The sequence below is a fragment of the Mizuhopecten yessoensis genome, unplaced genomic scaffold (genome assembly GCF_002113885.1).
Source record: "Mizuhopecten yessoensis strain PY_sf001 unplaced genomic scaffold, ASM211388v2 scaffold11059, whole genome shotgun sequence".
In the NCBI taxonomy this organism is placed as follows: domain Eukaryota; kingdom Metazoa; phylum Mollusca; class Bivalvia; order Pectinida; family Pectinidae; genus Mizuhopecten; species Mizuhopecten yessoensis.
In genome coordinates, this window is record NW_018408858.1 from 1,573,589 (window position 1) to 1,645,677 (window position 72,089).

Sequence of the window (72,089 nt, forward strand, 5' to 3'; positions counted from 1 at the left end):
GCATTAAATTTACGTTAAACCTATTTTCCCCACGTTTTCATGAAGCTATTTTACGCAAGAAGGACCCTTAACCCATGATTAAATATTGCTTATGAAAATGAGTTTATCAAATCAGAATGCTTGAGTGAAGTAAAATTTCAAAACTTCATAAAATAGGAAAAAAGACTCCTTTTGTCTATATAAATTTATGTAACCATTGAAAAAATGTCATTATTGTTTTTGTTCATATCATAATATTCATATTTTTAAAAAAATGTTTTCACCGTTAAAATTAAATGGTCTTTATTTCAAAGTATCTTCAAAATATATCAAACTAATTGTGACATGTGAGAAAAAAGCCAGTCTAGACAATTCCACTTAGAACTACCCTCCTTTGTTATTAATCAAATTAATTTTCGGAGTAAAAAAAGAATAATAGGGTACTATCTTCCAAAGATTTCACCAAGAACAATATGGTTATTTGGTGAAATGGTGACAATGTTCAAATTGAGCTTTCGTTTTGATATAATTACATGCTTGCACGTTTGCTTGTCAACTTTTGTTAGTAAACTGTCTGAAGTTTATTTAGTTATAGACATAAATTGTATTCATTCTTCTGATATTCCTTATAACAAATATTTCAAGTGGCAAATATTTGAGCTTTCGTCAATTGTCATTGTTGGCAAATATAATTTATACATTGAGCAGAACCTTAGGGTCCAAATCCCAGAAACCCTATTGCTGGAAAAATGCATGCTTGATTCATTCTTTGGAGCACTGAGAAGGGGTGTCAAATAATTTTGATATGTGTAGTAATTTGAACATACTTTATTGTTTTAATTAAAAGCCAATTAAAAAGAATTATTGCGTTATTAAATAGGTTTTATAAACAAGAAAACTAAAGTGCATTATTATTAGCCTAATTAATTATTTTCTTAATAAGAGATGGAAACATTTAATTTTTTAATCACTCTCATACGTGGTTCAAACATTATGAACACCTTTAAACAGTCTTTCATCAAGGAATTCTGCATCCGCTCATTAACTTAAATTGTCATAAAAGAGAAAGTTTTGACGTAAGCCTCGAGTTCGGTAAAAATTAAAATATTGTCAGCTACATATACCGCATATTCCCGTATGAAGATCAAAATGATTGAGAATAAAACACATTTGATGATTGTAGGATTCATATATCCATCTGACCGTGAGAAGTACCAGGTGACCGGGTGTGAACTGGTTCAGTTCTATGAAACTCTGACACCTCAACAGGTCGACGGTATCTCTGGGGGATACGGGTGTAGCCGTAAGTAATACAACGCAATAATTAAATATTTGTTTGTTTAATTATTCCTTTTTTTCTGATAGTTAACTCAAGGCATGTTATAAATTCAACGATTTTGAACAGTCTGACATTAGAGAACTAGAAAATTTACCTATTTTAATGAATGTTAATATTGAGACATACGATATTACATCATCTAAAAATATTTCTCTATCAATCTTAATAATATAGTTTATTCTGTTGTTTTTACAGTGTAACAGGAATAAAGAAGAAAATATTTGCTTTCATCTGACCCCTGCTTATGATGTCTCCATGAAAATTTATTTAGCAAAGATTCCTTCTGCATATTGACTTATATATTTTTTTGTTTGGTTTAGATCGAAAGCTAATAACTTTTAAGATATTTTGATGTGAAAATAGTTTTATAAATTGCTTCTTATAAAAGTCATGGTATAATGCGATTGTGTAATTTAGATTCCAACGACAACTCAATATTCAGAGAGAAAAAAAACTAATTTGTGAATCACAGTTTTTTGCCTGATGACTATAGATATGTAAATCATTTCTGAAACGAAAACTGTGCCTTGCGTTTCTTGAATGAAATAATAAAGAAGAAATGAAAATAAATATATATATATATCTGCAACAGTGTTCTGAGTGAGAAAATGCAAGGGCGCCAGACCAGGATTCGAACCAAAACTTCTGATCGTTATACTTTCACTGTAATCAACTGAGATACTTGGTCAGCGGTGATGCACTGAGTGGTGATAACGTTATGCAGAAAACAAAGTTAAGAGCCCGTGACCACAAGTAGGAACAGCTACAGTGGAATTATCTAAGGTTTGGCGTGAAGTGATACACGGATCTTTTTATCTGGATGAGATACTGATACGCATGTATATGCAACAAAACTATGACAGTATTATTTTGCATGACGGCGAAAAGAGACTTACAACAGCTGTATATGGGACCCATAAGACCAATACTGACCCCATAAATAGACAAATACTAGCTACATAGAAATACCAATATTGGCTTCATAAAAACAACAAGAGAATACCAAAGTGTCAACAAACCCGTATTTCGAAATCAGAAAAAAATAGGAAAAATATGAACGAAGGAGAGATTTATATGCAGAACTTTGAAAAAAGTACCAGGAAGAAAAGACCAGAACATTTTTTTTTTTACGCTCATGCATGCATTCTGTGCTCAACCTAACTTTTCTGTAAATCACTATTGCCTTGCCTGGCAGTACCTCACTTTTGGCCTTAGTGTTGAGCGTTGGGAAGGCAATGAGATATGTCCCCAGGCCTATTAAACAAAAGTCCTTAAATGGTAGTTATTATTTCCTCCTTAATTTCCAAACTTTTTCGAAACTACTGACAATTTTTTTTATCTTTTAATTAATTAATCAACATAAGAAGAAATTGGACCTGAGCACAGAATCTGATTTTGAGCATGAGAACAATTATGTGAATAGATGTTCCGGAAGGGTAAGCGTCTTCAAATCCAAGGAATGTCACACTCTTTTTGGATAGGACCGGAGTAGTGACAACAAAACCACAAGCTCACTAATGAGCACGAGATAAAAAAAAAAACAACATCGTTCCCCATCTGGACCCGTATTCATGAAACCTTTTTTGTGATCAAGCATGGTTTCTGTCCTCAAATCAAATTTCTTTTGACTCGCATTTATCATGTCACACGGTCAGAAGGTCAAGTGTAATCATTGTTAAACATAGTTTGCTTTACGTCTCTTCAAAATCTTAAAAATCACTGACAAAATGTGAATTTGACTTTTATTTATCACTGGAACAAGGAATGTGACATGAGCATAGAATATGACTTTGAGCATGAGTATGGTTTATGAATACGGGCTCGGATCATGATGGCGACCGTAAAACTTTTCCAAAATATTATGTTCACTGTTGTTGTTACTGTCACTATCAGAAATTCGAAAATATAGTATAATATAGTAAGCCGTCTCTGATGGTCATGTTCTAAGTAAAGATCGGGAGAAGCGGCTGAAGTGAAAGAGTCTGTGATGTCTTAGATTTAAAGAGGATACATACGATCGATGTTGTCAATAAAGTTTATAATTATATAAAGACCGGATCGTCGATATATCTTTATCTGAAACTGAAGGACCTGGCAACGTTGTTTTTAATTTACCAGTCCTGGTAAGCGCTTCCTGATCTAGCCGCATATGATAAAAAGTCGGCCGGAGAAGGGATATAGTTTATCTGCTCAGTAATGCCTATAGTCTTCTTGAAAACCTAAAAATGTTATTGTCAATCAGGAAATCAATCATTCTCACAGTTTCTAACTTAGTATATTTCATTTCGCCCTTTGTTGTACTTTTCATAAAACATGTTCCAATAAAGTTTGCAATGTTATTTTTATATCGCCACTTGCCTCTCTTCGTTGAGCAACTAGCAGACCCAGCGATAAAACGTTGTTTATAAGGGTTCCTGTGAAGTTTCTTAATCCAATGCAAACGAGGCAGGTCCGTGCCCTATCATTCATTAGTATTCGGAATGATTGTGAGACAGAAGCGTGTTTTTTGAAGCTTCAGATGCAGATTGTGACGTATATTTTCCATTTGAGTGACCAGGGTAATAAAAATTGATGAATGTCAGTCCTTATTAGCCTTATGAGTTGAATGGTTCATTAATGGTATACTGTATAGATCATTCTTGCATACAGAATGCTTGTATGTACGTTTGCTGTTGATAAACAAGTACCCATCAATTACTTTTGTAAGACAGCTTTGTTAAAATGTCATACAATTTCTCATGTCAAATAAAATAAGATTGAATACATGTGCTTTTCATCAAAATATTTTAATACAAACTGGAAATTACTTTGACAGATCCAAAGCGCTTATTGTTCTCTTACAACGACTCAAAAGCACGATACTTTATATCAGCTACTGATGTGAATTGACGGTATTTTCCCAGCCGTTCATGCCAGTAGCACGAACCGACAGCTTAGCCTTCATTGTATGCAATTTAGACTTCTCAATAAATCTGCATTATTCTATGATAACGACGTTCCCTCGCCCACGGTAAAGACCTGTAACGAAAACACGGAGACATCGTTAACCAAACAATACAACTTTACATTTTATTATTTTATTGTTCTCATTGTTAATTGTAATAGTAGTCAGAACATTACTTAACTATTGTTGATATTTTCCAAAGCTTGCGATGGAAGCTACAATCGATAACCAAAAAAGATAATCCTTTATCATGTAATTCAAGACTTTACCATAGCAAGATAATAACACAAGATAAACATTATAATAAACACATATCGCTGGATACTCATGTATTTAATATCAGCTGTTTATGCTGGTGTGCAGTATCATAACACCATCACATAGGATTTCGACAAGTCGAATGTATGACTGACTTTTTGTGACGTCACGAGTAACCCTTAATTAATTATATATTGTTCGATCATATTAATTTGTTCTGTTATATGTTCACTCAAAGTGAGTCTTTCATTCATTCTATCTGTAAACAACATTGAAACGAAATATTATGAAACAAATATCTAAAACACAACGAGAATCAAGTACGTACTAATATGTATCTTTTGTCAGTCAAAGCCACATTCAACTTCATCGTCGAGTGCTTGTTTGTCTGCTTGGGGGACGTGGTGATACTCCTCGATCCATGCACACATATTGATACCCATAACCTTGGACTCGCGGGCTATCATATAGGGGGTTACTGGAAATAATATTATAACAATGGGAATGGAATCATGGTATATCATGTAGGGGTGACTGGAAATATAGTTATAATCATGGAAGTGGAATCAAAGATTATCACGTAAAGAGTTACTGGATATAGAATTATACCAATGACAGTGGTGGAATCACAGATAAATCATGTAGGTGGTTACTGAAAATATAATTATAACTGATAATAATCATTGCAGTGACATTACGGGCTATCAAATAGGGGTTAATGTAAATTCAATTAAACTCATGGCAGTGGAATCATTGGCTATCATGTATGGTTTACTGGAAATGTAATAAAAACAGTAAAATGCAGATCAGTTGTAACATATAATTCGTCACTGTAGCAATGAAGAGTCAATATGAGAATGTTCACTACATTTGTTATAATAATAATTATAATTCGAGGTTCTTATATACCGCTTTATCACAACCTAGTTCGTAGGTCGTCTCAAAGCGGTTCACTAATTATTATCCGTGGTTATAGGGCCTTTGCAACCAGCCAAAACCTTTCTCAACTCCCTGGGGGCATACAGCCGGAGCTGCCATTTCGGCGCTACGGCTGGCATTCTACAATTCTAGCACTGTCCAACCACGTACTCATTTACAGCTGAGTAGACTGGAACAAGCGGAGTAAAGCATCTTGCTTAAAGATACAACACAATGCTGTGCCTTGACTCGAACACGCAACCCTTCGGTCACGAGCCCGGCGTCCTACCACTGGACTACCTTGCTAAACAGCAAATAAACAAAACTTTATTTTTATGTACCGTGTAGATATCCAATAATAAATATGGCAGGACTCACTGCATTTGTTTGATTTTTTTTTGATAATATTTACATTGGAATGTTCAATGTCAAATAAATGCTAGTGATAGAATTACCTGAAATAAGGTATTCAGTGTCAGGCATCAGTGGTTTTCCACACAGGGAGCCGTATTTAGGTGTTTCAAGCTGTACTGTATTATTGCCGCTCACCTTTTCTTCTGCCAGCTGACAATATAAAATAAATGTTCTGCTCAGATTATCTTTTTTTATCTATTAAATACTATTGTGGTTTTCCTTATTCGAAGACATCAGGATTCAGTTAATTTTGATTTTCAACAAACTGATGTTATTTTAAATGATAAATGTTTGAATCTGTTTTTTAAGCAGTGTTGTACCATTACAGCTTACTTTGTAATATTGACGGATTTCCATTTTAATTTCATCAATGAAATGCTACCATAGAGGAAATGATATATTAAGATAGAGTATCAAATGAAATAACCGTGAATATATTCTTTTGTGACTTGTTCTAAAATTATCTTAACACGATATCAATATTTGTAACGATTTTTCATTTCTATAAATTTGCTGATTGCCGTACTTAAGAGACTTTTTCAAACAGATATTTTTAACGGAAATACATGCTTTCGGAATCGTTTTAGAACATATAAGGTTTAAACAAATGAAATTAACGAATATGTCTCTGCTCTAGCTTTAATGTGTAAACTATCGTAGAATATACTCCCATCAACATAGAAGGGGAATATATATATGGAAAATTTCCATTGCGTTTTTTTTTAATTCTGAGGTGAGTCCAGGGGAAATTACTCCAGCTGTTAATTCCTTATAGAATCACACATATAGATGACCTTGTTTTAACATGAAAATAAGATATTTGTTTATCAAAGCTCTGAGATTTTTATCCAATTATGCCATACATACCTCCGTGGATTTATACACCTTATTGACCTCCACTGTATAAACGTATTTATCTTCAAATCCAAAATTACCCTTTTGATCGATTGTTTCACTTAGTACGTTTCCACGAAAAACTGAAATGGAAAAATTGGTAAAATAACAAAAAGATAGTATATTAATACGTTATATGTGAAAACGTCAATTTTGTATCCCTATTTATAACCATTGAATTTTTATTGGTTAACTTATCTGAATTAAAATTCGTTAAGTAAAAAGGGACTGGTGTACCTTATAATGTATTATCGTTGTAAGGAAGGTCATTGGTTCTATATTCATAAAATAAAAGGGTTATTTCCAATGTACCTACCGAATCCTGAACTGCAGTAGCGATCAGGGAAGTTAGGGGCCCACATACAAGAACATGCTAATGTATGTTGAATGCAGATTGTAGCCAATATCAAGTATACAAGGGCATAATTATCCAAAGCCATGTTTGATAATAAGCACTGGATCTCTCGTATGTATGTTTCTGAAACAGCAAATATATGTGTTTAAAAGTTTCATTTTAGTAATACTTACATTAAACAGCGAGATTTGTTTTTTATATTTAGTAAATAATATTGTTTTGGCCATTCCCAAGAAATCAAGTTTGGTGACAACAAAAATCAGTAATTTTGTATTGACACGTGAAACAATACGATGACAAAAATATTACATGGTTATTTCCAAGTATTTCGAAGTGACATTATAATGTTCTGACGTAATTTCTTACTTAAACATGTAAATAATTCATTTTTAACAAGGATAACTTTTTAATTTAAAAAATAATAATTCCTGTTTGACCAATTATGAAAAAGATGGATAAACTATCTTTCAGGAAAAATATTGTAGCATGTAGCATTCAGGTTTTGGCAATAAATGTAACTATAATGTTTTTAATTATGATAACAGTTGACGGTCCTATATTGTATACACTTGCAAATGTGCATGTTAATATATTATGTTAAACTGCGAAGGAAACAATATATATAAATGCACTTAGTGGGGAAGTGTCAAAACATCATGTAGCCCTAAACATAAAACAAGGCACCTTCAGCAATAATGCATAAATGTATAATAATAGCAGATATATCAGCCTGAATCCTATAAGTGAAATAATTATCATTCTTTCAGCTATAAACCTGCAATAACGATGAAAATATGAATTTGCATTTAAGTGCAATAAACATATACACATGATAGACGTATGATATTATGTCATTGGGCACATACCAAATACAAAGTTATGACTATAAAACATGTTACTATCAAACAAAAACACAAAAATAAAAATGAGGTTATTAACATTGTTTCGGACACAGATCAGATAGAAATCATATTGGTCAATCAGATTGAAATAAAAAAAACGACGAAGTTGTAATGTACAAGATATTGTTTAACATAAAATTTAGGTAAATTACTATCAGAAAGTAAAATAGAAATATACTATATAACAAATATTTTATACAGAACTAAAGATACTCTGCAATTACCTTAAATCCTGTGAATCGAATGTGTGGCGTTATTGCCGGACAACTTCACTTTATATGTCTATTGTATACAGCCAACGGCGGGCGTGCATGTGTGACCGAATACCACCAAACATAGCTTCGGGGAATACATTGACATGCATGCTGATATTGATACTAATGAAACAGGATTAGAGGCAGATGTTTGCTCGAACGATCAACGCAGCTTCAGGGGCTATGATATATGTGATATGCCATTTTGACCTTAATGTGCAATGGACAGTACGGTCTGTCAATGACACACACGACGCACATGATCCGACTTCATCAATACAATGTCAAATATTGGATGGTGTTATTACATCCAATGATGTTTGTAGGTCATTAAATGTAGTTATTCCTAATTATATATCTAATTATTAAGGTAACATATTTTGAAAAAGTTTTATCTATTCCATCATTGAAAATAGTACAACAATCCTAGGCAGGAATTTAAACGTTCACAAGTCCGTCACTGAATCAAGTATCATGTTTGCTCTTTGTAAGACTTTTTGCCAAAGGCTAACTAACCCTATATTGTTTCCTTTTCAAAAAATATTTCTTTTTGTTTTATCAAAATAAAAGAATGCCTCCCTCCCTGATATTTTCAAGCGAAATATGAAGTCTAATACTCTTATATATTTTATATCATACTAGTTTACCCTGTTAACTATCCTCGATATCCAGGGGTTACGCTTACTTTCGCTCTCTACACCCCTGGAATTTGTCATGGAAAAATTGAAGGCCTGAAGATATCTGTTTGATTGGTCTCAGTTACAAAAACTGACTAATCGCTAGGCTGATACCCGTCCATTGAAGATTAAAAGAAGAGACGCCCGACTTCAAAGCCTGTCAATTTTTACCGTTATGTGACCGCGAGATTCTTTTGTTGTACATCAAAGGATCGAACTAGTCTTCTTGTCTCATCAACAAGGTGGCGCATATCGAGCCTTCAATTTTGCCATGACATATTCCAGGTGTGTAGAGAGCGAACGTGAGCGTAACCCCTGGAAATCGAGGATGCCTATTAACGAGATAAATTAATTGGTTTCTTTCATTTTTTATGGGGATTCCTTATTATTTCTCTTAGGTGTTTGGTTCATTTCATATTGACTCGCCTTCCGAGTCTGTCTTGGTGTGATGACGCTCTATGGTGTATATCATTCGTTGTGTGTGAGGGTTAATGTTTTTACTCAAAATACGAATATCTAAGAGGACTATTCATTCATTCAAACATATGTTATTTGTCACAGAAGACTATTACAATACATACATGTATGAGTATTCGTACGCAACAAGCACTCTTGACAAATTAATGGTATTGAACTAATATACGTAAAGTATTCTATATATTCTAAGATGTAAGAAATCCTGAAGTAATTGTCAATATGACCCAAAATGTGGACCACTAGTTTAGTCATTACTGTAGTGAACTTGTTATTGAGGTTAATATTCAGCATATACCTCGTTATCCCTTTTTATAAATCACCATCGTTTTATTTCATACAAACAAAATACATAAGAAAATGCAACCATTCGACAATTTTACTAAGAATTGTCCCCGTACTATATTCCGTTATACAGGAGTACAGACTATGGAAACCCTGTTCATCTGTGAAATTTCGCGATCACCGAGATCAGCCTTTATCATCTATATACTACTTTATACCACATACCGGTAACATGATAAATGCATAACCATTGGTTGTCACTATGAGTTAAGATGTTAAGAACGACTTGAGAACAACTTGAGAAGAACTTGATAACCGATTTCCCCATTCCCCATTACTTGGGAACGTATTTTCTCAAAATCTAACGTCTGCGTAGGAAAAAAGTTCGTCATAACCATATCAATACAGAGTTACGGGAAAATATTGGGAGAATAACAACACCATTTCAGCTGTAAATGTGCATATGGAAAAGCCCATGACAAGAGGATTTTTTTTATAAATTATGTTTCAACGTAGTTTTAAGGTTCATTGTATTCCTCCGCGCAAACCTTCTATTTGTTTATGTTTGTCACAGGCGATCGTTAACCATTGAGCTTATAAGTCATTTGGAAAACATGGTTTTTAGTTGAGTTTTTTCAAATGGAGAAATATATAAGGTAGTAGTATATAGATGATACATAGTTTATCGTACAGTTTTTTCAGTGTTTGTCGTTCGAACAATTTTCTCATCGCTCGCGGTGGCCTTTCGATTTTATCTACGTGCGAGCGATGAGAAAATTGTTCTCACGACAAACCCTGAACATACAGTGGGATAATCTATAAATATCACACTCCATTAAAAACGATAAGATTAGAAACCTTCAATTTGTAGTCAGAGTGAAACGATGATTGAGTGATATTTAACCTATTACATCTACTGACTATCAATGTCACCTAAAGGACATATCACTGAAACTTATATGAAATGTATTGCCTATGAATGCCAACTGAAAGCAGTTCAATGCATTCAAAGTTAGGCAAACTGTATTAATGTTGTATGATAAGTTAAGTTTTATTCATGATAGTCATGCCTGTAACTGATTGCTTTCCTCTATTATGGCGTGAATCGCTACACAAACAAAGAATGTCGGAAAGTGAAGTGTTCACATACAACAAGTAGCTATCAAAGCTTACTCAATGAAATGTCTACCTGATTTTGGTCAATTTTGATGAATGGGAAAAGGAAATAAATAGATGCCACGTAGTCAAAGAAAGGGGTAAAAATCGAAACTCATGGTACATAAGGAAGGGTAAGAACTGGACCTTGGGAGACAAAAGCAAAAAACAAAACAAAAAAACTATAAAGCCAAATAAACGAAATAGATATGATTTGTATATTAAAATATGTTTCTGAAAAAGTTGTGTTTTCATCACCGTATAACTCTTGTGAACCACCTTAGATAAGGTTTGATCAAATATATCTTGTAAGTTTAATTCAATCATTTAGAATCCTTAATGTTTTACTTGTTATCTCCCTTTATCCATGATATATATCATCAGACTGATTACGACACAGAAGGTTTCATCTCTACATGGGAGCTTAGGTCGTGTCATCCTGGGGGAAACCCTCTAATAGATCAACAAATTAACCAAGGTTTATTGGCAAATCAGTAAACCTTTTCGGTATTTTTTTTCTTTGGAGTTAACTTTAAAATGAAAAAACAATTGAAAACGTATTTCATACAGGTAAAAATGAATAAAATAATAGAATTGAGATTAATTGTTGTATTTCAAATATATTTTCTACAAGTATTCCTTCAATCCACTTCATTAATAAAGGACTCCGCCAATTTTAATAAATCAACTTTTTAACCAATCAGATCCATCGACTCATGTCTTTGTTTGATCGTCTTTCTCACAAAATGATGACATTATCAAAATGGATATATTTCTTCAAGAGGAGTATCAACCTTACACCAATTCTATTATTTCCGTTTTCAATGGTTATTTTAAAATGTACTGAACGAAACACGATTCTTGATTATGCTATCTACAGGGGCTACTTTTTATTTCAATTATGCTATTATTTATATGCTTATGACTTTTGATATTAGACAATATCTATGTATCAAATTTACAATAATGATATAACCTGTAATACAGACCGGTTCTGGCAGATTTAAAGAAGTGCTTTCCGTAGCAATTTTTTTCTGCATTAGTATGAAAATTTAAGGTAATTATAAATCAAAAGGAGAGATATAATACAGGAAGAGGATACCGGTCCTTGGTTAATACAGAAGGGAAGATATATCTATACTGGATTGTTGTTAAAGGGTAAATCTCTCAATACATGTGTTTGGTGGAAGGAGGTATACATCAGTATTGGGTTATTGTAGACGGTATATACATTGTATCAGTGCTTTGTTATCGTGAAAGGACCGATGTATCACTACTGGGTTATCATGAAAGGACCTATGTATCACTCCTGGGTAATTAAATAAAGACGTTTATCAATACTGGATTTTTGTAGGAGGACGGTTATCAGTATTTGTAGAAGGACCGTTATAACTAATGGGTACTTGTTGAAGGACCGTTATAGGTAATAGGTACTTGTTGAAGGACCCTTATAAGTAATTGGTAATTGTTGAAAGACCGTTATAAGTAATTGGTAATTGTTGAAAGACCGTTATAGGTAATTGTTGAAGGACCGTTATAAGTAATTGGTAACTGTTGAAGGACCGTTATAAGTAATGGGTACTTGATGAAGGACCGTTATAAGCAATGGGTAATTGTTGAAGGACCGTTATCAGTACTGGGGTATTCCGAAAGGACCATTATATGTAATGAGTTAATTGTTGAAGGACCGTTACATGTGATTCCTGAAGGACCGGTTTATCAGCATTTGGTTACATGTATTGCATCAACAATATTGTTATTGGGTAATTGTAGAAGGAAGGAGATAACAGCACAGAGCAGAAATCAAGAAGATATCGTGTTTAATTCGATTACCTAAGCCCATGATCTGCTTCCATGATTTTATTTGTGCCGAATAGATATATGAAAAATGACAATTACAATATTTGGCATTTACGTTGTTTTGTCGTGCAAAATATGCCAACTCTTGAAACAATGCCTAAAGTAATACGATAAATCATTCATTACCTAATATCTAATAAACCATGTTCGTCATCACGAATTCGCTAGGGCAGACTTTTCCTGGTCGATAAAACTCACATCAATGCCTGCATTTACACATTAGCGCTCTATATTGACGATAACGTCCATTACAGAAACAATATTTGGGTTACTAACTTTACCGTCAATTAGTTAAAAGCGCAATATTTTGGAGTGCTTCTGATATACGATCTATTTTAGTGAAAAGCCCTTTTTTATATCTATGTTTCATAAGTTATAACGACAGTGTGGTCAAATATTCGGCACAGAAGCCGAACAAACTGATGTTCGTTGGATACCTATAACGTAGCAGAGAATTAATAGCGACAGTGCGCACAATGCAATTTCTCAAGCGGCGATCCACCCTTTTAGCAAGACACAAACATAAAACAATTACATCTAACAACACATGATGCAGAGGAAAAACTGTTTACTTGACAAAATACATTCCACTCTACATAAAACATAAAACATAAAAAAAACCTTCTGACGTTAAAGCAAATTCCCATGACTGTTTGGATGCCAGTAGGTATTTATAATGAAAAATTCATTATCATTAGATTGTGTATCATTAAAGTTGTGTACTAAAGTAAGTAAATAAATGAAAAATTGTAAATAAAAATTATGGATCAATTTACAGAAACAGATATGTTATATACGATCAATGATAAACAGTGGGAAAACTGCGAAACGGAATGGTGAAATGAGTCACCCACACTCGACCAGTATGTAAAACATAGGTACACAATGAAATATTTTAGAACACGAGGCAGTAACTGGATGAGTAATGCTGGTTATGGTTAATAAATGATCTTCGAGATAAAATAAATTAACAACAAACATCACGCTGCAATGGCAGGCGCATCAGCAAAGACTGTACTACGAGTTAGCAGGGACAACTGCGTTCCCAAAAAACTCGTCCGACGAAAGTATGCCTCCGAAAAAATATTGAAAGGAGAAATAATGACCGATGAATTAAAAAAACCCACATACAAAGCTATACAATCAATACAATTTGATGACATCACACGAGCTGCCTCATTACATGACACATAGTTAGATACATCAATAAGTTTTCCAGCTCAGTAATGTTTTGTTTTACGGTAGGATCGTGTTTCCAATGTTATCCTTTCCTCACAGTGTCACTTCTCCTAAATGTTACAGAATTTGCGTAAAAGGCCGGAGAAAAAAGCACCCCGGTAAATCATGAAATTATTGTGAACTACTGTATTTATGACAGAGAGGCAGATATATTGATGCTGGGAGCTTGTAGAAGAACTGTCGGTTCTTGCAAATAGTTACAACACGGCTTGAATATTGGCACTTGATTATTTCAGAAACACATTAATTTTATGTAATTGCATATAAAATATTGTAATGCTTACAAAACAATAAGATTTTCATGCAACAATTGAATTTGTACATGTTTTGATGTACTCCGTAGAATACGTGAATATATACCGAACACCAAGGATCTGTAACTGATATGTGGATATGGCGTCTATAATGATGTATTCTGTTGGTTAACAATAAATACAACACTTCATCAGTGGAAATAAGTTTAGTGGCTTTCCTGTCATAGACTACAAGATTAGCTCCTTTTAACACAAACATTTATTCGACACGAGAATATCGTTAGTTAACAGTCATGAAATATTAAGGAATAAAAAAAATATAACATTAAAATTTGCTCAATAAAATATTCACATGGATATCCTAAGGATGTTATAGCACGACATGCCCACTAAACACAACACCACAGATCCCATTTCCTGGAATTTGACGTCATAGTTATTGCGACGTTACGACTGGGAAAAAAAAAAGAAAAAAAATCAAAAAACGACATTCCTGGTTTTGCCACTGGTGTTTCCATGGGTCCTCATCATTCTTTCTTATTGTTTTGGTATGTCTGTTTTGTTTATTATCTCCACTGTTTTTGAATCCGATCTTTTAAGTGCTTGAGTATATGTTATCTCAGTTTAATCCCCATACAATTAAATATATGTTTAAAGGAATGGGTTTACTCTGCTAACAAGTCAAACGATAATTTCTCTTCATTCAAATATTACATTTTCTTTTCACATTTTAATACAAGACAAGCAATACAGATACGAAGTCATGGGCATTAAGATTTAGAAATGCGTCTTTAACTTATATTAAAAGGGAGAAATAAGGGTTTATTTACTATATTGATGACAATTTTAACATCTGAACCATCACTTAATCAATCCTTTTTTCGGATTGTATTCCCACAACTTGGGTAATAGAGAGAGTCTGATGAATATTCAAACTTTTAAAATACAGTGTACATATGGTACCTTTCTAAATGCACGTTATACTTATTATTTATTAAAATTTCATTTTGATGGCTGGTTTGTTGGTTTGGTACAATTCATACCTGTAGTAACTTGCAATATAAGAAATGATACATCACTATGGAAATATGTAACAAGTATACATAAGCTTGAAATTTGAGCGTCCACGTCAAAAATATTGTTAACGTATTTTAATGAAATATAAATTCGTTTAGTAATTCATGCCATCCATAATGAAATATAAATTCGTTTAGTAATTCATAACATCCATAATGAAATATTAAATCGTTTAGTAATGCATACCATCCATAATGAAATATTAAACCTTTAGTAATTCAAACCATCCATAATGAAACATTAAATCGTTTAGTAATTCAAGCCATCCATAATGAAATATTAAACCTTAAGTAATTCAAGCCATCCATAATGAAATATTAAATCGTTTAGTAATTCATGCCATCCATAATGAAACATTAATTTGTTTAGTAATTCATGCCATCCATAATGAAATATTAAATCGTTTAGTAATTCAAGCCATCCATAATGACATATTAAATCGTTTAGTAATTCCTGCCATCCATAATGAAATATTAAATCGTTTAGTAATGCATGCCATCCATAATTAAATATTAAATCGTTTAGTAATTCAAGCCATCCATAATGAAATATTAAACCTTAAGTAATTCATGCCATCCATAATGAAACATTAAACCTTTAGTAATTCATGCCATCCATCATGAAACATTAAACCTTTACTAATTAATGCCATCCATAATCAAATATTAAACCTTTAGTAATTCATGCCATCCATCATGAAACATTAAACCTTTACTAATTAATGCCCTCCATAATGAAATATTAAACCTTAAGTAATTCAAGCCATCCATAATGAAATATTAAATCGTTTAATAATTCATGCCATCCATAATGAAATATTAAATTGTTTAGTAATTCATGGCATCCATAATGAAACATTAATTTGTTTAGTAATTCATGCCATCCATAATGAAATATTAAATCGTTTAATAATTCATACCATCCATAATGAAATATTAAATTGTTTAGTAATTCATGCCATCCATAATGAAACATTAATTTGTTTAGTAATTCATGCCATCCATAATGAAATATTAAATCGTTTAGTAATTCATGCCATCCATAATTAAATATTAAACCTTTAGTAATTCATGCCATCCATAATTAAATATTAAACCTTTAGTAATTCATGCCATCCAGAATGAAATATTAAATCGTTTAATAATTCATGCCATCCATAATGAAATATTAAATTGTTTAGTAATTCATGACATCCATAATGAAACATTAATTTGTTTAGTAATTCATGCAATCCATAATGAAATATTAAACCTTAAGTAATTCATGCCATCCATAATGAAATATTAAACCTTTAGTAATTCATGCCATCCATAATGAAACATTAAACCTTTAGTAATTCATGCCATCCATAATGAAACATTAATTTGTTTAGTAATTCATGCAATCCATAATGAAATATTAATCCTTAAGTAATTCATGCCATCCATAATGAAATATTAAACCTTTAGTAATTCATGCCATACATAATTAAATATTAAATCGTTTAGTAATTCATGCCACCCATAATGAAATATTAAATCGTTTAGTAATTCAAGCCATCATTAAATCGTTTAGTAATTCATGCCATCCATAATGAAATATTAAACCTTTAGTAATTCATGCCATCCATCATGAAACATTAAACCTTTACTAATTAATGCCATCCATAATCAAATATTAAACCTTTAGTAATTCATGCCATCCATCATGAAACATTAAACCTTTACTAATTAATGCCATCCATAATGAAATATTAAACCTTTAGTAATTCATGCCATACATAATTAAATATTAAATCGTTTAGTAATTCATGCCATCCATAATCAAATATTAAATCGTTTAGTAATTCATGCCATCCATAATTAAATATTAAATCGTTTAGTAATTAATGCCACCCATAATGAAATATTAAATCGTTTAGTAATTCAAGCCATCATTAAATCGTTTAGTAATTCATGCCATCCATAATTAAATATTAAATCGTTTAGTAATTAATGCCACCCATAATGAAATATTAAATCGTTTAGTAATTCAAGTCATCCATAATGAAATATTAAATCGTTTAGTAATTCAAGTCATCCATAATGAAATATTAAATCGTTTAGTAATTCAAGTCATCCATAATGAAATATTAAATCGTTTAGTAATTCAAGTCATCCATAATGAAATATTAAATCGTTTAGTAATGCATGCCATCCATAATTAAATATTAAATCGTTTAGAAATTCATGCCACCCATAATGAAATATTAAATCGTTTAATAATTCATACCATCCATAATGAAATATTAAATTGTTTAGCAATTCATGCCATCCATAATGAAACATTAATTTGTTTAGTAATTCATGCCATCCATAATTAAAAATTAAACCTTTAGTAATTCATGCCATCCATAATGAAATATTAATTTGTTTAGTAATTCATGCCATCCATAATTAAAAATTAAACCTTTAGTAATTCATGCCATCCATAATTAAATATTAAATCGTTTAGTAATTAATGCCACCCATAATGAAATATTAAATCGTTTAGTAATTCAAGTCATCCATAATGAAATATTAAATCGTTTAGTAATGCATGCCATCCATAATTAAATATTAAATCGTTTAGTAATTCATGCCACCCATAATGAAATATTAAATCGTTTAGTAATTCATGCCATCCACAACATATTTTTAGAAATTTACTATGCATTGTTCTTATCTTGTACACGCATCGTTCTACCATATAGTTACAAACACATCAATTTATTCATTTTTTAAATGTCTGTATATTTATGAACCTTTGCAAGGTAATACAAATAACATAGTCACGTGCACATGTGACATACCAAATATAAAGGTTGATTCAGTTCGAATCTTCTTTCTAATTCGTGACGAACCTTGACTACATTTGAACAGTCATAAAAATAAAACTAACAGTGGTTATCTTTCTTCAATGCAGAGTACTGAGTGACGAATCGCACTTGATAAATGTTATCTTTATCATGTTTCGCTATGAGATAAATAGAGAGAAATTAGCACACAAATACACTTCCAAATGTCGCTAGACCTTTTAAAACTATCATTTCAAATTTGAATTTAACTATCAAGCTATGATCAACGTTACACGGACATGTAAGGCTGCAGTTATTTTAATTGCCCAATCAATTGCTAATGTTTCTGCCTTTACCAATAGAGCAAGGACTTTGTATTACGTGACTGCTCCCAAACCCAACATCTAACAATAATGGCGATATAATAATGGCCTAGCACGTAGACAATGTACTCGGTGTACTAAAGCATTGTCAACTTAACTCAAGTTCGAATCGTTATGTTATTACTATGTTTTGTCAAAATATATCATATCAATGAAGATTTATACAACTTAATGTCATCATCCACCACTCTACTTTCTGTTGAATATCAGTGATGGGCCACGCACGTGGCCTATCACAAGGTCGACAATAGTGGCAACAAACGAATATGGTTTGAACCTGAAGTTGATGAATCACTGAAGAGCTTCACAAAGTACTGTAGCTGGAATGAAAGTCTGTGATCGATCGCTGGAGTAGAAGCGTAATGCATGCTGGTCTATCAGATACCGCATCCATCCTACTTTACAAGACATTCCCCAATATCTTGTTCGCTTAAGTGGGTTTGTTATATGAGAAAATAAATATCAGAAAACTCCGTTTAGAATATATTTTACTTGTATGATGGATGTATAAAAACTGAGCTTTTAAAGTGTATAATCAATATGTTTGTCCATGCCATATAACGGAATCTACTCCAATAAATGGGTTTTAAATTGGAAACACAGTTTGAAATTGCTTTAATATACACTGGTGCCGTACGGTGTGCAAAGATGGAGTTTCCCGTGTTTTCAAACAAACATGTTTTATTTACAATGTGTAACACAATCAATAGAATTCTTCAATAGATTGTAATAAAAGAATTACAAAGTCAACGCATATAACAAGAAAATTGTAACATAGCTGCGGAGAGAGATAAATACCCAAAGACGATTTATCTCAAAGGTACGGTAACAATTATTGGAAAAATATTAGACATATGCCTTAATGAAATAAGTTACTTCCGGTTGGTTTGGTGTTGTTTGTGATTTACGACCTATTAACAGCTATGGTCATTTAAGGACGTGCCAGGTTTTGGTAGTGAAGGAAAGCCGGGTTCCCGGAGAAAAACCACCGACCTACGGCCAGTACATGGCGACTACCCCACGTAGGCCTCGAACCCGCGACCCAGTGGTGAAGGGCTAGTGGTAGCGGAATGTCAGACCCCGCCACCACTTAGCCACCGCGGCCCCTTAGGTTACTTCAGGAGATCACTTTCCCTCCTTTTCTCCCGATATGAATGTTTGTCAAACTTCTCCTAAGATTAAAACATTGAACAATCTACATAACACTTTTTAAAGGATTCTTCCCTGTTTATAATTGCTAATGATTTTATACTAATTAGCAATGAATTAATAAAGTCGATATTGGGAATAAATCGGTTCATTTAGCAAACATCGAATTTTTCCATTTTTCCATTTTGTCATTATTATTTTTATTATTTTTATATTCTTTTATACTTTACACTTTCACATGTCATTCCCATACATTATCTATGCTACACTGTCCCCTATTTGTTCAGGCACATCAAGTGACCTCGAAATCAAAGTTCTCACGTTCAGATCACTGTGTTGTTTCCATTACTTCGTGGTAGTGCCGATTAGATCACTGTGTTGTTTCCATTACTTTGTGGTAGTGCCGATCAGATCACTGTGTTGTTTCCATTACTTTGTGGTAGTGCCGATTAGATCACTGTGTTGCTTCCATTACTTTGTGGTAGTGCTGATTAGATCACTGTGTTGTTTCCATCACTTTGTGGTAGTGCCGATTATATCACTGTGTTGTTTCCATTACTTTGTGGTAGTGCCTATTATATCACTGTGTTGTTTCCATTACTTTGTGGTAGTGCCGATTATATCACCGTGTTGTTTCCATTACTTTGTGGTAGTACCGATTATATCACTGTGTCGTTTCCATTACTTTGTGGTAGTGCTGATTATATCAATGTGTTGTTTCCATTACTTTGTGGTAGTGCTGATTATATCAATGTGTTGTTTCCATTAGTTTGTGGTAGTGCCGATTTGATCACTGTGTTGTTTCCATTACTTTGTTGTATTGCTGTTTTAATGTTACTTAGAACCTTTTGCATATTACTCCCGTTGTTTTGTAGAGTCGAGTCAATACTTGTGTTGTTGGATTGTTTTTTTTTTGTTTTGTTGTTAATATATCCTGATTTAGCTTACCTCGTGCTGTTGTTTTTTCGATTACATCCTGCAGGTTTTTTCGTTCCTGTCAATAAATTTAATATTTTATTTATTTACCGAGGGGTTTTTTTTTGGTAACTTGTGTATCATTTATTTTCGTTTTAGCCATATGGTCTTTTGATTTCAGAATAATTATTTTTATAAAATAACAGGTCGTTGATGTCGTTTCCTTCATATTTTCTGGCGTCTTTACGGCGGTTTATATTTTTAACGGTGCCTAATCCAATCCATTCACAATGTCCCGCATCACCGACATGTTTTGGACATTAGTTACAATATTCCGCTTCCTTTGATAATGATGGTATCTAGCGGCCCGCAGACAATTCATCAAATGGAATGTAAAAAGCACAATGTGTTATCCAATGAAATATTGCAATAACAACGGAAGTGATTAACAATATTTTGTACTCTTAAATGTCACTTGGCAATCTTTAAAGTACGTCGAATCTTTCATCAAGAACTGGAGTCTTGAAGAGTTTCGGTGTTTCAGTGGACAGGATTACTATGTAAGTTGTGAATCTTGTCTGTTGTGAGAGCTGGTGTGTGCTACATTCCCCTGGATATTACCTTCCTTTTGTACATAGAAAACTTACAGTACATTGTGTCCCATTTTTATAAACTTCTATTCGGTATATTACCTAACCTAAGCCTACACACTACCCTTGATGTAATAGGTTTGTAATTACTCCCCTCAGTATATTGCTTTATGTCCACAACTCTATGTACATATATAACAACTAATTGTACATACGTTTACATCGTAGCCGAATTGACATCGATTTGTGGACGACTCATACGCTTCGCTGGTCATTTGTCTAATGAAGGTGGCAGTGTACATGACCGTACTCGTCATCGAAACGTCACATAGAATCACTTTTTGGTTGTGTTACAGGAATCTTTTCATAATCCATACTTACCAACCTGAAGAATATGGTTAGATATATTGGCAAACAGTGTTACTGAGAAAACAAACATAGAAATAGTTTTACAAAAAACACGGCACAAAAGCAGATTATTGAGAAAACTCAAAATGAGCTCTACCGGGAAAAACACTCACGGTAACGGGTACTGTTAAGACACACACACACCTTTAGTGTGTCTAGAAAATAGTTCATTTGGGGAAAAAAAACAGCGGTAATGAAAACAGTATTCGACGTAGTAAAAACAATTTTACTGAGAAAATAACTGACACAGCAAAAGAAAGTATTTATGAGAAAATACGTCACAAAACAATAGCATATAACTCAGAAATATTCGCCATTTGAAAACAGTGCGCCCAAACATTTTTTTTAAATATCTAAAACGTTTATAATATTGTCTGCTTATACAGAACCAATAGCAATCGTTATTTTTTTTTTTTTTTCAATCAGGCTTTTTAATAAGGACCAATCCGTGAAAAACAAGGAAAACATAGTTGAAAGTCTGGAGAGCGCAATAACAGTAATTGTTCCAGACTCCTCATCCCGTTGTTGTGACAATGGATCCTCGAGTTATTGAGATTGATTTCCCCTAGTAAATGTTAGGATTAATTTGGATGGTATCGCAGTCCTATCCTGAGATCGCTATATGTCTGGTTGTAGAGAACTGCTGTTTCATCACAATAGCGGCCGTTCCCCAATCACACGCCGGTTAGACGTGGCCTCGAGTCTTACACTGTTTACGTCCACTGTGAGTCCATGACGAGTGTTTACATGTTATTGGTATGAGCTGAAATAGTGCCTTTCAATACAACGTCTTCATCAGTTAAATACGTATCGCGACATAAACAGATTTGAGTTGCCGTAATAAAAAATCATTAGGTCAAAGTTCTAAAAATGGAAACAGAAATTTATGGAAGCAACGAAAAAAAATAAACAAGGAGAACGTGAAACAATGTACGAGATGAAATTGACAATCGATAAGTTAAAGCTGTTTGGATACACATGCTCAATGGCAAAGAACTTTTTAATGAGTTATCAACGTTATTTAGTAATGAATGTTAACATCTATTTTGACATCTTAATTATTTGTCTACTTTAGCACAACCGTTAAAGATATATAGATGCTTAAATAATAATTGACATAATAGCACGCATTTGCAATTTGACCAATATTAAATATATTGGTCACCTACGGAAATGTCCGTGGTTGGACGTATGTTTCTTATTAGAGTAACATAACGATATTAGTGTGACCCTCTTGTGACACAGATATGCCCGACTTGTATGTCATCCTGTTTTCCAGTTCTCGCCGTGTGTCGTTATGTACGTTGTATTAGCTGTTGACTATAGTGAACATGCGCTCGCCTTGTTACATGTACGTCTCTCTAAAGGCTGCTGCGTCCTAGAGAATATCGGTTTATTTTTTACTGCAAACACAACATTATCGAACAGAAGTCTTACAACAGTGAACAGGATGGATTGTGCTTGAGAAAACTCAACCAACATCAAGTATAACTTTCATTTTAATTATTGTCATTTGGGAATTTCATTTCATTTCAAATCAATTTTATTGCATTTAAAACACAATTGGGTCATTTGGGGATCCATTAATGATTACATCGGCGTAATTACGTCGTCTTGGATACCAAAGGTTTGTGTTAGTAAGTTTACGTCTACTCTGTTTCCAGTTTACAAAACAATATTTTTTTAATACAACTCATATTTGTTCCTCGATACTCCAAGTGTTCCTTCACTTACACTCTCCGCACCCCTGGAATATGTCATGTCAAAGTCAAAACACAGGAACACTAGGTTGATCCTTTGGTGAACATCTAAAACATTCCGCGGCAGCGTAGTGGTAAAATTGTCTGGCTTTGAAGTTGAGTGACACTCCTCTGTATTAATCAAAGGACAGGTACCAGCATAGCAATTGCTTTAACCTGGGATCAATCAAATAGCTATCCACATGCTTTCCGTTTTGCTATGACATATTCCAGGGGTACAGAGGGCATCAGTGAGGGTAATCCCTGAAGTATCGAGTATGTTCACACTATTAGTGATAAGCTAACTGTGGTATTTAATAAGGTAAATATCTCAAATACCACCAGGCATGCTGTCACAGTACAGCACATTGACAATCATTTCTGATGTCGAGCGATACTAACTGTTTGACTTATTTTAAAGTTTGTAAACAAGACACAAAATAGTAACACATAAACGTATGGTCCTTAAGTAAATGAACGTTTTATATTTAACAAAATAAATCATAGAAACGAATGTATGTGAAAAAAGGAAAACGTGATTTGGCAGAGCGAATCCATTGAGTATCTACAACGGTTAATATATATAGGGTAACAATAGAAAAAGAAATGCCACAACAGGAATTACATTACGAACAAATGACCCGATAAATAAAAGGTAAAATACAGTGTACACCACAAAACGAACGCTCAATCTGGTAATAATCCTTTAGAAGAAATCACTTATAACAAAATGCTATTAAAGACTGTATTATCATTCCACCAAATTATCGTTCTCAATCTTTTAAAAGGAATCCGCCCTCCTTTGAATTCACGCACGTGTGCTTACAACATTTTAAATCTATAGATATGATAGTTTTCCCCCGTATTCCATTGTCACTGTGTTCAATAGCAACAGTAGAACGGGTTTAATAAAGAGTTTTTTGAAGAAACCTGAAGATAGTTACAAGTGCTTTAGATCAGGTAATGCAAACACTTACAGATCATTTTACAGACCTGCTAAATTATACTTAAAAACAAATGCCGTAAAACAGAAAAAAATCGCCTATGGATACCTCTTGGGGTTTTTAACCACTTAACACATATTCAGTGTTTGTCCAATAAGACTTCGTAAAAATTGACGGCGAATTTATCAGTTTCAATGGACGACTATTCAAATATGACGAAGATAGAAAAAGGATAGAACCTTTTCCATATAGCAGGATTAAATAAGTGTGAATGTTTCAGTTATTTTTTATTATTTTCTTATGTCTTATGTATGTGTAAGCGTGATTGGCAGTATGATATTCTCATAATCAAATATCACATAGTTCCAGATTTAGAGACCAATACACCGATACAGGTCATTTTTCATACGATAGAGTTGTTGGTTAAACAAAATTCTATTGATTGATTGAGATTTGCCTTAACTTTGATGGGTAACGATATCGCAGTAAGGAGCATGGCTGTTTGACGATCGGTACGTTCTAACTTTACTGATATTCATCCGCGATGTAGTTCGTCATAGATGCTTAACTTTTACAAATGGTGAGATGTACGAACGCTTATAATCTATGACAAACTGACACAACCAAAATAGTTAATGCGTAGCAAAATAACTATAGATATATATCTTTATGCATAACTTTTTTCATATCAGTTAGAAACATTATCACCTCCAACGAAAACTACGAACTCTGCTTCTCGTTTGTAAAACAATATAATGATATCGATCATTCGACATTAGCATACAAGTATTTGACAGATATAAGTTTCACGACTCCTGACCGTTGTAGTTCATGCTTATCTAAATTTCGTTAATTATTTCATCAAATTCTAAAAATGTAATTTTTGGGGTTTTTATAAAAATGAAAGCTAATTTACTCAATTTATTTGAACATGATAAACAACATTCACGCGTTGTGATACCTCAGTTATCGGACATGTGCTCGTACAGCACCTCTTGCGAGAACTGTTTATTGTGTATTACCCTATTGTACTACCACAATATCATATCTGATTACTCGATTGAGTTTGCATTTGTCTGTACGGATGCCTTGTTCCACTGTAGCTCTTATTTCTAGAATTGCAATGTCCATTTATTTATTAATGTTAGTTTGGGTCACGTAGGCGAAACTGAAATATACGTATTTTCATAACTTCATACATAAAGTGTAGATTTACCCACAATATATCCATCCAGACCTCCGGTCTAATTAAATCATATTGACGAAATTCAATTACGTACCGCAACCCACACCTATCACGCCGAGTATGTACCGTTAAATTTCTTTATCTCCATATTTTACAGCTTTTAACAATATACGCACACGAATGTAACAGTCGTTATGTGTCCAATCTACCAGTCGATTCCTATAGCAATTTCTACCGCGAGAATCCATTCCGTTTATGCAAAAAAAGCCCCGTTTCCAACAAATGTATACTGTAGCATTGATATCCGTGAGTGACATCCATCTCATTGCGTCTGTTTAACCTGTATAGCCCGTGCATTTTATCATCGATCTCTGTTCCGGCTTATCTTCCAATATCGCTATTCCTTCCATCAATAAACTTTGTGAAACCCATTTATAACCAGTAGCACTGTGTATGTTCTTATATACAGTGCGATGTCTCTTCAACACGTTTGCTCCTGGAATGGAGGAAAATAACATTAGTGATCCTCACGTCAATAGATGATGTGTTTCTTGATGACCGTTCAATGTCAAGGTCGAATACAAGAGAGCTGACATCGATTTTCTTCAGCTGACCCGTCTTTCAAGATGTTTTTTATCGAGATGGTTGGAACCCTTGCCCTGAAATAACACCATTCGTCGGGTTTCTATTACCTTGTTATCCAAGCGCCATCTACCAATCTCGTATCACTTATCGGCCTTTTATGCACTCATGAATCACGAATTCACAAGGGTGTGACAATCGTTGAATTATCTATCATTGGTTACGAGTTTTCTCGTCAAGCGTATAGTGTCGGCTGCCAATACTGATATACTGAACGCTCGAAACGAGAAGCAGTTCCGAATTTATTGCAAATATACAGACGACTATTGAAGGCCTGCTATTTTTTTCTATGAATATCCATCTGATGAAAGTTAAAAGTGTATTTTGCAGTGGATATAAGAATGTGATATAGTTATGCTTAGAAATAGATTAACAATGAAAAAAATGACGTTATCATGTTACTTGGTTTGGACAAAGCAGCGTCGGACTTTATTTCAGAAGTGATGGAAATATTTCCTCGATTTTTTCACGAGTTAAAATGGGAACATGTGATGATGTAACCACGACAATAGAAACTTCTTTACATTGGCAATAGTTTCCTTCTATTGAGGGAAGATTCTTCCGAAAGATATTCCATGTATATCTGTGAAAAAAGGAATCTGCATTAAAAGCTTAATCTTCGTTGTATAATTAGATATCAACACTTATGATGATGAAAGTTGATGAAAAAATGTCAATGCAAATATTAATGTTTGCACATATGCGACTAAAACACAGAAAAAGCATATCAAAGAAATACGTTCCTTCAGTTGTGTCACCCCAAATAACATGATAAGAATATTTAAACCACGATAATTTATCAGCGTGAAACCAAAATTCACATGTTCTGTAATTCCTGATATACTGTAAAGAGGGCGTTATGGGATTTAAGCAGCTTAGCGCATTGATCAATTTGCACAACCGCAGTTTTTGTAAATTAAAACAATATACAGAACCTCCAATTAACTTAAATATAATTAGCACAACGCATTATCCGCCAAAGAGATGAAATAAGATAACTGCTAATAAGATTACGTTTAAATCATACACATATATTCATGCTTCTCCAAATTTCTAAAGAAAATCGAACCCCAACTGCTCTGACATTTACGTGACAGGTTAAGGATGTTGAAGCGATTGAGGGATTATTTATTTTCAAATGATTCCAAAACCCGTTTTATGTAAGTTTTCTGTTTCTAAACACAGCAATGCAACATGTCCTCATGATTTCAGTTAAAAATAATCACATAGCATGGATTGTGTGTTAAAACGCCAAACATAAAGTCCGTTACTAAAATCCGAATGTCTATGTTTGGTGCATTTAAAATTCATCATTGGCATGTATATATGAAATAAATGAATAGGTTTGATCCTTGAGAACACCCGCAAATAGTAGGGTTTGTTTTCCGATGCAACGAATTTTTATTAACATTTGAAGTCAGAGTAAGAGTCACTATTGAAAAACGACCATTGGACGACTTTTTCCAGAAATACTTTTGTCACCATCATCATCTCATTGGTTAATAGCTGTTTATTTGTGTGATATGTAAGTCAATGTTTTTGATTATGATCATTAGTGAGCCTTGTTGTATTGTTGTCACTATCTGTCCTCTCATTATGAGGACTTGACATTACTTGAATTTGACCTAGATTCACATGGCGGGTATCATCGATGAAGCTGAAGACGCTGACCTATCTTGAACACGTGGTCTTATTCTTGTACCTTTTTTAAGGGTCTCCATGCAAAGTTTTCCTTTGTCCATATTTGTCCAAGCTTTATCGATTTTGAGTTCGAATCATGGTTTGTTAATTATATATACAACTAAAACAAATATCAAACAGCACAAATTTCAACAAAACGACTATCGGGACTCTGACCCATAGCTTTCATGGAGAGTAGGAAAACAAACTCTGTTTTTGACGTGTTTGAAAATACCTAATGGGTTTTCTGTCAAAAGCAACAAGCAGAGGAAGAAAAAAGAAAGTGTATCAAAACAGAATCGATGATAACAAAGCTTGATTTGTTCCTTTAATGACATTCATTTGTTTGTGGTGTGCATTCATTGTGTTTTGTAATCTTAGTTGCATGTACAGAAACCCTGAGGACACTTGTCGAAAATGAAACATTTAACAAAAGCAAATATTGAATACAAATCTAATTCAATGAAATGTATGCAATTATGCCACAGGGAATATTCTTCTTCAATTTCAATTTTTACACACGAAACTACTAAATGTTGATTGTTCAATTTCTTAATGCAATTCTACAGATTATCATTGCATGTACGAATGAAATTGGTGTTTAATTTCTCACCAACTAGCCGGTATCAATCCACACTACAGCAGAGATTGGTAAACCAGTGTATGAATATAATTCAACATGAACCCTGCTATGGAGACAACTTTTTTCTCACTACAAACTCCATTCCTCACTCCATGAAATTGACCAAAGTAAGATTCGATCCTTCAATTAATATATACCTGAAAAAATATTGCTTCCCTTATGAACTACGAAATATTCAGCGTTGTGCATTTTACTGAACAGATATAGTATAAATAAGTGAGAACGATAAAACCAATGGAAATAATCTTTGAAGAGATAATGATGTATTGCAATGGTAAATGAAATACTGTAAATTTATTATAAGATCAGTGGGGTTTCCATATTCATTTGTATGCAATCAATGTATAAATAATGTCTTTCTCAGTATATAGTCCTCTCAATACGATTACTCAGTCCTTAAGTTTCAAAAATATTGAAAATTATTATAGAAGGCGATTAAGTTTTGATCAGCATTCTTATTTGTTTATTTTTGGTTTGCTTTTCTCATTGTGTAGTGTTTTCAGTCATAAAGCACACAGCTTATAACAATATTTGTTAACAGGGGCCACATGGAAAAGATATTCAGGACATACCACAAAACGTGCTTCATAACAACAAGTAGTAGGAAAAGTATTATCTCAATAATGGTCATGGTGGAATCTTGTAAATGTCCATCCCTTCAATGTCCCTTTAAAAAGGTTCTAAAAGTCAATAAATACAGGGACTAACATTAATCGCCTGATGTGATGGGGAATGAAAGCAGATCAATATATTTGTCTGAAACATGCATGATATCAGACTCTCAAAACAAACTGAGACACTGAAAAAATAAAAACATTTTTTTCAAAATATGTCGCAAATACTTAATAAGGTATATAAAAGAAGTGAATAACTAATTCACTTTATGGTTATCAAGAAGGAACGGTATTCGACAAATCAGGTGCAAGTATCCGTTATAGCGAAAACGATGCCTATCTTGGTATAACGATGTGGCCCGTGTTTAATAATATTGATTACTCACTTGTCAGACTTAGGATTTGTTTTAGACAAGAACTGGAATTTTTATATCGAGATACCTACTAATATATTCTATTGTTGAAGTTGTTCCTTTGATCTTGAAATAACACCAGATATGTTTTTGGAACTCCACCAAAGTGCTGACTTCAGCAGAGACTATCAAAGTCTTTTGTACATTGGTTCTATACCATAGCAACGTCGATTGTACATTACCAATTCAGTTTGATATCTTTGCACCTGCTCATATAGTATTTTATCTTTTAACCAAAACAGTCATATCAATATTTAATAATTAAAGACATCGTGTGGTATGAATGAATGTCAGACCAGAATGGGGCCTATTCCGAAATCTCAATATGATATTTTATAAAATTATTCTTTTTAAATAATAATAATAATAATAATAAAACAATTTCGTTAAATAAGTAACTTGAAATTCTGTTCTGAGAGCACAATTTTTTATGAATGGGTATAAGGCATGGTACCTCCATTAAATTCATAAGAATGAGTATTTTTCAAAACATTCTTCTTCTTTTAGTAAGTAAAGTAAAAACACTCAACAACATTTCGCCCAATCCCTGAATGATACCTTTTTCCAAATATCTTGATTCGCTATGTCATTACCGGTGAAAAAAAAGTCTTGTCAGAATTCTATTTTTAGTAGACACACAATTACATATTTCACCACATTTCTTAGATAAATTTTTAGTAAATAAACATTTGAACATGCCTAAAAATGTCCAAGAGAACGATGATTCATGTTTAAGGTAGGAGCAGAGCAGAAACAATTCTCTTCATTAGATAAATAACTACAATACTGTTAACTTACTAACTAGCGACATCCTCACGGGTTAGTCCCTAGGACTCATCAGTCTAGTGCTAGAGGCCAAAAAGTTAGAAATTCAAATTGTCTAAAATACTATAAAGCCAGAAATATAAAAGAATGTGAGATATCGTCAAGCTGTATCGTTTCAGCTTTGGGTTTTTTTCTGTACAGATAAAAGAAGAACCTGGTTGTATTGTGACGACCACCAGCATGCCTTATCTCTTTTATGTAATACTGACTGTCTTCAGCTCGGCGCTATCTTCCTTATTGTGTGAGTTGATGTCGAAAACCTGCATGTAGTGTTTGGACGTAACCGATTTATTTGGCACCAGCCAGTCTGTCCCTTTTTGTTCGACCCAAACGTTAACGAGAGATATTTGTTCGTGTAATTTCACGAAGAGTACAAGATAAAGTAGAAGAACACACTTCAATACTTAAGACTTATATTGATTTTTGTTAAAATTTTAATTAGGAATGCCACAAACAGGCGTTCGCAACAAGTGCACTGCTGTGAGATGAATTATTATCATACAATTAATTTATTGTTTTCCTAAAATTTACACTAAACAAAAAATAGTTGACCTTGAGGGCCGAATAATGAGGTCAAATTGGCAAAGGATACAAATAGCGCTAAATGGCCTATCAACCAATGAGTCACGTAACTGAAGGATGAATGTAGCAGAGGTCATTATTTTGAAATGCTTCTGCTAAGGGTCGAGCCCGGGACCTCTGGTATACTCGTCTTCGAGTAATTCACCCAGTCGAGTCGGTAGGAAGCGGCTAGTACTTTAACATGGTGCTATTTATCAGACGAGATGTATCAGTCAGCAAAATTAAACAGTTGTTAGAAGAATGCATGTTATTCAGGGCAGTAAATGTAATAGATAATGTAACTGTTCAATACATTCCTCGTATAAAAAAAATTTAACGCTATATTTCTCTAGACTGGCTTGAATTTTTTATAAATATAAACATCTAAACTCGTTTATGAAGTAGATCAATGGGAAAAATGACCTGGTTCTGTTGATTTAAAAGATATACGAGTGAGGATTTTATTTTCCTGTAGAAGTTATATATCTACCACAGATTTATGTATGCTTACAATTACAACACTGACGTCTCCCATACGCTATAGTGTATTTAAGACATGATATACGTCGCTCTCCCTAAGGGGTCTGGGGGTAATAGAGCATCCGGATCATAGAAAAGGCCGTCCCCAAATCAATACCAATAGAAATGTGTAGGACGGAAATGAGGCCTATCTAAATCACACGATGTCCGTCATTTCATCCGGCAAGACATACTAACATCACCCGCTCTCTGGAATTTTACCGGTCGCGTTTGTCATGAACACGACTGATAAACTACCTTGATAAATATAAATCGCTTTAGCTTCTAAATCAAAACAATAGTTATTTTGCGCTATAACTTATACCTAAACATGTTTTACCTAGTAAAATATTTTGCTCGTAAGGACTCCTGCAGGCAAAACAATAGAAATTTCGACTGTATTTTTTTTATAATACAATAACCTTGCTTTTACTCTATTAATGATATAATTGCTGTTGATCATGAAGCACTGGTGCTTAGATTGACTTCATTGTGAACGGTGGTCCAAAGTTGCATTTTTACTCCCTGAACAATGTTGTTTGTATCGCGTTTACTGCTATTTCTTGATAAAAATTTTAAAATAAAACATTTCCGAGTTAACGTTTTTCTCAGTAGTAAGAGGACGCCAGTGCGTAAATCCACCATGTTGGTTTTACGCCTTACACAGTACTTATATTATGTGTAGAAGGATGTGTGTTAGGAAACATGATGATTTTGGCTCATTACTACAGTGGAAAAAAAGACAAAGGTTAAAATGAGTCGACCACTCACCGACTCACAGTACATAATATCAGTTCAGTTCGATAGGCAAATCGACAACATATTCAAATACACCAATACGTTATTTAAGCACGTGTAATCAGTCAATTCTTTGTTTTTACATTCCGTAAACGATATCAAATCAAAGTTTAAAGTGAAATGCGTAAAATGATAATTTGAGATAGCCTTCCTGTGCTATGACACCAAGTTAAAACGATATTTTTGAAATGGTTCCCACATATTTTTCCTGTGAAAGGCACATTTCAAAATAAAAGAACATGTTTAACAGTGATGAGGAATTAACTGAAACTTTACCATTTTCTTAGCTATGGTGACTCCTGGATACCATAAATGTCCTTTTGTCTCTAAATCAATATTACAATCAAAAGAAGGGGTAAATAATGTGTTTTAATAAGCGTTTTAATCAGTGTCATAAGTGTATAGAATACTTGAAACTATGTGTGGTGCTCCACATTGTGTTTCGTTTTAAACCCCCATGTTCAAACCTTTAGTTCATTTAAAACAGTAAAGTGAAACAACGATAAACCTCAATGAAATTAAAAAAGCTGTGGAAAACAAAAATCAAAAAAAAATACAACAACGACCTTGTGTAACTTATTCATAAGGGTCCTTCCATTCTGTCCAATGTGGTAGTCTAGGAAGGGGTGCTCAGAGATCGCCTCGTAAACTATTATCTAGCACCGGTGTAATTAACCATTAAGTCAACGATATCCCATCTACCCTGCATAACAGTTCTCTATACAATCAATGTGTTTCAATTACCGGCAGAAGACAGTTTACCATTGCCGAATGTTGAGTGACGGCAGCCTCGATCCTATCGACAAAGGACGTAGTATCTACACCACATGTGATTAGCACAGCCAATTTGTTAAATTGGAAATGTGACACAATTCCCCAAAGGTCTAACCAAGAACAATGCTTTATACTTGTTCTTAACTGTAAACAATACTGGGATTATCGATTTATCTGTTTCGATGACTTAGCAGAAACGTGATTGTTATTAACAACTAGTCAGTCTTGAAATTTTCTTTTCATAAATTTCCACTTAACCATCCTCCACTCTAGCCCACTTTGTTTTTGTTGGTGTTATATTTTGTTTGTTTGCAGGTGAATACATTTTAAAACGATCGCTAAAACTTTCGAGAGACTTATATCTTCTCAAATCAGAAAATATTCGTTTTTTGAACATCACAAATGATATAACAACAATGCTTTTATATAATCTATTGGAGATATTCGTGATTTTGCACTAACAACCATTGCATGACATGCCTAGAGTGATTTAACATTCTGACTCCCTATTTATGTGACCAATCAACACGCCAGATTCATATTTCTGTGATATATAATCGGATCAATAGGAACAGCCTACGTCATCACGACATCCGGTTTCATTTGAAGTACTGGCATTGTTAATGATATAATAGGTAAGTGTTAAAGGTTTCCATATCATGACGTCATTGAATGTACACTAGGGATGGCACTATTCCAAGAATGGTGTTCTTCTTTTTTGAAACTTCAACATAGCATATCAGAGGACAAAACGTAAAGCAATGGAAAATATGGAACTCTGCAAAATCTAAACGCCCTACTGTTTTTGCACGACACTAATGTCAAAACATTTTGCGGGTGTTACATAAATAATTATTGAAAAAAAAATCATTTTGATTAGACATTTATCGATTTGTTTCACAATTCTGACAGAAGCTATTCATGGCAGATGTTTCCTTACTCTGATATTGTACCTGTTTTCCAAAATTGTTATTCTACTCAAACATCTTTTAAAAAAAACACCCATAAAGGTTAATGTTTGCATTATATTGAATACTCATTTGAAAGATTAACAAAGAGGCGTACGATGACAAGGAGCAGGTAAATATATATCATTATTTACTCTTGAGAAAGCTGTTGATGCGTGGTTGGTGGTACAATGGCCGTAGCGGACGTGAAAAGTTATTCTGCCTGTTCACGTTGGTTTTCTTTGGGTATTCCGGTTTCTTCCTTTTTTATGGCCGTTTGCATGCTTCTATCCAGACCAACAAGAGATATTAATATAAGTTGCAAAATGGTATAAGTGTTGTTGAAGACAATTTGAACATTATCACAAATATTTTATAAGGTAGCATATAACTGTTATATTTGTGTTGGCAGGAAACGAACTTCATAAGAAAAGATAGATTGATATGTTGGTGTTAAGTTAATATTCTAAACGTTTTACTTATTCAGTAACGTGCCCTTAGTCTTTCACGTTAGGTTATTTTCCCAAAGTGTCCATGATACGTCCTTTCTTTAATGAATATACCTGACATCGTTTTCGTCGCATACAATCTTAAACACAACTAAGGAATTAATTGGATTTTCTATTGGTAATTCCGATACAATTAAATTTGTCCATGTTCTTGAGATATTCATAAATTTCATATACATGTTACTTGTGACGTAAAACTTGGTTAGGCAAATAAAATCTCCATAATTATATTCTAAGAAATGGATAATTTTATAAATATATCCAATAGGAGGGCTTGATAATTTTCTAAGAGTGTGTCGAATTGCATCTAACTAAGATGAAAAACGAAGCTAGAAAAAATTATATATAAAACAATAACATGGAACCAAATTGGAATATCAACTAACTTGAAAGACATATGGCACGTCACTGTACATACGTAGAAATGTAGCTAAGCAGCATAAGAGTTCTTATGATGTGCCCTTTCACTTTGAACACACAATTCGAAAACCTGCCCAAGGGTATCTTAAATGCTCCTTTGCATGGAAATGCCTTAGACATTGATATTTGTAGTAAAGAAGTTAAAAAGCGGCATAACAGTTCTTATGATGTGCCCTGACACTTTGAAATCATAAACGTATTGATGTTAGACTGAAATTCGATGAAGTGTCCAGTGGGCATCTTTAGCCTGGGTCTTCGTTGATGCCCTTTTGCATGTGAATGCCTTAGGCATTGACAAGTCGGTGTTAAAAAGCGTCATAACAGTTATAATGCTGTTTGAGGATATGAATATCAAACTAGCCTTATATTGAATAAGAAACCACCTCGAGAATTTCACATGTAAGGGGATATGACATAGAGACATGAACCAAGCTAGCTTATATATTGTCAGTCCCATTTCTCTCGAAAATGACATCAACAATAAAGGTTCTGTGATAAGAACATTAACGTCAATGTTAACATAAACATGAGACGTTAAAATCTAAACAGACAGTAAACTGATGGCTTTATACTGTAAGTCCGGAGTTTTAAAACAATTCAATATAAAAACAATAAACTTTTTCATGAACGTGGGAAAATATCGATAAAACTGGATATTTGTTGATGGAGAATTACGTTTTGTTGCCTACTTCCTTTGATATGTCAATAAAAAACTGAATAAAGAAATGAAATCTTGGTTGTTACAAAATTTCGAAAACCGTAATTTTAATGAGAAAAAGTGAATTCCAATATGCCAACAGCATATTACAATGAAACAATGTTATCAGTTTATAGTTCCTTTGGGAACTCCGTGTGGGCTGTAAAAGAACGCTATGGGGTTCTGGTATCATGATATATTGACTTTTGAAAAATGGACTCGTTTACAGAGATGTTTTATTGTCGTCTCCTTATCGGGAGCACAGCACAAATGATTTATCATTCTGTGTTCCTCACACCGTAAGCAACCAGTTACACTCTTGTCCATCTCCAGTTATGAAAGAGAAATATGGTCTGTATCTTTGGAATAGCCTTATATTGATTTTTAACATTCTACATGTTTCTCTAAGAGAATTTTGCTTCGACTTGTGGAAAAGGGCATTCTGTCTACATCTCCAGCAAGCTTGCATGCGGACAAGGTGTTTGTGGAGATGTCGGAAATGATATGAAACGGGAAAGTAAAATTTCACAAATCCTTCGGGGCGCAATAAAAAGCAACGTCATAACAATTGCACAGATCGACAATGGAGAGAATATGAAAGATTGCATGGAGTTCGATTGTATTTTAATGAGTTAGATGTCAAGGATCCCCATACCACATCCAAATACTAGCCTCGCATTGGAAACTTTAGTTTCCAGCATGACTATAGCTTTGATAAATGTTTTCTGAACAGAAAACCATGCATTGCGGGGATTTATGAAAAGAATGATGAAGATGAAATAAACAATAAAATGACCAACATTGTTCTGAGTGTGGAACTTCAGAAGTGCTAAACCGGGACTTGAACCCTGGATTAGTATACTATACCTTTAACAGACTAAGCTACCTAGACAATGGAAGTATTCTAATCGAGCTGTGCTACAGTTACATAAAAAAACGACAATAGGAGGAAGCTACTGTATATACGACAATGGGAGGAAGCTAGTGTATATACGACAATGGGAAGAAGCTAGTGTATATACGACGATAGGAGGAGGCTAGTGTATCTACGACAATGGGAGGAAGCTACTGTATACAATGGAAGTATTCTAAACGAGCTGTGCTACAGTTACATAAAAAAACGACAATGGGAGGAAGCTAGCGTATATACGACAATAGGGGGAGGCTAGTGTATATACGACAATTGGAGGAGGCTAGTGTATCTACGACAATGGGAGGAACCAAGTGTATATACGACAATAGGAGGAGGCTAGTGTATATACGACAATAGGAGGAAGCTAGTGTGTATACGACAATGGGAGGAAGCTAGTGTATATACGACAATAGGAGGAAGCTACTGTATATACGACAATATGAGGAAGCTACTATATATACGACAATGGGAGGAAGCTACTGTATATATAAGACAATAGGAGGAAGCTAGTGTGTATACGACAATAGGAGGAAGCTAGTGTTTATACGACAATGGGAGGAAGCTACTATATATCCGACAATAGGAGGAAGCTAGTGTTTATACGACAATGGGAGGAAGCTACTGTATCCACGACAATAGGAGGAAGCTAGTGTTTATACGACAATGGGAGGAAGCTACTGTCTATACGACAATAGGAGGAAGCTACTCTATATACGACAATAGGAGGAACCTAGTGTATATACGACAATAGCAGGAAGCTACTGTATATACGAAAATAGGAGGAAGCTACTGTATATAAGACAATAGGAGGAAGCTAGTGGATATACGACAATAGGAGGAGGCTAGTGGATATACGACAATGGGAGGAAGATACTGTATATACGACAATAGGCGGAAGCTACTGTATATACGACAATAGGTGGAAGCAAGTGTATATACGACAATAGGAGGAGGCTAGTGTATAAACGACAATGGGAGGAAGCTAGCGTATATACGACAATAGGAGGAGGCTAGCGTATATACGACAATGGGAGGATGCTAGTGTATATACGACAATAAGAGGAAGCTAGTGTATATACGAAAATAGGAGGGAGCTAGTGTATATACGACAATTGGAGGAGGCTAGTGTATATACGAAAATGGGAGGAAGCTACTATATATACGACAATGGGAGGAAGCTACTGTATATATAAGACAATAGGAGGAAGCTAGTGTGAATATGACACTGGGCTGAAGCTAGTGTATATACGACAATAAGAGGAAGCTAGTGTATATACGATAATAGGAGAAAGCTAGTGTATATACGACAAGAGGAGGAGGCTAGTGTATATACGACAATATGAGGAAGCTAGTGTGTATACGACAATAGGAGGAAGCTAGTGTATATACGACAATAGGAGGAAGCTATTGTATATACGACAATTGGAGGAAGCTACTGTATATACGACAATGGGAGGAAGCTACTGTATATACGACAATAGGAGGAAGCTAGTGTATATACGACAATAGGAGGAAGCTACTGTATATACGACAATAGGAGGAAGCTACTGTATATACGACAATAGGAGGAAGCTACTGTATATACGACAATAGGAGGAAGCTACTGTATATACGACAATAGGAGGAAGCTACTGTATATACGACAATAGGAGGAAGCTACTGTATATACGACAATAGGAGGAAGCTACTGTATATACGACAATAGGAGGAAGCTACTGTATATACGACAATAGGAGGAAGCTACTGTATATACGACAATAGGAGGAAGCTACTGTATATACGACAATAGGAGGAAGCTACTGTATATACGACAATAGGAGGAAGCTACTGTATATACGACAATAGGAGGAAGCTACTGTATATACGACAATAGGAGGAAGCTACTGTATATACGACAATAGGAGGAAGCTACTGTATATACGACAATAGGAGGAAGCTACTGTATATACGACAATAGGAGGAAGCTACTGTATATACGACAATAGGAGGAAGCTACTGTATATACGACAATAGGAGGAAGCTACTGTATATACGACAATAGGAGGAAGCTACTGTATATACGACAATAGGAGGAAGCTACTGTATATACGACAATAGGAGGAAGCTACTGTATATACGACAATAGGAGGAAGCTACTGTATATACGACAATAGGAGGAAGCTACTGTATATACGACAATAGGAGGAAGCTACTGTATATACGACAATAGGAGGAAGCTACTGTATATACGACAATAGGAGGAAGCTACTGTATATACGACAATAGGAGGAAGCTACTGTATATACGACAATAGGAGGAAGCTACTGTATATACGACAATAGGAGGAAGCTACTGTATATACGACAATAGGAGGAAGCTACTGTATATACGACAATAGGAGGAAGCTACTGTATATACGACAATAGGAGGAAGCTACTGTATATACGACAATAGGAGGAAGCTACTGTATATACGACAATAGGAGGAAGCTACTGTATATACGACAATAGGAGGAAGCTACTGTATATACGACAATAGGAGGAAGCTACTGTATATACGACAATAGGAGGAAGCTACTGTATATACGACAATAGGAGGAAGCTACTGTATATACGACAATAGGAGGAAGCTACTGTATATACGACAATAGGAGGAAGCTACTGTATATACGACAATAGGAGGAAGCTACTGTATATACGACAATAGGAGGAAGCTACTGTATATACGACAATAGGAGGAAGCTACTGTATATACGACAATAGGAGGAAGCTACTGTATATACGACAATAGGAGGAAGCTACTGTATATACGACAATAGGAGGAAGCTACTGTATATACGACAATAGGAGGAAGCTACTGTATATACGACAATAGGAGGAAGCTACTGTATATACGACAATAGGAGGAAGCTACTGTATATACGACAATAGGAGGAAGCTACTGTATATACGACAATAGGAGGAAGCTACTGTATATACGACAATAGGAGGAAGCTACTGTATATACGACAATAGGAGGAAGCTACTGTATATACGACAATAGGAGGAAGCTACTGTATATACGACAATAGGAGGAAGCTACTGTATATACGACAATAGGAGGAAGCTACTGTATATACGACAATAGGAGGAAGCTACTGTATATACGACAATGGGAGGAAGCTATTGTATATACGACAATAGGAGGAAGCTACTGTATATATACGACAATCCACTGTGACTTGGGGCAGAGATGTTATTAGACTTCATTAACTATACCCAAGATGAATATGGAGTAGTTTTGGCGGTGATTACAGGATCACGCAATTCTGTTGGCGAGAACTTAAGCAGACCTACCTACAGAGGAAGAAGATTAACGAGTTATCTATAATTAATGGAAGTATCAGGTAATTTCTAGCAGTTCGCTTGGATCACTGACTTAGGTGTGTATACGCCATCGACTGGGAATTTCCAGGTGAGAAACTCGAGGTGTTTTATCGTGTACGATGATTGGTTTTGTATCAATTTTTAATTCATAGTTCAAATATAATTACGTAACAATTGGCAAAATGAGCTACTTTTATGCATCCTATGTATCATCGTTCTTTAAAAGTGAAAAAATGCTTATTCTAGTATATATCCAGTACAAAGCATGGAATGGCTGTGAACATTAAAATGGATGATGAAAAGGAATCATGTTCTTTCTAGGTAGTTCATGTATACAGGTAAACGTGTGTTTCCCTATTCACATGGGACTATACAACCAAGGAGTAAATGGATCATGTAGCACTAGTTAAAACGCGCTTCAGATGAACTTCATTTGCAATGAAAAAATTACAAGGAAAAAAGACAATTATCGTACTAGTAAAGAAACCATGGTTTTCGGCAATTCTCGACAGTAATTAATACTGAGATATAAACAGGAATGACTGAGATTCCGTGTATAAATGTTGATTTAATTGAACGCACATCACAAACGGATTAAGCAACAATTCTTGGATTTTCGTTCATTGCCAAAATGTGTTAAAACTAGAATTGACATTTTATCGGCTGCCTCGGATTGTGACAAACTTCTCGATATGAATACTAATGAGTTTACAGGGAAGAGTAATTTGGTGAAGCTGCATTTCTCATTTCAAGATTCAATTTAGGAAATCGAAATGGAATCGAGCGCTGAATGGCTAGAGCCTGTTATATTTGATTATCGTCGGCCTGGAATGACAGAGCAAATCACAAGTGTGCAGGTCTAATATAGATCGAAAGGAACAGATGAACATCCCATATCACTCCTGCCCTTGTGTTCTGGAAGATCGAGCGTCACAGAAATAAATGCGAACTGGTTCATACAGTATTTTACAACGCGTGTATAGAGTAATACAGAGGGAATAAAGACAAGATGTTGATTTTGAATACACTTGAGGATACCCTATGACAATTGGCAAATTACACAGTGTTATTTAATGAGACAAAATTATCAAAATTACACTCGAGAGACAAAGTATGAATACATGAGTATATCAAATATATAAATCAATAGCGTCATTGTGTCTTAGATTTCGTAATTTACGTGGACATTTGTCGAAAATAATATTTGACTTTGAGTGACAACAATGCAAAATATTGGCTGTTTTCATTCGGGAGAAGGTGTGACTGACGTATCATACGCATAAAGAGTGTGCGCCCTATGATTGGTAGAGTTCTTCGTGGGATTGTTGTACTCCGCCATGATGTTTTCGATAACACTTTAAACTTGTAAAAGCAAATAATAGAACTTGCACTTTCCAGTGAATACATTCCCAAACATTCCGTCTGAAGATGGCAAAGATGCTGTGACAGCGTTTAGCACATCAGCTTTTGTATAAAAACAAACAGTTATCTTCAGCAATCGACATTTTCCAACAGGATGTAGACCGTAAAAAGTACACCGGCATAGCTTGTAAACATGAAAGTATACATAACATGTCCCGTATGTGGAACGAAGCTTTGTGGCGTTAGAAGCATTGTAACTTATTGCTTTCCTATCATTGAAAACAAGTTATTATAGCCCCTGCAATACGCTTTTTACGGCTTCTGATACAGAGGTGGGCTGTATTGATGTGGATTGGTCCGCTATTTACAAGCCTGCTCAGCATCAGAGGAGACACGTTATCAGAGCTTCCCCCGTGTGCGTGCCCTTCATCAGCGCTCATGAATGAATATAGAAAACAGGAATAGAAAACACGAAAAACTCATCACTTTTTCTCTCCCTTTTTATTCCGTCTGGAAGCTATGGGAAAGCTAACACGTCTCTGGCTATTGTCACGCGTATTGGACTCTGAGTGTCACGGAGAAGTGTCTATAACCCCATACAAATGGTGGCTGTCGTTATGACTGGCAGGGATCCTACATCTGTCGCTATGTGAGGATTGAAGTACATAACAGTCGTGGGTGGAAACGTACCGGGTTCGCCTGTTATAACTGTGTGTACCAACAATGGAAATCATGTAGTATTGTTGTCGTTGAGACCTTTGAGGATGACATACGTTCAACAATAGGAAAACGTGAAAACGGAATTGAAAATTGAACAAATTTTCAATATATATAATCTGTGTACTATCAAAACACTATCTAATTAACGGAAAGTGGATTTAATTTATCTGACAATTAGTTCTTGGATGAAAGTTGTGGAATTTGTAACCGTTCAGTAAGGAGTTGAAAATAAGTTCAGTGAAAAACGGATCCAAACATATGGATACCCTATTTCCGTGGGAGCTTTAAGTGACGCTCTGAAAAGCGTTTCTGGCAAACATGTGAGTAGCTTATGAATTTGATTATCAAAAGAATTAATTTCATCTGAAGATATATTTTTTTCTTCTAAATATCAATTTCAAAATTTCATTAACAAGGTCGATCCATTTAGAGAACAAAATTAACGTCGTCGCTTGGTGAAATGACGCTCTTATGGAAAGTGTGATCATGTGCAAAATACAAATGGCCATTTCCAATCACGTAATATTGCGAAGCGGTGGAGCGCTGCCAGTCGTGGGAGGAATGCATAGTGTCTTGTTCTGAACTGCTTGTAAACGAAATACACAAATGTCATGCAAAGCTGTTGCTGCTTTTAGATCAATCTGTTGTCGAACATTCTAAAAATATGGAATGACAAGTGTGTCTTTTTATTGACATTATTAGAAGATGTGCTAAGTTGTCGTAAATGGTTTCTGTCAATAGCAATTCTTCAGCAAAGCTAATCATATGACGCCTGGAATGGTGTGGAATTAATGGGAAGTTCTAGTGTTTTGTCAACTTATAGGACTTTAATTTTCCTATCTAGAGAAAAGAAACTTTGAAATGGCAAAGGAGAAAATCGTAACCTAATAAGAGATCCTTATAAAACTTTTGGGTGTTGTAAATGTCATGGTGTTGAAACTGTGAATGTTTTATCTACGTGAAAACAAGAACACATTTTGTGCATGTTATCCATCACGTTTTTAATGTGGATTAACTAATGATTTTGGGAACTGTATTTTAAAGAATCTTAACACCCTTGCCAAGTCAGTTTAGGGGATAACACCTACATTCCTCGGTGATGAATTCCTCCGTAATATACGCTGTGAACTCGACGATTACCGGACTGACTCGTGAGGAATCTGTCAGATCGTACAAAGCCCTGGTCCATCGGTCATCATCCGGGTCCTCCGTCACACTTAATGAGGAAGGTGGCATGAGAAATGAAACAATTATAAAGGTTGTCGCCCTTTCCATCATTATTGTGATGGGAATATTTGGTAACGTCATGGTCATCTACTCTATCGTGAGCAACAAACGATTTCACAAGCCTCCGTTTTATTATCTAATCAGTCAGTCAATCTCGGATCTGTCCAGGGCTGTGTTTTGTTTGCCGTTTGTTTTGGCATCGGTCGCACAAGGATCAGTGTGGCGTCACGGTGATTCTGCCTGTACCCTTTTAGCTTTTGCAAACACGTTTTTCGTATTTAGTTCAGCAGTTTCGTTAATGGCTATCGTCGTCGACAGACATTTAGCCATAGTGTATTCCCATTTCCATAGAAGAAGATCCCAAGGATTACTTAACTTGGCCATTGTGATACTAGGTTGGTTGGTGTCCTTTGCTGTATCTTTCCCCCCTGTGTTCGGAATGGGTACTTATCGATACATTCCGGAAGAATCACAGTGTGCTTTCAAACACAAGCGTTACAGAAAGAACGATACATTAGGATTCGTTCTGGTCTTCTCTGGAGTCATCATAACAACACTATTTTTGTACGTAAGGATATTTATATTCCTTCGGGATCACAGAAAGATGCGTCCGCTCTTCCGTGAACCACCTCGAAGCAACAACTGGACATTTTTTGGACCGGGAGCGAATGCACAGGTTGTGATTAACTGGCTGAACGGAATGCCGATGGGACCACCAGCTCAAATGCCTACAATCACCCAGAACCTAAGCCAAACCACAGGACGTGTTGTGAATTTACGCACGAGAAAAAACGAGCATCTGTGTCGAACGTTTTTTATTGTAACAGTTACCATGTATTCGCTATGGATACCGTACCTAATGCAAGCCTATATCAGTATCTTTGGTAAGGAGAGATCTCTGTCTTCAATATTTATCACTGTTTCAGCATGGCTGACATATTCTCAAGTTGGTATAAGCCCTTTTGTTTACATTTTCACTAATAATTCTTTTAGGCGGAAGCGTGATACAAAATCCGCAAACAATCCCCATTACGGTCATGAAGCGATCCCTCTGGAATAAGACTTATAAGCATTACTAAAGAAACATTGTGAAGACTACTTATTAAAAAAACAATGCTAGTTATAGCACTGACTAACGTCATTTTGCTGTGTTCCGGAAAACAATAATTGCCAATGATCGGTTCGATAGGCCAAACTGTGTTAGCCGTTAGTTATTGTCAGAGCTTTATTGAATCCGACCAATTTGTGTCAAAACAGTTAGTTATACTCATATGTCATGACAGAAAATTAGGATAGAACAATCCACTTTACGGTTTGGGGAGTTACCGATCAATTTATACAACGAAACGATAACGCGTGTGTCATGACTCTGTATCACATGGAAGCTTGTAATAAGATAAACTGCGTCTCACAAACTCTTGCACGACAATAAAATTTTATTCGAAAACAAAGGCAATGTTATATTGATTTTTTGAGACCTTGTACAAACCAAGCCAAATACTTGTATAGGACCTCATCAAATTCGTATATATCTTCTTGATCTGCATGTTACATTCAACGTGCAATTTCTTTTTGCCTCACATCCTCTTTGGAATCACATTTCGACGTATGTGATGAATGAGAACACAACTAACGACCTTCATTTCTTCCAACATTTCGTTTAAGGTTATATGCTACCTTGATATGAACTGGGTAACATTTTGTTTTACAAAGAGCTCCACAAAAAAAGCATATAAGATGATTTGTTATTACCCAAATAAGCCAAGACACAGTTAAAATAATATAAACAGCATTCATTAAAACACCGAGATTGCCCTGAATTATAAATTATTTTTTGGTATTTTTGTTTTTTTTGTTTAAAATGTTTTGCTACGCTTATCACTTGTTTTATGAGTAAGATATTCCTTCCGGACATTGCGATTCAAGTTTTTTGCTTATTTCAGGTAAGTTTCCTCTAAAACAATTAATTTCTCATCGACGATATTTCTAAACGATCTATCGTAACAGGAAGGTTAATACATTGATTATATATTTGGTACAACTGTTCTCTGTGTAGTGTCATGTGACCAGACTAATTGGGATGGATGTATGAACAGTGGGCGTAGTTAATGCCGTAATGTCCGATATAATTGATAAATATGTTATTTATCTCTCGACTAACACGTGTGGTGTATAAAAGGTCATTTTTCATGTATGCTCATAAACGTCATAGAGGATTATATGAGATTCCGGCCGTACCATATCAACCTTCTGGGTGTCCGTTTCATAAGTGATTTATGATGCCATTAATAATTCTAGAATTTTTCTATATATCTATATATATATTTATCTGAGTTTTAACAATTTATAGATTCTTGTGTACCTTTCGTTATGTGTCTTCAATTCCAGTGTACCTTATTAATGCGTCATCAATTCTCGTGTGCCTTTAAATGTGACATCAGTCCTTGTGTAACTTTATAGTTTGTCATCAATTCTTGTGTACCTTTTAACGTGTAGTTAAATCTTGTGTAGCTTTTTAATTCGTCATCAATTAAATAACCCAACCCAAATTGTCATTTATGATAGATGCTTTACTCGTGATGGAGCTCTCTAGGAACGGATATACATGTCACAATTCGGTAGCATACATCCTTAATGTCCTATCAATCACGCTTCCAAACACTCATACGTAGACTTCGGTTGTCTAAAACGGCGTTAACGTAAAGGGACATCAAAACGATGTTTTAAAGTTGATTTTCAAAACTGTCTGTTTCACTTGTGTTTTCATGTAGTTAAAATCCGATATTTTAACATCCTGAGACATGTGTTTGTTGCTATAAGTTCCTATAATTATGAAAATAGGGAGGTAACTGTTATGTTTGGCTTAACTTCATTACGATGCTATGATATCGTAACTTCGTTATATTTCTTTCCTTTCTGTATATGTTGCTAAAAATATTTTTTACACAAAAAACAACAACAAAACGTTTAATCATTTTCCTCACTCATCCGCTTAGGAAATTGGTAAAATGACAATAAACAAAAGTAACAAACATTTTAATACCAAGCAGACTAAATAAAATATAATTTATGTAAAACATGATCCTTTTTTGTCCAGTTTTGGTTCAATATGTTTCATTGGTTGTCACTAAAAGGATAATGTTATTCCAAATGGAAAAACCGTTTATGTTTTAAAGGGTAAACAGCTCGTAAAGCATTGTGCTAACGTTTTCTAACACCGTTAAAGATAACGCTCTGGTTGAAAACCATTTATTATTCATGTTGTTTTCACGAGACTTGTTTATAAGGCGAGTAACTAGACAATGTGATCGCCGAGAGTTTTCTCATTTCCCTTTTAACACTAAAACAATCTCTAACTGTTTGACAGAGAGGAAGCAATCACGTTACTTTAAATGTATTTTAACAAGGCACTCGAAGTCATGGTAACAACGAGCATTTTGTTTTCACCTGATAATGTACAATTTTCTTTTCGTTTTTGCTAAAACAAAACAGTTTAACTTTTATAATAATGTTAGTAAGAGTTGTCACCAGTTACACATATTGCATCGAGGGAGAGGTTCTAGCGTTCCATATTTTGAAGGTCTTTTGTATCCTCATAGTTCTTGATATTTAAAACTGTATTGACTGTAGAAGAGACAAAGCCTATTCCTTTCCCACTAATACCGAAGACGTTATGATAATAGAAGGCAGAATCATCGTCGAACAATCTCATCAATAAGCACAACGTGAATTATTTATTATTTATTTGTTTATTTATTTAATCATTTATTTATTTATTTATTTATTTATAATGCTTTCACGTACATGTCAATATCATATAAAAATGCCTGTCATTATTGAAAATGTCAATTTTTTTTTGTCTTATACATTTTCGTCTACGATGATCCGTCATTCCATTGACATATCTTCCTTGTTACGCGTCCTCGAGTATGGATAAAACAGTTGGTATACAACTTTGAATAATTTGGATTTGATAGCCACCATTACAAAGGAGGTGTCGTTTTAACTTTATTGGATTCTCCTTGCCGACTTGCCGTACGCGGGCTCACCGTGTTAGCATTATTCCTCCTCCTTAAGGCTTCCCCCTGGGGAGACTTGATAAGGTTATAACTATCGATTATACGTCTTCAAGATCATCAAGTGCAAAAGAACAAAAGTTGAATTACCATCCCACTGTCATGACTAGGCATGTGGCGTGTGTCGCCTCTAGTGTGCGTGCATGTGTGGCGTCGGAACAAAAGCTATTCCTAACTATACCAGTCTTTATAACAATACCAGTCACGGAATCATCTAACTTACATCAAACCATACAATCAAACCATACAAACTACCTCACTCGAACATCTCATGGTGAACCATACCAACAAACTATACAATCGATCTCGCTCGAACATCTCATGGTGAACCATACAAACAAACTATACAATCGATCTCGCTCGAACATCTCATGGTGAACCATACAAAGAAACTATACAATCGATCTCACTCGAACATCTCGTGATGAACCATACAAACAAACCAAACAATCTATCTCACTCGAACATCTCATGATGAACCATACAAACAAACCATACAAAATATCTCAATCTAACATCTCATGATGAACCATACAAACAAACTATACAATCAGTCTCACTCGAACATCTCATGATGAACCATACAAACAAACCATACAAAATATCTCACTCTAACATCGCATAATGAACCATACAAACAAACCAAACAATCTATCTCACTCGAACATCTCATGATGAACCATACAATCAAAACATACAAAATATATTATAAGTCAAATTCCATTCTCAAATCATAAAAATAATTTCACACATTTTATATTCATATAAAATATAGCACGTTTCCATAGCTTGCTTATTGCTATATTATGTCCTTACAAAATAGTTTATATTTTCCCGGTGGCGGGAGGCACGTATGTTGCCCTAGTTGTCCGGCAGGTAACACATATTTTCTGTTTTCAAAATTAATCCTATAAAAGATTTTGAAGATTTTCATCTTTGTCATATGTCATATTACGTTCGAAATATACAAAATATATCATACCCTCACTCGATATACCTACCATGCAACACGACTGTACTACAAACAACCAAGACACGTTCTCGCATGATAAGCGTACAAACGACCAAACAGTGCACATGTCTGTCTCTTGGTCAAACAAAACTTGATATTTTCATAACAACCAAGCCATTTCCAATGCCAATCCCATTTCATGATACCATCATGCATATCATATCACATATCATACCAAGTACCAATTAGATATTTTCGGACCTTTCCGACAAACACCGCTGATTCTCTTGTCTTTCGAGACATTCATGGAAGTTCGGATTGATCATACAATGCCGCAGACGGCTATTTCATGATCAAAGCATGCAAATTACATCACACAATCATGTTCTATGATCATGTAAAAGGCATTCTCGATTTTTTTCTAACGAACACGATGATCAATTTAACTTTGGTAGTTATAGGACGGTAACAAAGGAAATAGATGTACAGAATAACAACTAGACTGTATCATAGACGTCATTGATGTGGTGCCATTTACAATATGCTAGAAATTGGAAAGACCTTATAACGAGTATATTATAAATGTCATGCTTTGCTACCAAATGTCGCATTAATTTCTCTACCATACTAAATTCTAACCTTTTAGTAGATATGCACATGAATCATTCAGCGAAGTAGGTCTACTTGTAGACATGCCAAAACATTTCCTTCCATTGCTATTATAATAGATAGTGTATATATCATATGTATTAAATCATATCATAAACAATAAATTGAATAATGTTAACAAGAACGAAAATGTTCATTGTATTTTTTCATGATTTTTTTAATTTTACATTTAATATAAGGATTTACCGGCATTTTTTCGATTTCATGCGTTCATACCGGCATGAACATTGAAAAAAATGCTGTTCAATCTTTAAAATTGCACTCAATGTTTACTCATTACTGACCTGAATACAGATATTAATTAAGCTTCCGATATCCAAACGAGATTCCCGGCACAGCCTAACGTCATCAAAATGCTTGCTTCTAGCGAGTTGCGGGAGGAGCGAATTTGAAATGACACTGATCAAATGACGTGTATAGCTCTGTGAACGCAACTGTTATGTTAACGCTTATAGAGAAACTTGCAGTGGAAACGTAATTATATACAGGATCTGACACGAATGTTCATGTAATATTGAATTTATTGAACGAGTTTATTTATTTCATATGAAATTAATAAACGAGTTTAATAAATTCAATATTACATTAACACGAGTGTTAGATTCTATTTATTATATAATTCGAGAAATACTCTTTTTTCCTGATACGTCTCCTCTATATAAATTTTACCGATGGCTGACGAAAGGACGCATTACATGCATTTTGTTTAGAGCTCGCTGCGCAACAAAAAATAGTTTCAGAAACTTGTTCCCGAGAACCTTTTCAATTAACCAACAATCATTTATGTTTACTTCATCAACTAATGTTTTAATAATTATCATATCAACATTAATAATAATTTTGTATACGAAAACCATTCAACGAATGGCGTTTACGAAAATATCAGTGACGTCACATATTTGGCACAACGGAGCGTGCACTGTCATCACAATACACATCGAAGTCTGCACTTTTTAAAAGTTTCCAGGGACTGGAGTGATTGTCACTCTATAACACAAGCGCATTTCTTTTGAGAGGGTTGTTGGTGAATGTGAACCTCGATGTTTCCGCCTATCACTGAGCCAGAAAATATACTGTGGAATCCGCCATGAAACTGGAACACTGATGAAATTGACCGGTTACACGTGTACGCCATTGATTGTGTGTATGTCGTAGAAGTTCAAGAGGAATTTGAACATGCAGGTGTTGAATTTGTGTGAAGCTAACACTAGCTTTTATATAATATTGAAATTATTAAACTCGTTTGTTAATTTTTTTTTCTCCCATTGCCCCTGCCTCTGCTATCAATGCAAACAGTAATTCGGTCAGCCATTTTGTTTACAAACGTAGAAGTTGTAGTGCGTAGGAATATGACCTGTTTCCCACGGTGACAAGACTCATTTGCATGTTTATTGTACGTGTGCTATATCGTTTTTATTGAACGGCAATATTGCACGGAAATACCCTGTATTATATAAAAATATATGTATTGTACAGCTCTGCAACTATGCAATACATTGGCAACAGGCATAGTCTCTTTTCTAACCTTTTATTGTTAATTTTCTTACAGAATTATGGATTTATTTCATATGTAATGTAGATTTAATGTAATGATTGTCCGTCATTTAGCTACACACTAGACTCCCTAATTCTATTTTGATTTAACGTATTTTATTTGCAAAATATCAAAGGGATTAGACACAAGTTATAAAACTTATAATTTGTCTTCTCCCTTAAACAATAATGCTGATATGCATATGACTGCAAAGTAGAACCTATTGATGACTGTATGAACAAGATAAAATGTACATCATGCAATTCTTATAGATTACTTTTTGTATTTTATGTACCCTTACATTTCTTATTAATCTGTATTTAATATAAACATATGTTTATAACATTACCATAAACAATCTATATTTAATATTTTCACATTGAAACTTCTGTCAATAATACAAATCATATAGTCAATAAAACAATGTAAAATTTTAAATTTAGCTTTGAAATCAACATGCATGTGTCAACACCGTAGCAGCTTGATGACGCAGCAGACCGCATCACACAATATTAACGACCACATCCTTGAAGCTTTCTTCATAACGCACCGCACCATAATGTCCGCTTTGAACAAGAATAGATAAGTTCTGCGCTGGCAAGGCTCCCTGCTAATCCCGATGTGATACACTGCGTCATTTTAGTACCACAATGCAAACCACGTGCAGGTGATATATAAGTAAATCTACTCTTGTTTTAACATATTTTTAATTAAACCGTTTTAAATTTTCAATATATTTTTGAACTGATATGAATAGGAAACAATTTTCATTAGCAGTAAACATGTCTGAACCATACAAATAAATCAGCAGTTAAAAAATATAAATTCAAATTTCCTAAAAGTTTTCTCCTGATGGTATTTCTGGTTTCTACATACAATGAGCATTCTATCGCGGTCTTATTAAAACTATTAACAATACAGTTACGCTCGTTTACGACATTTGAAGTCTGAAGTTCTATTCCTTTAAAGTCCAATCGCTGTGCTAAGTGAGTTCGTTGACTTTTCAAACAGTGCAGGATTTGCAGTGTTTTTCTGTTTTAATCTTTAAAAGCTCAAAGTACAAACGGATTGACATGCGGGTCAGCAAACGATACCAGATTAATTACATTAAGAAACTGCAGATTTCTTATTACTTCTATCTAATCTTTTGCAAACATTTTTGCTGAAAGATTTATGAGAAGACAATCTTAAGTCTTCTGCATTCGATATGTCCCTTGGGAAGCAAGCGTTTTAATGACCGCAAAATATCTCTGTTAACGAAGCGCTATTAAATGGAAATAAAAATGGGATAACCTTATAAGTAACCATTCGGATTCGCCAATAGAATACCCTTGAGGGTCGACCAACTTTTGTGCTCAAGGAGACGTCCATCTTGAGATTAGTGCTATCTGGATGTTAGGATGGTTTTGTGAACACAGAGACTAGTTTGATACATCTGTGCGCGGACACTTGACATCTGGTAAGTGTAAGAAGTCCCACAATGTCACAGTGTAATCCCTGATATCACGAACATTAGTACTATAGCCATTAGCATTGGTTCTTCGGCAGAATATGTTAATCACACGTTTTTTCCTCGGATGCTTGGGAATCGGATATGAGGACCGATTTTTACTGGATCAGATATTACCAAGCCATGCGGAGATAAAAAAATAACTTCTTTATCTAGTGTATCAGATATAATACTGCGTCCTTAGGGAGAAGCATGATTTGAGATAAAATGTTCCCTAATAAACCTTCAGCAACCAAGATATTACTTCAAAGATCCGTAATATTTGTCGATATAACTAAAGGAATATTTTTCTTATAATTTTTTCTCTCACAAAAAAGGTTAATATGTTTTACTAGTATCTTACACTAGCATAAAGAAATAGCTTAGACTTGGATAAAAGCAGCAAAAACACTACTGTAAAAACATTATGTAAAATATTCTTATTCAAATTTTCAAAAACTTTATCTTACAAAAATACTATATCGTTTTTGTAATATTTCAAATTCTAAATAATGAAATACATTTTAACTAAGACTAAGACATAGCAGCAACATCAAAACAGCAGAACATTATAAAATATTCAAATTTCAATTCCATAATGTCTTTTCTAAAGTATAAACTTTTGGAAAAAAGGCCAACCGTTTTGATTTTTTTTTTTCGCAAAATGGACAGTTTTGAAATTTTAACATGTAACTTTTGAAGCTCTTTGACAATTACACTTTCGTTCGGTGTTTTTTAATTTCTGTGACAGTGTGTATTTTATCACTGATTTTATGACTCTGGCTGAAGTACTTGGATAAATGTTAATGGCCGACTGTCGGTTACCCTGATAATAACGCCATTACAGCTCCGCGGCAACTGCCAAGTCCACATCCGGTTTAAAGAGCGCTTAATTGACTTCGATCAATTTGGACATCCATGTCTCCATCACACGCAGATACCATCTTGATAGTTTTAAGAGAGTGATATTCCGTTGCATTTGTCTCTAATACCGTTTCCAGAGAAAATTTGGCTCAATTATATCCGACATAAAATGGATTTAAGAAACCCGAAAAGACATTTTAATAAATTCAATTTTGGCGAAATCTTGCATTAAGATGCAAAATAAGAAAAACGCGATTAAATCAGCGTTAAAAATAAGTGATTTGACGAAGCCTTGGTGAGTTTGGAGTGCTTTGTTGATATCGCTTTAAAAACCAGCATTTTTTGTGATTATGCTGATTAAAAAATTCCCGAAGAAATCTTTTTCATAAAGTTTTAGTGTTTTAGAATTAAGACATATATTTGATATTTTCAGCTAGAATTATTCATCATAGATAATATCAAAGGAATTCTTACGTTTTTTTAACGGGTCTTCGATAATCTGACGAAAGTACCCGACACAATGCATAACAAATACCCGATCCCTGAACCCTTGATCACACATCTGTGACGATATTCATGTTCCTACCAAGGTATTTGGTTTAAAGGTATCCGTACAGATAATTGTTTTATATAATGGTCATTTTGCATGCAAACTGGAACTAGAGCATAACAACAAATAATGGATAAGGAATGTTTTAAACAAACTTATCGCGCTTATTTGTGAAGCCGAGTTCAACAATAATAGGCCCTCGCGGTTTGTGACGATAAATTAATACAAGGCCTGCTAACTAGTCAGAAAAATCGTTCTTTATTAAAAACGTGAATTGAATAAATCGAGCACCTGGTACGTATATGGAAACGGCAGGAATGTATAGGAGAAGACACACAATCGACGCGACTTAGCAGGAGAACTAACACCTAGTAGATATGGACAAACAAACAGTAAATATAGACAGTAAACCGATACCTAGTAGCTATGGACAGGAAACGGACACACAGTAGATATGGACAAACAAACAGTAAGTATAGACAGGAAACCGATACCCAGTATCTATGGACAGGGAACAGACACACAGTAGATATGGACAAACAAACAGTAAACATAGACAGGAAACCGATACCCAGTATCTATAGACGGGAAACAGTGGATATCAACAGGAAAAAAGACACATAGTAGGTATCACCTAGAAACATACACACAATAGATATCAACGGGAAACAGATACACAGAAGATATCAACAGGAATAAAGACACACAGTAGGTATGAACTAGAATCACACACACAGTAAATATAAATAGGAAACACAAACACACAGACTCACACATACTGACACAGGGAACAAGCACAAAGTAGATATGGACAGGAAACCGACATACAGTAGAACGAACAAGAAACAGACACACTGCAGATATGAATAAGAAACAAACACAAAGTAGATATGGACAGTAAAAACAGACACACAGTAGACATGAACAGTAAACAGACTCGCAGTAGATATGATTAGGAAACAGACACACAGTAGACATGAATAGAAAACAGACTCGCAGTAGACATGAATAGGAAACAAACATAAAGTATATATAGACAGGAAAAATGACTCAAAGTAGACATGAATAGGAAACAGTTTCGTAGTAGACACGATTAGGAAACAGACTCGCAATAGATATGAATAGGAAACAGACTCGCACTAGATATGAATAGGAAACAGACACAGTAGATATGAATAGGAAACAGACTCGCAATAGATATGATTAGGAAACAGATTCGCAGTAGACATGAATAGGAAACAGGCTCGCAGTAGACATGAACAGGAAACAGACTCGCAGTAGATATGAACAGGAAACCGACACACAGTAGATATGAATAGGAAACATACTCGCAGTAGATATGAATAGAAAACAGACACACAGTAGATATGAATAGGAAACAGACACACAGTAGACATGAATAGAAAACAGACTCGCAGTAGACATGAATAGGAAACAAACACAAAGTATATATAGACAGGAAAAATGACTCACAGTAGACATGAATAGGAAACAGTTTCGTAGTAGACACGATTAGGAAACAGACTCGCAATAGATATGATTAGGAAACAGACTCGCAGTAGATATGAATAGGAAACAGACACGCAGTAGATATGAATAGGAAACAGACACACAGTAGATATAATTAGGAAACAGACACACATAGACATGAATAGGAAACAGACTCGCAGTAGATATGAACAGGAAACAGACACACAGTAGATATGAAAAGGAAACATAATCGCAGTAGATATGAATAGAAAACAGACAAACAGTCGATATGAATAGGAAACAGACACACAGTAGATATGAATAGGAAACAGACACACAGTAGATACGAATAGGAAACAGACTCGTAGTAGACATGAAAAGGAAACAGAATCGCAGTAGATATGAACAGGAAACAGACACACAGTAAACATGAATAGGAAACATACTCGCAGTAGATATGAATAGGAAACAGACTCGCAATAGACATGAAAAGGAAACAGACTCGCAGTAGATATGAATAGGAAACAGACACACAGTAGACATGAATAGGAAACATACTCGCAGTAGATATGAATAGGAAACAGGCTCGCAGTAGACATGAAAAGGAAACAGACTCTCAGTAGATATGAATAGGAAACAGACACACAGTAGACATGAATAGAAAACATACTCGCAGTTGATATGAATAGGAAACAGATACACAGTAGACATGAATAGGAAACATACCCGCAGTAGATATGAATAGGAAACAGACACACAGTAGACATGAATAGGAAACATACTCGCAGTAGATATAATTAGGAAACAGACACACAGTAGCTATGAATAGGAAACAGACACACAGTAGATATGAATAGGAAACAGACACACAGTAGATATGAATAGGAAACAGACTCGCAGTATATATGAATAGGAAACAGACACACAGTAGATATGAATAGGAAACAGACACAGAGTAGACATAAATAGGAAACATACTCGCAGTAGATATGAATAGGAAACAGACTCGCAGTAGACACAAACAGGAAACAGACACACAGTAGACATGAATAGGAAACAGACTCGCAGTAGATACGAACAGGAAACAGACTCGTAGTAGATATGAATAGGAAACAGACACACAATAGGCATGGATAGAAAACATACTCGCAGTAGATATAAACAGGAAACAGACTCGCAGTAGACATGAAAAGGAAACAGACTCGCAGTAGATATGAACAGGAAACAGACACACATTAGACATGATTAGGAACATACTCGCAGTAGATATGAACAGGAAACAGATTCACAGTAGATATGAACAGGAAACAGACACACAGTAGACACGAACAGGTAACAGACTCGCAGTAGATATGCATAGGAAACAGACTCGCAGTAGACACGAACAGGAAACAGACTCGCAGTAGATATGAATAGGAAACAGACTAGCAGTAGATATGAACAGGAAACAAACGCAAAATAGATATAGACAGGAAAAATGACACACAGTAGACATGAATAGGAAACACACACATACACACACAGTAGATATAAACAGGAAAGAGACACACAGTAGACATAAAGAGGAAACAGACACACAGTAGATATGAACTAGAAACAGACTGGAAGTTGTCATGAATAGCAAACAAACACAAAGTAGATATGAACAGGAAACAGACTTAGTAAATACTGGCAGAGGAAACAGACACACAGCAGATATGGTGGACAGGAAACAGACACACAGTAATGAATAGGACACAGGCACACGGCAAATACATGATAAAAAGATATACACACTAGACATGAGGAAATCGTAGACATGGACTGTTGGAGATATGACAAGCATACGGTAGACGTGGAGATATAAAAACAAATGTTGATATTGAGAAATTACCAACACACACAAGACATAAAGAAAGAAAAATCCAAACTGCAGGAAGGGACAGGCAAAGAGGATATAAATGTCATACAACAATTATAAACTAATGATAGAATAATTACCCGGATCAGTAAAGACCCAGACCTGGACAAATTTGATCAATTTGGAGTAGCACGTAATTTACGGAATGGGGACCACTGTCTGTGGCCGTGCCGACTCGGGGTCTCCAGTCAGACATGGTTTAACGACTACTATCAAACAAGACTCGTGCTATTTGAATACATTTCTACCAAAGCCTACTCCAAAAAACAATTTCATGGCCTTTTAATTTTCATATTTGGCACCAGCCCAGTAATTGTGTTTTATGCCTGTTTCGTTTTTACGTCTCAATTTGGAAACGAACTCTGGACACGACAATCGCGCATGGCAATGTGTGTTTTATTGGAGCCATTGCGCTGGTCCGGCCTTCAATGGTAATATCAGATGTTTGCTTAGAAGCATTCATTGTATGTTAGATACAACTGCCTCACGACTAACGTCAATCATGAATTATGTAAATAACATTGCTAAAATACCACAATAGCAACGATAGAATATAAGATAATTATATAAGTTGATTTCTTTTCCAAGTGATTGTTCTTTATTAAGGCAGTATGCTACATTACGTTAAATGCATATGATCGTGATTTGTGTAAGAGTTATCTCCCATGATCTACGGAAACTAACCTTATTTCATTATTCAGAATTTCTTCTGTGTTATCAGTGTACTTTTTCTTGAGTACTTTAAAAATGGGTCGTCAATTCGATTTACCGAGTTCAATATTCATATAATCTCATGGTCAATCACAACCTAAGTGCTATAGTAATGCGTGCCCTGATCATCGCCATCATGGTGAATCGCCCTCATTTTTGTGTTGACGAAAAAGACGAAAGCTAAACTGTGACAGACAGTGTTTCACGAAATCTCAATGACATTTATATAAGTCTTTAGATAGTGTTTCCTATAGAAAGTATCTGGTCAGTGTTTCTTTATGCCCGAAAATCCTGGAATTACGCTCTATCACGTTCTCTACCGAGGACGAAGTTAGCGCAACCGCTAGAATGTCGGGAGCGTTAATAGGTAACAGGTCTTCGGCCAGCGTTTCAAGTAGATATTATTATTTAGCCAATGTTCATGCAAATTGTCCTTTGTCATTATTTCCTGTTGATATCCTTTAGCCAGTATTTCCTGTAAGTATTCTTTAGCAAGACTTCCCAGCAGATTTTCTTTAGCCGGTTTTCATGTAGATATTCTTTAGCAAGAGTTTCCTGTAGATTTTCTTTAGCCAGTATCTCTTCTAGATATTCGTCAGCCATATTTTCCTGTAGATTTTCTTTAGCCAGTTCTTCCTGTAGATATTCTTTAGCCAGTATTTTCTGTGGATATTCTTTAGCCAGTTGTTCCTGTATATTTTCTTTAACCAGTTTTTCCTGTACATTTTTTTAGCCAGTTCTTCCTGTAGATTTTCTTTAGCCAGATTTTCCTGTAGATATTTTTTAGCCAGTTCTTCCCGTATATTTTCTTTAGCCAGTTCTTCTTGTATATTTTCTTTAGCCAGTTCTTCCTGTAAATATTCTTAAGCCAGTATTTTCTGTAGATATTTTTTAACCAGTTCTTCCTGTAGATTTTCTTTAGACAGATTTTCCTGTAGATACTTTTTAGCCAGTTTTTCCTGTAGATTTTGTTAGCCAGTTCTTCCTGTAGATACTCTTTAGCCAGTTCTTCCTGTATTCTTTCTTTAGCCAGTTCTTCCTGTAATTATTCTAAATCCAGTATTTGTGTAGATATTATTTAGCCATTTCTTCCTGTAGCTATTCTTTAGTAAGTTGTTCCTGTAAATATTAATTAGCCAGTTATTCCTTTAGATATTTTTTTGCCAGTTATTCCTGTAGATTTACTTTAGTCAGTTCTTCCTGTAGATATTCTTTAGTCAGTTGTTCCTGTAGATATTCTTTAGCCAATTTTTTCCTGTAGATTTTCTTTAGCCAGTTCTTCCTGTAGATATACTTTAGTCAGTTCTTCCTGTCGATACTCTTTAGTCAGTTCTTCCTGTAGATATACTTTAGTCAGTTCTTCCTGTAGATACTCTTTAGACAGTTTTTTCCTGTAGATTTTCTTTCGCCAGTTCTTCCTGTAGATAGTCTTTAGTCAGTTATTCCTGTGAATATTGTTTAGCCAGTTCTATTTTCTTTAGCCAGTTCTTCCTGTAAATATTCTTAAGCCAGTATTTTCTGTAGATATGCTTTAACCAGTTCTTCCTGTAGATATTCTTTAGAAAGTTTTTCCTGTAGATATTAATTAGCCAGTTATTCCTTTAAATATTTTTTGCCAGTTATTCCTGTAGTTACTTTTTAGCCAGTTGTGTTTGTAGATATTCTTTAGCCAGATTTTCCTGTAGATATTCTTTAGCCAGTTTTTCCTTTAGATATTTTTTAGCCAGTTTTTCCTGTAAGTATTCCCTAGCCAGATTTTTCTGTGGATATTCTTAAGCCAGTTTTTCCTGTAGATATTCTTTAACCAATTTTTCCTGTAGATATTTTTTAGCCAGTTTTTCCTGTAGTTATTCTTTAGCCAGTTCTTCCTTATTTCACAACGGTTTGTCCTTATGATCGTTCCTCGTAACGTCTGAAGCGCTTACTATTCCTTATAATGAAATAGCAGCAAAGTGTAGCAAAAAGCGAAGCATTTCTTGATCAACGCGATGGTTTACATGTGTGTGTGATACCAATAGTTGCTATAACAGAATACGGTTCAATATATCTTTAAATTTTTTTACAAATATTTTATTCCCCTAGCCATTTTTTTCATAAATATGTATATACATATACTGCTTCGAAGCAGATATAAATATACATATATACATATTTTGATAGGGGATGCCAGGGTTATGGAGCCCTGGAGTCACCCCCTGAACAATATGGTGTCAATATAATGATAAAAAAACCAGGAGGTCATTGAGTTTCCATACACTGATTCGAAAATAAGGACATTATGCATCGCTGTTATAAGAATAAAATGTCGGTTTAGCTTGTACCACCATGGGGAATTTTCAATAAACTTTCACTATAATATTGAATGGTTTCAGATTTAAAACAAACAAACAGATTGATGAAATCGAATTGTAAAATAATTGTTATACATGTATACTGAATTGGTGTTCGTCGGATTTTAATCATTGCCAACGGGGCACAAATGAAGATAACGCTGAGAATCAATATTAAATTATTTTCCGTTGTTTATGTTATTTCGTATACAAGGTTTCTATACAATAAACGTGTACCTGGTCCTAAATTTAATTAAGTGCTACAAATTTCATTTCATTTTCTATTAAACTAAGATATTCGATTAAAGGCATTTCCTAATTTCAAATTTAATACCCAAGCAAATTGGAAAAGGGTTTATTTTCAATTTTCAAATTTCACATAAAATTGTCAATGGGATATGGACGAAGGAGAAAATTGAGCTTGGAACTTTGTCGTGTCTGCTAATCTATATGGAATCATTAATATAGAATAGAGAAAGCTATCTCATGTTCCTGGTAATGGCTTCTTAAACTATGGCGTAAGAACTGTCAAGGTTTTGGTGGTCTCGTATAACTTAAGAGTAATTGCAAAATGTTCAATAAATCTATGAGTACGCTTAAGTCCCCATCTCCTGCGCGCTCCTAATACCGGCAGCTCGGTGGGAATGACAGATGCTGCCTGTTCGGATGGTCTTTTTTCTGATTTTGCGATAAAAGCTAATCATTCAAGTTAAATGTCGTGTTGAGAAAATCAATCTTTTCCCGACACTGAATAATGATGGCGATAGAGAGAATCTTACTTGGCTTCCACTTAGAGTCATATGATATGAACCTCTGTTCCGTGCAGTACGTCACCGTATCTCCTGGATCCACTTCCGGTTTCTACTTCCGGTTGTGCATGAAAGTGTCACGACGTCATGATGTCCCGGATGTCACACTCTAATAAGATATGTGTACTTCTGATGATGAAGTGGCTAGCAGCTTTAGTTAGTGACAGATGCACAGAGTAGAAATTAGTTTATATTGCGTTCATTTGTATTTTTCAAATCAGGTGAAATGCCTATAGAATGGTACCCAAAAGACTAGCGTATGTGTCCTGTACCTTGATTCGTATACCATCAAACAAGCCCCTCCCCCTCCCGTTTTTTTCATACTAATAATCACACTATACACTAAAAATCATTAAATGTCGAAACGATGAACTGAATTAAGTGAAAGATACTTTGGTGTACAGTACAGAAAACCCCTTTTCGGTACTTGAGAAGCCATGCTTTTGTATGTTGTTAAGTTAGTTAATACGTGTTCGATCAACGTCGAACGTATCGGTCTCAGGTTTCTGTTGTAACTGTTAATAATCTGTATAAAACACTCCATATGGAACACTACTGGTACATAGCTTTTTACTGATGCTGTGTCAACATTAAATTTACTTTCGAACTATGTTCTTGTGTTTTATGGCGTTTGTATGGGCGCTCTACTTCACCCTTTAAACAATCACATAGCGATTTGGTTTAAGGTCGCTTCAGAGTACCGTCTATAAAACCATCATTCTGGTCAAACTCACATTTACAGATAAAATGTTGAAAGCCTACAATTACCTAACATGGTCCGTCTAGACACTACTGATGACCGCTGATGACCAGAGAAATCCCCACTTGTGTGGAAGGTCATCTACACCTATTAAGAAATTGCCTGGTGCCCTCAACGTTTGTACCGAGCCATCTCTCACCACACTGACTGCTCAAAGCGTTCAGAGGATTTAGACTGTCTCCGACATTAATGTGGACTTTGTACACAGGAAATGATACCGTTGCATTTCTTTCCATAAAATGGCTAACATTGCCAGTTACTTGTTTACTAAGGGATCGTTTTCTTTTCAAAACACTATATGCACCGCAAATATTTATATGCAACAATATGTGTGATTATCAGACATTTTAATGCATTATGTTATTACTTTCATATCTCCTGATTGTAAACTGATCAATATGTTAACGAATTATCCATCAATTTTATCAAAATTAAGATTCCTGTTTGATGCTTTCACTGCGACTCAAAGAAATGCATGAGTGAGGGGACAGATCATAGACTACCATTTAGCATTCACCATATACCTGGCTGTTGCCTTATACCCATTCGGAACACCTCGGCCAATTCATTATTCTTTGATGAAAGGTTCTGTTATCGAGGTGAGGTGTTCCAAATGGCTATATATACCGTGTCGAATGCCGATGTTCTCGGACGTATTCCGACAGGCCATATTCGTCTCCTTATTTGCTAAGCAAAGATTACGTTGACTTTTGTGAACGTCACACATATATATTTACGTTCGCCTGACATTTCCACTGCATTGCACTAACAAACTCATATATCAGTAACACAGGACGTCGCCTAAGAGGTTTTCAAGCAAAATTATTTTTGATAACTTTCTAAAATGATGAATATAATTTTTTCACACTTCATCCTTACAATTAGAGAGCAGAATTTGGTGTGAATGTAGATTGCCAGTTGTGACGTCATAACAGCCCTGTGAATGTCCTATTTACAGTACTTATACAGCATTTCTTGTGTCAAAATGTTCGGCAAGAGAAGGAATATCATTTTGCGAAGGCCCATGTATTTAGCAAATGAAAAACATTTCTCACTGATAATGAACAAAATAATTTTAAGGCAGTTTTGCGTGGACAAATTTGAGATATCAATCGGGTTGTTCCAGAAGGGAAACATGCTAACCATATTACAGGTTGCTATTTGAATTATACAAAACATGGTCACTGAAAAATGGTACATAAACAAAGTCGCATGGCATTCGTTAAAGTTAATTAAAAACACCTTAAGACTAATTGAATCTTTCTATTTATATTCCATTTGAGTGTCAGCTGAGAGCAATGCGTCGCTTGCAGAGTTGGCCGTCAGCTGACCTTGTGTCTGTTTACCTGCATCGATTTCACTCGAGTTCCACAATACGATGTCAAAGATGGTCTGCCAAGCTCTGCCTTTTTCTTCCAACATCAAAATAACGAATGAACACCATTAATCTGCTGAACTACAGCAATTAGGTTCCATTCATTTGCTTTGAGTGAACTAATTAGTTTCTATTTATATATGCCATTAAATGTTTTGCAGACATGGGTGCACCATCATTACTCCTAAAGCAGTAGGAATAGAATCCATGCAAATCTTCTAATTTAATTAGAGAACAAAGACCCTTTCAAATTTCTATCAGAAGACGGTATAAATGGAGTTCTAGTGTACTTAGACCTATTTTACTCCATGAAGTATTTCAGCCATTAAATTGATATGACATGTGTCTTTATAACAACAAGACCTGCGTTTTCTGTGTGTTTCTTTTAAACAAGACCTGTGTCGTTATAGCAACAAGACCTGTGTCGTTATAGCAACAAGACATGGGGTCGTTACAGCAACAAGGCCTGTGTCATTATATCAAAACACATGTGTTGTTAAAGAATTAAAACCTGTGTTGATATAGCGACGATATATGTGACGTTATAGCGACGAGATCTGTGACGTTATAGCCATAGACCCATTTCGATATAGAAACAAGGCCGGTGTTGTTATAGCAAAAGGGGGAGAAGACCTGTAACGTTATAGCAACAAGACTTGTGGTCGTTACAGCAACAAGTCCCGTGTCCTTATAGCAAAAACACCCGTTTTGTCATAAACTCAGAGCCTGTGTCGTCAGAGCAGCAAAACGTCTTGTCGTTAGAGCCACAAGGCGCATGTTGTTATAGCAACAACGCATGCGTTGTTATAGAATCAAAGCCTGTGTCGATATAGCAACAATTCATTGGTCGTCGTGGCAACAAGACTTTTTGTCTGTACAGCACCAAAGCCTGTAGCGTTGTAATTATTTTCTTCTAAAGTAGAACATATCAGACATAGCTTCTGTGATTGTATGCATTTTTGAAATATTTTATTTTTTTCTGGTACGAAGTAAATTATGGCATATCAAAGAAATCAGTGATAAACCCAGAGAAAACACTGACGAAGCTCAACATATTCGGAATCCTCTGTAATCTCCGTCCCGATAACAGTTATCCAGGACAGACAATTATGTCTTCCATGGATATTCATTCTTATCTTTTCAGTATATATATCATGAAACGAGCTCTTGGAGGTTTTGCCCACATACATGTGGCTGGTAGTATACCAATATACGACAAGAAGAAACAAATCGTTTGCCCATATTAAACAAAGAAGCAGCATAGTATATTATAAGTGGCCACACAGTATAGTTTTAACGAAAAATTAATGGATAACGTAATATGGAGCCACACAGTAGTCCCAACGGACCATTAATGTGATAACGTCATATGGGGCCACACAGTAGTCATAACGGACCATCAATATAATAAGGCCATAAGGGGTCACACAGTAGTCCGAACGGACCATCAATGTGATAACGTCACATGGGGCCACACAGTAGTCTTAATAGACCATCAATATAATATGGTTATGAAGGGTCACACATTAGTCTTATTTGACCATCAATATATTAATGTCATACGGGGCCACACAATAGTCTTATTGGACAATCAATATAATAAGGTCATACGAGGCTACACAATAGTCTTAGTGGACCATGAATATAATAAGGTCATACGGGGCCACACAATAGTCTTACTGGACAATCAATATAACAAGGTCATACGAGGCTACACAATAGTCTTACTGGACAATCAATATATTAAGGTCATACGGGGCCACACAATAGTCTTACTGGACAATCAATATAACAAGGTCATACGAGGCTACACAATAGTCTTACTGGACCATCAATATAATAAGGTCATACGAGGCTACACAATAGTCTTAGTGGACCATAAATATAATAAGGTCATACGGGGCTACACAAGAGTCTTATTGGACCGTCAATATGATAAGGTCATACGAGGCTACACATTAGTCTTATTGGACCATCAATATATTAAGGTCATACGGGGCCACACAATAGTCTTATTGGACGATCAATATAAAAAGGTCATACGAGGCTACACAATAGTCTTATTGGACCAACAATATAATTAGGTCATACAAGGCTACACAATAGTCTTATTGGACCATCAATATAATAAGGTCATACGAGGACCATCAATATAATAAAGTCATACGAGGCTAGACAATAGTCTTATTGGACTAACAATATAATAAGGTCATACCAGGCTACACAATAGTCTTAGTGGACCATGAATATAATAAGGTCATACGAGTCTACACATTAGTCTTATTGAACCATCAATATAATAAGGTTATACGAGGCTACACAATAGCCTGATTGGACCATCAATATAATCAGGTCATACGAGGCTACACATTAGTCTAATTGGACCAACAATATAATAAAGTCATACGAGGCTAGACAATAGTCTTATTGGACTAACAATATAATAAGGTCATACCAGGCTACACAATAGTCTTAGTGAACCATAAATATAATAAGGTCATACGGGGCTACACAAGAGTCTTATTGGACCGTCAATATGCTAAGGTCATACGAGGCTACCCAATAGTCTTATTGGACCAACGATATAATAAGGTCATACGAGGACCATCAATATAATAAAGTCATACGAGGCTAGACAATAGTCTTATTGGACTAACAATATAATAAGGTCATACCAGGCTACACAATAGTCTTAGTGGACCATAAATATAATAAGGTCATACGGGGCAACACAATAGTCTTATTTGACCATCAATATAATAAGGTTATACGAGGCTACACAATAGTCTTATTGGACCATCAATATAATAAAGTCATACGAGGCTAAACAATAGTCTTATTGGACCAACAATATAATAAGGTCATACGAGGCTACACAATAGGCGTATTGGACCATCAATATAATAAGGTTATACGAGGCTACACAATAGCCTGATTGGACCATCAATATAATCAGGTCATACGAGGCTACACATTAGTCTTATTGGACCATCAATATAACAAGGTCATACGAGGCCATACAATTGGCTTATTGGACCAACAATATAATAAGGTCACACGAGGCTACACAATAGTCTTATTGGACCACCAATATAATAAAATCATACGAGGCTACACAATAATTTCATAGGACCATCAATATAATAAGGTCATACGGGGCCACACAATAGTCTTACTGGACAATCAATATAATAAGGTCATACGAGGCTACACAATAGTCTTAGTGAACCATAAATATAATAAGGTCATACGGGGCCACACAATAGTCTTACTGGAGGATCAATATAATAAGGTCATACGAGGCCACACAATATTCTTACTGGAGGATCAATATAACAAGGTCATACGAGGCGACACAATAGTCTTACTGGACAATCAATATAACCAGGTCATATGAGGCTACACAATAGTCTTACTGGACAATCAATATAATAAGGTCATACGTAACCAGGTCATACGAGGCTACACAATAGTCTTACTGGACAGGACCATCAATGTAATAAGGTCATACGGGGCCACACAATAGTCTTATTGGACCACCAATATAATAAGATCATACGAGGCTACACAATAATTTCATCGGACCATCAATGTAATAAGGTCATACGGGGCCACACAATAGTCTTATTGGACCACCAATATAATAAGATCATACGAGGCTACACAATAATTTCATCGGACCATCAATGTAATAAGGTCATACGGGGCCACACAATAGTCTTACTGGAGGATCGATATAATAAGGTCATACGAGGCCACACAATATTCTTACTGGAGGATCAATATAACAAGGTCATACGAGTCTACACAATAGTCTTACTGGACAATCAATGTAACAAGGTCATACGAGGCTACACACTAGTCTTACTGGACGATCAATATAATAAAGTCATACGGGGCCACACAATAGTCTTACTGGAGGATCAATATAACAAGGTCATACGAGTCTACACAATAGTCTTACTGGACAATCAATGTAACAAGGTCATACGAGGCTACACACTAGTCTTACTGGACGATCAATATAATAAAGTCATACGGGGCCACACAATAGTCTTACTGGAGGACCAATATAACAAGGTCATACGAGGCTACACAATAGTCTTACTGGACAGGACCATCAATGTAATAAGGTCATACGGGGCCACACAATAGTCTTATTGGACCAACGTCTTACTGGACAATCAATATAATAAGGTCATACGGGGCCACACAATAGTCTTATTGGACCAACGTCTTACTGGACAATCAATATAATAAGGTCATACGGGGCCACACAATAGTCTTATTGGACCAACAATATAATAAGGCGAGGCGACACAATAGTCTTACTGGACAATCGATATAACCAGGTCATATGAGGCTACACAATAGTCTTACTGTACAATCAATATAATAAGGTCATACGAGGCTACACAATAGTCTTACTGGACCATCAATATAATAAGGTCATACGAGGCCACACAATAGTCTTATTGGACCAACAATATAATAAAGTCATACGAGGCTACACAATAGTCTTATTGGACAATCAATATAATAGGGTCATACGAGGCTACACAATAGTCTTATTGGACCAACAATATAATAAGGCGAGGCGACACAATAGTCTTACTGGACAATCAATATAATCAGGTCATACGAGGCTACACATTAGTCTTATTGGACCAACAATATAATAAGGTCATACGAGGCTACACAATAGTCTTACTGGACAGGACCATCAATGTAATAAGGTCATACGGGGCCACACAATAGTCTTATTGGACCACCAATATAATAAGATCATACGAGGCTACACAATAATTTCATCGGACCATCAATGTAATAAGGTCATACGGGGCCACACAATAGTCTTATTGGACCACCAATATAATAAGATCATACGAGGCTACACAATAATTGCATAGGACCATCAATGTAATAAGGTCATACGGGGCCACACAATAGTCTTACTGGAGGATCAATATAACAAGGTCATACGAGGCTACACAATAGTCTTACTGGACAATCAATGTAACAAGGTCATACGAGGCTACACAATCGTCTAACTGGACAATCAATATAATAAGGTCATACGGGGACACACAATAGTCTTATTGGACCAACAATATAATAAGGTCATACGAGGCTACACATTAGTCTTATTGGACCAACAATATAATAAAGTCATACGAGGCTACACAATAGTCTTATTTGACCGTCAATATAATAAAGTCATACGAGGCTACACAATAGTCTTATTGGACCAACAATATAATAAAGTCATACGAGGCTACACAATAGTCTTACTGGACCGTCAATATAATAAAGTCATACGAGGCTACACAATAGTCTTAGTGGACCATAAATATAATAAGGTCATACGGGGCCACACAATAGTCTTTTTGGACCAACAATGTAATAAGGTCATACGAGGCCACAATATAGTCATACTGAACGATCAATATAACCAGGTCATACGAGGCTACACAATAGTCTTACTGGACAATCAATATAATAAGGTCATACGAGGGTACACATTAGTCTTATTTGACCAACAATATAATAAGGTCATACGAGGCTACACAATTGTCTTATTGGACAATCATTATAATAAGGTCATACGAGGCTACACAATAGTCTTACTGGACCGTCAATATAATAAAGTCATACGAGGCTACACAATAGTCTTATTGGACCACCAATATAATAAGATCATACGAGGCTTCACAATAATTGCATAGGACCATCAATGTAATAAGGTCATACGGGGCCAGACAATATTCTTACTGGACGATCAATATAACAAGGTCATACGAGGCTACACAATAGTCTTACTGGAGCATAAATATAATAAGGTCATACGGGGCCACACAATAGTCTTACTGGACAATCAATATAATAAGGTCATGCGGGGCCACACAATAGTCTTACTGGACAATCAATCTAATAAGGTCATACGGGGCCACACAATAGTCTTATTGGACCAACAATATAATAAGGTCATACGAGGCTACACAATTGTCTTATCGGACAATCATTATAATAAGGTCATACGAGGCTACACAATAGTTTTACTGGACCGTCAATATAATAAAGTCATACGAGGCTACACAATAGTCTTATTGGACCGTCAATATAATAAAGTCATAAGAGGCTACACAATAGTCTTATTGGACCACCAATATAATAAGATCATACGAGGCTTCACAATAATTGCATAGGGCCATCAATGTAATAAGGTCATACGGGGCCACACAATAGTCTTACTGGAAGATCAATATAATAAGGTCATACGAGGCTACACAATAGTCTAACTGGACAATCAATATAATAAGGTCATACGAGGCTACACAATAGTCTTACTGGACAATCAATATAATAAGGTCATACGGGGCCACACAATAGTCTTACTGGAAGATCAATGTAACAAGGTCATACGAGGCTACACAATAGTCTTACTGGACAATCAATGTAACAAGGTCATACGAGGCTACACACTAGTCTTACTGGACGATCAATATAAAAAGGTCATACGGGGCCACACAATAGTCTTACTGGACAATAAATATAATAAGGTCATACGGGGCCACACAATAGTCTTATTGGACCAAAAATATAATAAGGTCATACGAGGGTACACATTAGTCTTATTGGACCAACAATATAATAAGGTCATATGAGGCTCAACAATAGTCTTATTGGACAATCAATATAATAAGGTCATACGAGGCTACACAATAGTCTTATTTGACCGTCAATACAATAAAGTCATACGAGGCTACACAATAGTCTTATTTGACCGTCAATATAATAAAGTCATACGAGGCTACACAATAGTCTTACTGGACCATCAATATAATAAGGTCATACGAGGCCACACAATAGTCTTATTGGACCAAAAATATAATAAGGTCATACGAGGGTACACATTAGTCTTATTGGACCCACAATATAATAAGGTCATATGAGGCTCAACAATAGGCTTATTGGACAATCAATATAATAAGGTCATATGAGGCTACACAATAGTCTTACTGGACAATCAATGTAACAAGGTCATACGAGGCTACACACTAGTCTTACTGGACGATCAATATAAAAAGGTCATACGGGGCCACACAATAGTCTTATTGGACAAACAATATAATAAGGTCATACGAGGGTACACATTAGTCTTATTGGACCCACAATATAATAAGGTCATATGAGGCTCAACAATAGTCTTATTGGTATAACCAGGTCATATGAGGCTACACAATAGTCTTACTGGACAATGAATATAATAAGGTCATACGAGGCTACACTACACAATAGTCTTAAAGGACAATCAATATAATAAGGTCATACGAGGCTACACAATAGTCTTATTGGACCATCAATATAATAAGGTCATACGAGGCTACACAATAGTCTTATTGGACCAACAATATAATAAGGTCACACGAGGCTACACAATAGTCTTATTGGACCAACAATATAATAAGGTCATACGAGGCCACACAATAGTCTTACTGGACGATCAATATAATAAGGTCATACGAGGCTACACAATAGTCTTATTGGACCATCAATATAATAAGGTCATACGAGGCTACACAATAGTCTTATTGGACCATCAATATAATAAGGTCATACGAGGCTACACAATAGTCTTATTGGACCATCAATATAATAAGGTCATACGAGGCTACACAATAGTCTTATTGGACCATCAATATAATAAGGTCATACGAGGCTACACAATAGTCTTATTGGACCATCAATATAATAAGGTCATACGAGGCTACACAATAGTCTTATTGGACCATCAATATAATAAGGTCATACGAGGCTACACAATAGTCTTATTGGACCATCAATATAATAAGGTCATACGAGGCTACACAATAGTCTTATTGGACCATCAATATAATAAGGTCATACGAGGCTACACAATAGTCTTATTGGACCATCAATATAATAAGGTCATACGAGGCTACACAATAGTCTTATTGGACCATCAATATAATAAGGTCATACGAGGCTACACAATAGTCTTATTGGACCATCAATATAATAAGGTCATACGAGGCTACACAATAGTCTTATTGGACCATCAATATAATAAGGTCATACGAGGCTACACAATAGTCTTATTGGACCATCAATATAATAAGGTCATACGAGGCTACACAATAGTCTTATTGGACCATCAATATAATAAGGTCATACGAGGCTACACAATAGTCTTATTGGACCATCAATATAATAAGGTCATACGAGGCTACACAATAGTCTTATTGGACCATCAATATAATAAGGTCATACGAGGCTACACAATAGTCTTATTGGACCATCAATATAATAAGGTCATACGAGGCTACACAATAGTCTTATTGGACCATCAATATAATAAGGTCATACGAGGCTACACAATAGTCTTATTGGACCATCAATATAATAAGGTCATACGAGGCTACACAATAGTCTTATTGGACCAACAATATAATAAGGTCATACGAGGCCACACAATAGTCTTATTGGACCATCAATATAATAAGGTCATACGAGGCTACACAATAGTCTTATTGGACCATCAATATAATAAGGTCATACGAGGCTACACAATAGTCTTATTGGACCATCAATATAATAAGGTCATACGAGGCTACACAATAGTCTTATTGGACCATCAATATAATAAGGTCATACGAGGCTACACAATAGTCTTATTGGACCATCAATATAATAAGGTCATACGAGGCTACACAATAGTCTTATTGGACCATCAATATAATAAGGTCATACGAGGCTACACAATAGTCTTATTGGACCATCAATATAATAAGGTCATACGAGGCTACACAATAGTCTTATTGGACCATCAATATAATAAGGTCATACGAGGCTACACAATAGTCTTATTGGACCATCAATATAATAAGGTCATACGAGGCTACACAATAGTCTTATTGGACCATCAATATAATAAGGTCATACGAGGCTACACAATAGTCTTATTGGACCATCAATATAATAAGGTCATACGAGGCTACACAATAGTCTTATTGGACCATCAATATAATAAGGTCATACGAGGCTACACAATAGTCTTATTGGACCATCAATATAATAAGGTCATACGAGGCTACACAATAGTCTTATTGGACAATCAATATAATAAGGTCATACGAGGCCACACAATAGTCTTATTGGACCAACAATATAATAAGGTCATACGAGGCCACACAATAGTCTTATTGGACCAACAATATAATAAGGTCATACGGGGCTACACAATAGTCTTATTGAACCATCAATATAACAAGGTCATACGAGGCTACACAATAGTCTTATTGGACCAACAATATAATAAGGTCATACGAGGCTACACAATAGTCTTATTGGACCGTCAATATAATAAGGTCATACGAGGCCACACAATAGTCTTATTGGACCAACAATATAATAAGGTCATACCAGGCCACACAATAGTCTGATTGGACGATCAATATAATAAGGTCATACGAGGCTACACCCTAGTCTTACTGGACGATCAATATAATAAGGTCATACGAGGCTACACACTAGTCTTATTGGACCAACAATATAATAAGGTCATAGGGGGCTACACAATAGTCT

At 35.0% G+C, this 72,089-nt stretch overlaps 3 protein-coding genes across 3 annotated transcripts in view; 2 read left to right on the top strand and 1 right to left on the bottom strand.

Annotated features, from left to right (window-relative positions):
• The window catches only part of LOC110465153 (metalloproteinase inhibitor 3-like), a 6,167-nt gene extending 4,564 nt beyond the window's left edge, over nt 1–1,603 (top strand). The window contains exons 5-6 of the mRNA XM_021520773.1: nt 1,163–1,282; nt 1,514–1,603. Coding sequence (XP_021376448.1) covers nt 1,163–1,282; nt 1,514–1,518 — 125 coding nt within the window. The 3' untranslated portion in view covers nt 1,519–1,603. The remainder of the gene's footprint in view (nt 1–1,162; nt 1,283–1,513) is intronic.
• Nucleotides 1,604–4,086: 2,483 nt separating this feature from the next.
• Nucleotides 4,087–8,276, bottom strand: LOC110465192. The gene is made up of 6 exons (XM_021520854.1): nt 8,228–8,276; nt 7,063–7,224; nt 6,720–6,829; nt 5,894–6,002; nt 4,849–4,998; nt 4,087–4,336 (listed from the first exon to the last, which is right to left on the bottom strand). The coding sequence occupies exons 2-5, from the start codon at nt 7,184–7,186 to the stop codon at nt 4,865–4,867; spliced, it is 477 nt and encodes a 158-aa protein (XP_021376529.1). The 5' UTR covers nt 7,187–7,224; nt 8,228–8,276; the 3' UTR covers nt 4,087–4,336; nt 4,849–4,864.
• Nucleotides 8,277–41,399: 33,123 nt separating this feature from the next.
• On the top strand, nt 41,400–44,434 carry LOC110465181 (probable G protein-coupled receptor 85). The gene has a single exon (XM_021520837.1). It carries the CDS (start codon nt 42,867–42,869, stop codon nt 44,052–44,054), a length of 1,188 nt encoding a protein of 395 aa, XP_021376512.1. The 5' UTR covers nt 41,400–42,866; the 3' UTR covers nt 44,055–44,434.
• The last annotated feature ends 27,655 nt before the right edge of the window (nt 44,435–72,089 follow it).

Excerpts from the sequence above, each read along its gene's own strand:
- LOC110465192 (XM_021520854.1), bottom strand. The coding sequence starts at position 7,186 with ATGGCTTTGGATAATTATGCCCTTGTATACTTGATATTGGCTACAATC. Across the intron at positions 6,830-7,062 it reads CTACTGCAGTTCAGGATTCG|TTTTTCGTGGAAACGTACTA; the intron begins GTAGGTACATTG and ends TTTCCATTTCAG. Across the intron at positions 6,003-6,719 it reads AGGTGTATAAATCCACGGAG|CTGGCAGAAGAAAAGGTGAG; the intron begins GTATGTATGGCA and ends TTATATTGTCAG.
- LOC110465181 (XM_021520837.1), top strand. The coding sequence starts at position 42,867 with ATGAATTCCTCCGTAATATACGCTGTGAACTCGACGATTACCGGACTG.